The following is a 70,326-nucleotide window of genomic DNA, read 5'->3' as shown; positions in this document are numbered from 1 at the left end:
TATTCTACTTCTGTACATCCAGTTATATTTAGGGCATGTTTGGTGACGCTCCACATTCTCTGATTTTCTATTCTTTTGTTCCCCGAAACAAAAAAAGAACAGAAATTCATTTGATAACGTCAGTCAATTTTTTTGTTCCCCGGAATAAAAAAGTGGCTAAGAAGTAAATTTGGAATAGAATCAAGAAGTAAAAATAATCCGCTTCTTGATTTTGTTCCAAATATATTCTCTAAATTCTAAAATCCAAAATCTTAAATCTCAATACCTAAACACTAAAGCCCTAAACCTAAAACCCGAAACCTGAAACTCTAAAACCCTAAACCCCTAGACCCAAAACCCAAACCCTAAAACCCAAAACCCGAACCCCAAAACCCCAAACCCTAAATCCTAAAATCCTAAACCGCAAAACCCCAAACCCGAAATACTAAACTCTAAACTCTAAACCCTATACTCAAACCCCAAAACCCGAATCCCTAAAACCCTAAACCCCAAAACCCCAAACTCTAAACCCGAAACACTAAACCCCAAACCCTAAAACCTAAATCATAAAATCATAAACCCCAAATCCTAAACCCCAAATTCTAAAACCCCAAAACTCCAAACCCGAAACCCTAAAACCCAAACTCCAAACCCTAATCCTAAACTGCAATTTCCTTGACCACCATCTGGTATTTGCTTTGTCTATAAGGAGTAATCCAATTTTATATCATAATATATTTTGATTTTATTTCTAGTCTAATTTTATCCAAACATAAAGAATTGTTGAGTCTTCACTCACACTTCATAATTAAATGACAAAATTGGGAGTATAAATTTTTAAAGTCGTACCAAATGCACTGTTCATTTTTTATTCCGAGAATAGGTATTTTGTGAGGTTATCAAATGCATTTTTTTGCTCAGAAACTGTTGCTGGGAACAGAATTAGAAAAAACTATTCCCGAACAGAAATTGTTCTCAGGAACAGAAACGTTACCAAACAGACCCTTAATATTCTTATTGAAAATTATTCAAGTCGCACTTTTCGTTCTCTATTAATTTCTTTTTTCATCTTTTGTACATATTGGTGGGTGGCCTTTTTGTTAATAGACAGAGGCTTATTAATATCCTTTCCTGATGTAATTATGCACAATGAGCTACTTGCGTTGCCTATTTTCCAATGGGTTCTAAATAAGAGCATGAAGTGCCATTATTTTCTCAAATAAGGGCTTAAAGTGGACATTATTTCAAATAAGGGCATGGGGTGTCCTCTATTTCTCAAATAAGAGCCTAAAGTGGCTATAACAGTTTCAAATAAGGGCCTAACCTCTCCAGCCGACTAAATATTCCAGCCGGTCAAGGGCATTTTTGTCCAAAGAAAAATTTTAAACTAAGTTTTAGTTAAATTAGATTAAAACTTAAGAAGATAATTTTTTTTAAATATTCCAGCAAGCCCTCTCACCTGTGAACGTTGCCCTATCGCCGGTGGGGCGACGGTGATGGCAAGCAAGGTCGCCAACGACCCTCGTCTACTAGAGGCAGGGGCCTACCGAGAGAGGACCGCAACCCTCTCAGTTATGGCGAGGGTCAACGGCCATCGCTGAGGCGCCGACCCCGCTTGCCATCACCGGTGGAGCGGTGGCTTTGCTTTTGATTGCTTAGATCTGTGCTTTTCGTAGTCTCTTTGTATTAAGAAACAAGAACCCATTTTTAAGCGCGCCAGAGAGAAGGTAGTGAGGCTGTTGACTGTGAGTTTGAGTCCGTGTTGAGTAGAGTTCTGTGCGCTTCTGGGTTCATCAAAACATAACTTGTCGTTCTGATTGATTGCAGTTTTGATTGATTGTTGCTTGTTATAGCTGCTGAAATAGGTACACTTATCGTTCCATCCTGTTCGGGGTTCATCAATGTTTACTTGCTGCTCTTTTTCAACGTTGCCTAGAATTTTCTTTTCGTGTGTCCCCATAAAATTCCAATTGGTGGAGAAGAGGTATGTGTAAGCTTGAAGTGCTGTGGTGACGAATGAGTCAGTTTCTTGAAGTGAATAATGCGAATGAGTTAGTTGTTTGAATGCTATGAATTGATTGTGATGAGTAGTTAGGGGGGTATTCCCGGTCTCTTGCTTTGTACAGAGGCTCGGCGTGCAATCTTTCCCTGCCCTTTTAACAAAGTAACTAGCGGTAGCACAAACTTAGCATGCGATGTTTCATCCAGCCTTTAATTATGTACGTGTTCTGTAGCAATCGAAGATCAAGGAAACAATTGGTGTACTGAGGCCTCACTTGACTAGTTCGATTAGCGCCGTTGATGCAATTCAAGAGTTGGAACCAATGGCAATAATGGGCTTCACTGCAGTGCGGGTCATAGGCTCAAGTTCCGTCATGCCAAGCTGAGGGAGTAGTTTCCCAGCCATAGACTCTTTTATGAGATTCCAGAATAGATGGGAGGATCATTTTAGCTGTACAATTTTTGTTTCTTGACCCTTGATGTAATCAGTTCATGTCAATCAATGAAATTTTAGTTTGCTGCAGAATCAATTTCTATTTCTAGTTAATGATTGATGTTTGCTGTGTAACTTTGAGTCGATTTTAACGATGCATATATGCACCTTGAGATCGATGTGAGATATGAGCGGTGTTGCAGCTTGAGAATGGAAAAAACTTTTAAATGAGCATGGTTAGTGTGTTGACTGTAATTGAGATTGAAAAAACTGCAACATTGGGTCCTGAGATTTCTAATAGTTAGTGGTGTTTTGCTGTGTAAGATTGAGCAATTATAGTTGATTGTCACAATGCATCCTTGCACCTTAAAATGTGTTGATATTTTGAATACATTGTTATATTCGTCGAGTTTGATTTTTTTAACCAGAAAATAAATGTAATTTTCTCACTTTTATAAATCTGTTAATATGTTCATATTCAAATTGTATAAATTGCGGTTATCGTTTTTTTCTAATTTTTAAAAAAATTAAAAAGCTTAAATTGGTCAGCCTAAGGACTTTTCAAATGTGTTTCAATCAAATGGCATTTCTCTTAAAGTTGCTTCCCAAAGCATAATTTACCAAACAGTTTTTGTGTTTCCCCAATGCCCTTTAGGATGAAGTCCTTTGCATTTTCACAAAGCCCCTTGAAAAAATTGAACCAAATGGACCAGACCCATCCTTCTTTGGCATCTCCTCCTTCCTTTGCCTCCACCCCAGCTGCTTCATTGTCTTCATCCGGCTCGTTTTTAGTCGCTTTCTCTTCTCCAACAGCACATTTTGGATGGAGATCAAAACCGCACTCCTCGCAATAATACGACCACACCTCCCCTGCCTCATCGCAGCCATCACAAGTGTACATTCTCCTCTGAGCAGGAACGAGGTCGTGCTCTCCATGCAAAGGATGCTTCAACTTCTCTGGCCAGCCTTTTATACTTTCCTTGAACTTTTCCTCTAACTTCTTGAGATGTTCGGCGGTAAAAGGATAAGCATCAGGCCCGTGTTCCATTATAAGATCCCTTGTTTTGTTAGTCACCGTCCGGCCCGTTGGGCCTATGGCTACGAGCATGGGGATCCCCTCGACCTTGAATTTGCGACTCAGGAATTTCTTCCTCTCGTCACCAAAGGGGAGCGCCAGCCACGGCATCTCAGCAAAATAATCGTCGAAAGCAGTTTGGTCCTCGTCGCTGGAGATGAAGATCAACTCAAAGGCATTGTCTGTGGCCTTGATCTTTTCGTATGCTTCTTTAAGCACCGGCAGGAATGCACGGCAAGGAGGGCACCAGTGTGCCGAGAAGTAAAGGAGGACAGTCTTTCCTACCAAGTCCGATACAGGAATCTGCACTCAAAGTTAAGAAACAACCTTTTAGATGAACCACCAATCGATGGATAAGGCACGTGAAAACTGCATAAATGGAACGGATTTTCCTGGTTATAGACCTGGTTTCAATCCTTTCCTCAGCTCAAGTAACCCGAGGGACAACAATATTTGGGGCCTCAATGGAGACATTAAAAATTCCAAGTCATTAGCTTCTAGGTGAAAGAACAAATTTACCTTGGTTCCATCCTTTCCAATGACGAAATCCAGATCCCCTGAAACCAAGATCGACTCCAAGGTCTGAGATTCTTCCCTTTTCTTCTCTATCTCTGCGAGCTCTGCAAACTTTTCTGGAGTGAATGGGTAAGCTGCAACGCCATGCTCTTCAATGGTTTCTGCGACGTTGGAATGGAGAGTCTTCCCATCCTGACCGATTATGACCAGAGTGGGTAGAGTCGACAGCTCAAAGTACATAGCCAACTTCTCACATTTCTTGTCTTTCAATGGTAATGAAAACCATGGCATGCTTCCAAAGGATTGGTTGAATGATTCTTCATCGTCATCGAGAGGTATCTGAACGATCTCAAAGCTCTCTCCTTTGGCCTTCAATTTCTCATAAACCTCCAGTAACTTTGGCGTGAAATCAGCGCATGATCTGAGCACAGACCACGAGAAGTACAGACCCACAGTTTTCCCTTCAAGCTCAGTAACAGGAACCTAGCTTGGCCACATAACTAGATTAGTAAAAGGGGGATGGAAAACCGAATCATAAGCATGCAACCATCAGTTTCAAATGCATTGAAGATCTTTTTAGGCTTACCTGATTCCCATTGGACAAAACTACGAAGTCACGAGATCCATGAACCAAAAGAGAGGTCAATGATTGATTTCTCCTAGCAGCAGCTTCCTGCTCTTTTAATTCTTTGATGCGTTCTGGAGTGAAAGGGTGACCTTCCACTCCATACTCGCGGACGATCTCAACTCCGCTATCTGTTAAGACTGTACCTGTGCTATCGAGAATCACAAGGTGGGGTATTCCACTGATCTCAAACAATTCATCCAAGCTATCACGCTTCTCCGAGTCAGAAAACGGGATTGCAAGCCATGGCATCTTGGAAAAGTATCCATTGAAGGACTCTTCATCCTCATCTGCAGAGATAAAAGTGATTTCCAGGTCATCTCTTGGGGAGAGTTCATTGTACACCTCCACAAGCATCGGGGTGAACTGCTGGCACGGACCGCACCACGACGCGGAGAAGTACAAGCCGATCTTCTTCCCCTTCAAGCTATCAACCTTAACCTGATATAGGACAAAAGATGTTCCTAATTTGAGTTCTTTCATACAGTAATCAGCAAGCAAGGCACACTAGATGATCAATTGACCACCACACGAAATCCTGAAAATGCTCAAGATACATCCAAATGCCAACTAGACAAGCACTTCCCTTAAGCACTACTCGTTAATTTGCTCGCAAATTAGCAGTCTCGTCCCGTCGACCAAAACAAGTATACCACATTGAAGGTGTGAGCATTTATACTAAAGAGTATTACTTTATAGCAATATCGAATTCATATACACCGAGTACACACGACTCTAAGTACATATCTTTCTTTAACAAGTAATGCATCATTTACCAATCATCCAGTTTCTGAAGGAAACAAATATAAAGCACTCGAAAAATGATGATCCAAGATCAGAACAAATTAGCTTATCTTGAACTGAATTCGCCAGCTTTAGCCATCACAAACCGACGGCTTCGCAATCACAGACTCCCAGCAAAGAACATCCGCATTTAAACTTAAAAGGCGCACGGACCACATCTTCAAATCCAACAGGGAGAAGCACCAACAAAGAATCAGATCAGTAACGCTCTCCCCCATTCCCCCCGGATTCGAAATTTCAAAAAAACCGATCACCAGAACAAGAATTCCTCGCGCGAAACTGGGTCGTCAGCGAAGCAACTCGCACGCAAGCCCCCGAGAACTTCAACAAGGACGCCAACCCACGATTCCTTTTCCCCTTTTCCGAAGAGCAAAAGTAAAAAAGAGAACCGAGCTTCACCTGATCGCCGTTGTTCCGGACGAGGAAGTCCCTGTCCGGAGAAGACAGGAGGGACTGAACATAGCGAGAAGAAGCCCCGCCTCCGACGACGTCCGACATCCTCGCCGCTTCGCTTCTCGCTCCCGTCCTGTGCTCAAGGGTATTGTTTGCTGAGGGTGAGGGTGCCTGAGAATCCTCCAATGGTGGGCTCCTGCTCCTCCGTTTACGCAGTAGACAGAAAAAATGTCGGGCATGCAGATATAAATTTCCGGTGACTTCCTGGGGACTTTTGGACGCAAGCCAAGGTTGATGGCCATCTCGGGAAGTGGGCTCCAACATGGGAAGGAAAGACAAGACGACGAGGATGCCTCCGACACGTCAGCAAATCTTAGTCTTCATTTTTTCTTATTTTATTTTTCTTTCTATTTACCCCCTTTTGCCATCATTCCTTGCTTCCGCCCCAAGAAGCCGCGTCTTTAGTCTCCACACGTTTGAAGCTTTGCAAGGAATTTCAATTTTCACCCTCTCGAGGTTATGGCAAGTTAAATCTTGATTATTTTCATACTTCACCCCTCTCGCCCCGCCCGTTTGAATTTGGAAAAAATGTAAAATTTTCGTGATTGATCTGTTCAATCGAGATAAAAATCATAAATGATGAATTATGTAAAATTCGGAATTCGCAATAATTAGGAGGTCGAGACTAATTTGCAATAATTAGGAGGTCGATCTAATCAAGAGAAAAATCATAGACAAGAAAAAGATGAATACGAATTCCTTGAGTTGATATGGATAGTTAAAGAAAAGAATTATTCCAAATGATAATTGAAAAAAAAAATTAATGGGCCCTCTTAATCTTAATCCAAATAAACAGTAATTGTAATTAAAAATATTGTAATATCATCGCGATTAATCTATATAATTCAAAGGGAAAATAAAAAATAAGATAAAGATAAAGAAGAAGAAGAAGCAGCAGCTCAAGAAAAGAATCACTCCAAATGATAATTTTGAAAATCGAAAATTCTATAAAATCCAAAATCCGCAACAATTCGGAGGATGAGAAGGGGGAAATTGCAAAGTATCATGCGAAACTTAGCGACCAAGGACATGTTATCGTTAGTAAAAGGAGCTAAAGAAGAAAAGAACATGAAAGAGCGGTTGGAAAACGACCTCCGTACAAATAAAATAAATTATGTCAGATGAGCACAATTGAAATAGAAGACATCATGGAATGATCGCGCGCTGGTGTGTCTGTGGCGACGTGTAACGCAATTATTCTTGTTTAGATCGGGCACGTAAAAATGGTAAAAATGTCACGATTAATCTATCTAATCAACAGAAAAATTATAGACAAGAAAAAGATGAATACGAATTCCCTGAGTTGATATGGATAGTTAAAGAAAAGAATTACTCCAAATGATTATTGAAAAAAAAATTAATGGGCCCTCTTAATCTTAATCCAAAGAAACAGTAATTGTAATTTAAAATATTGTAATATCGTCGCGATTAATCTATATAATTCAAAGGGAAAATAAAAAATAAGAAAAAGATAAAGAAGAAGAAGAAGCAGCACAAGAAAAGAATCACTCCAAATGATAATTTTGAAAATTGAAAATTCTATAAAATCCAAAATCCGCAACAATTCGGAGGATGAGAAGGGGGAAATTGAAAGTATCATGCGAAACTTAGCGACCATGGAAGTGTTATTGTTAGTAAAAGGAGCTAAAGAAGAAAAGAACATGAAAAAGCGGTTGGAAAATGACATCCGTACTAATAAAATAAATTATGTCAAATGAGCACAATTGAAATAGAAGACATCATGGAATGATCGAGCGCTGATGTGTATGTGGCGACGTGTAACGCAATTATTCTTGTTTAGACCGGGCACGTAAAAATGGTAAAAATGTCGTAATTAATCTATCTAATCAAGAGACAAATCATAGACAAGAAAAAGACGAATACGAATTCCTTGAGTTGACATGGATAGTTAAAGAAAAGAATTACTCCAAATGATAATTGAAAAAAAAATAATGGGCCCTCTTAATCTTAATCCAAATAAACAGTAATTGTAATTGAAAATATTGTAATATCGTCGCGATTAATCTATATAATTCAAAGGGAAAATAAAAAATAAGATAAAGATAAAGAAGAAGAAGAAGAAGCAGCTCAAGAAAAGAATCACTCCAAATGATAATTTTGAAAATCGAAAATTCTATAAAATCCAAAATCCTCAACAATTAGGGGGATGAGAAGGGGGAAATTGCAAAGTATCATGCGAAACTTAGCGACCAATGATGTGTTATCGTTAGTAAAAGGAGCTAAAGAAGAAAAGAACATGAAAGAGCGGTTGGAAAACGACCTCCGTAATAATAAAATAAATTATGTCAGATGAGCACAATCGAAATGGAAGACATCATGGAATGATCGCGCGCTGATGTGTCTGTGGCGACCCGTAACGCAATTATTCTTGTTTAGACCGGGTACGTACATGAAAGCAAATTGGTCTTTGATCTCATCCTTTTGGTGTTCACACTCATTGAGATCAAACTAAACTTTGAAGAAGGGAGGAGGAGACTGGAAATTCATGGCACCGGTGACTAAAGTTTTTTGATCCACGTTATTCGCAAAAAAGGAACGATTTGAAAATATGAACGAACAAAAATTACTTTCATCGCCCATAAATATATTTGGCGCAAATTATTGCCGATAATGAAAATATTTTTATTAGCTAATTATTTTAAGCGATACAAACGATCGGTTATAGGAACACATTCTTTGAATCATTCATTTTTCGCGAAAACAAACAAAACCTAAATAGACATCCAAAAAATCATAATCATCTCATTATAGCATAACATGTAATGTGACGTAAACGGTTCTATGTAATGTGATGACGTCGATTTTCTTTTCTATTATAACATTGTGATCTTGAAAATAAAAATGAAATTATAATAGTTCAATCTCGATGGACATCCATCCTCCATCAGACTCTCCAAAAGAGAGATCTAAAACTTAAAAAAGAAAAAGATTCCGACACAATCGACGTTTACTACAAGATGAATAACAACGATATTAATACTAAATGATAGATAAATTGATAACTTAAAATGGTTGATATAAATATCATCTTATTTCGTAAAATATCTTATTACTTCTACAATTATTCTACTTCTGTACATCCAATTATATTTAGGATTCTTATTGATAATTATTCAAATCGCACTTTTCATTCTCTATTAATTTTTTTTTCAGCTTTTGTACTTATAAATAGACAAAGGCTCATTAATATCCTTTGGGATGATGACCCAAACAGTCCTTAAACTTTGGTACATGTTCAATATAGTCCCTGAACTATATGAAAATGTTCAATGTTGTTCCCAAATATGAATTAATAGAAGAACTACATTGAACATTTTCATACAGTTCAGGAACTAAATTGAACATGTACCAAAAGTTCAGGACGACATTGAACAAATTAAAAGTTCGGGGACCATATTGCACGTTGGGTTAAAGTTCAGAGACTATATTATACATTGGCCTAAAATTCATGAATTATTTGTGTCATTTTTCCATATCCTTTCCTGATGTAATTCTGCAGAACGAGCTAGTTGTGTTGCCTATTTTCCAATCGAAGTGACCCTTTGATAATTTAATATGCATTAGCTCGACATTTTCGCCAATTAATATACAAATGACGAAAAAGAAATATTTCTTTTCTAGAAAAGACATGTCGATCCTAAATCAACCAAGAATAAGATACTATCCCAAATGTCAATTCACTACGGGGCACTTGTATGGTCTCGAAGGACGAATCTTCCGATCGCACTTGTAGCATCACTATCAAGTATCGACAAGGAATGAACTTTCTTTTGCAGCGCTTTTTCCATCTTGTTTTTTCCGATCGCTCTTCCTTAAAACGACTAGCGACCCGCGTTCCGGGAGCATGACATTATCAAAGCGAGACTTTGGCAAATTAACTTTCCATTGTCACAAAATATATCAACTATGATATAACAGAGGACCTATTACCATCACAGACAGACTCATCCTTCTTTGGCATCTCCTCCTTCCTTTGCCTCCTCCTCAGCTGCTTCATCGTCTTCATCTCCTCCTTCATCCGGCTCATTCTTAGTCGACTTTTCCTCTAACTTCTCGAGATGTTCAGCAGTAAAAGGATGAGCATCAGCCCCGTGCTCCGATATAAGAGCCCTTGCTTCTTTAGTCATCGTCCGCCCCATCGGGCCGATGGCTACAAGCATGGGGATCCCCCTGACCTTGAATTTGCGTTTCAGGGATTTCTTCCTCTCGTCGCCAAAGGGGAGCGCCAGCCACAGCATCTGAGCAAAATAATCATGGAAGGCAGTTTGGTCCTTGTCGCTGGAGATGAAGATCAACTCAAAGGCATTGTCTGTGGCCTTGATCTTTTCGTATGCCTCCGTACGCACAGGCAGGAATGCACGGCAAGGAGGGCACCAGTGTGCCGAGAAGTAAAGGAGGACTGTCTTCCCCACCAAGTCCAATACCGGAATCTGCACTCGAAGTTAACAAACAACCGTTTAGATGAATCACCGATAGATGGATAAGGCTCGTGAAAACTGAGTATATGGAAAGGATTTTCCTAGCTATAGACCTGGTTTCAATACTTTCCTCAGCTCATGTAAACCAAGGGATAATGATATTAAGGGCCTCATCGTAGACATTGAGTCATTAGCTTCTAGGAGGAAAAACAAAATTTACCTTGGTTCCATCCTTTTTAATGACGAAATCTAGATCCCCTGAAACCAAGATCGACTCCAAAGTCTGAGATTCTTCCCTTTTTCTTCTCTATCTCTGCGAGCTCTGCAAAATTCTCTGGAGTGAATGGGTAAGCTGCAACGCCATGCTCTTCGACGGTTTCGGCAATGTTGGAATGGAGAGTCTTCCCATCCCAATCGATTACGACCAGAGTGGGTGGGGCCGATAGGTCAAAGTACCTAGCCAACTTCTCACATTTCTTGTCTTTCAATGGTAATGAAAACCATGGCATGCTTCCAAAGGATTGGTTGAATGATGCTTCGTCTTCATCCAGAGGTATCTGAACGATCTCAAAACTCTCTCCTTTGTCCTTCAGCTTCTCATAAACCTCCAGTAACTTTGGCGTGAAATCAACGCATGATTCGTACGTGGACAACGAGAAGTACAGACCCACAATTTTCCCTTCAAGCACAGTAACAGGAACCTAGTTTCGCCACATAACTAGATAAGTAAAAAGAGGATGGAAAACCGAATCATAAGCACACGCGACCATCAGTTTCAAATGCATCAAAGATCTTTAAAGGTTTACCTTATTCCCATCGGACGAAACTACGAAGTCACGAGATCCATGGACCAAAAGAGAGGTCAGTGATTGATTTCTCCTAGTAGCTTCTTCCTGGTCTTTCAACTCTTCGATGCGTTCTGGAGTGAAAGGGTGACCTTCCACTCCATGCTCAAGGACGATCTGGACTCCGCTATCTGTTACGGCTGTACCTGTGCCATCGAGAATCACAAGGCGGGGTATTCCCCTACCCTTAAACAATTCATTCAAGCTATCGCGCTTCTCCGAGTCGGTAAATGGGATCGCAAGCCACGGCATCTTGGAAAAGTATCCACTGAAGGACTCTTTATCCTTATCTCTGGAGATAAAAATGATTTCCAGGTCACCTCTTGAGGAAAGTTCATTGTAGACCTCCACAAGCATCGGGGTGAATCGCCGGCACGGACCGCACCACGATGCGGAGAAGTACAAGCCGACGTTCTTCCCCTTCAAGCTATCGACCTTAACCTGATATGGGACAGAAGATTTCTCATTTGAGTTCTTTCACGCAGCAATCAACAAGCAAGGCACACAAGATCAATTGACCACCACACAAAATCCTGGAAATGCTCAAGATACATCCCAATGCCAACGCCCTTAAACATAAAAGGCGCACGAACCGCATCTTCCAGTCCGACGAGAGAAGCCCCAACAAAGAACCAGATCAGTAATGCTTTCGACCATTCCCCCCGATTCGAAATTCAAAAAACCGATCACCAGAACAAGATTGTTCGCACGAAACTGGATACAGTTAGCGAAACAATAACCCACACGAAGAAGACCACAAGAACTTCAACAAGGACGCCGACCCGCAATCTTTTTTTCCTTTACAAAAAGCAAAAGCAAAAGAGAATCGAGTTTACCCGATCGCCGTTGTTCCTGATGAGGAAGTCCCTGTCCGGAGAAGACAAGAGGGACTGAACATCGTGAGGAGCTGCGTCTCCGACAACACCCGCCATTCTCGTCGCTCAACTCTCGTGATTTGGTGTTGCTGCTGCTGAGCGTGCATGGAAATCCTCCAATGGTGGGCTCGTGCTCCTCCGTTTTTATATATAAGAAAGAGAGAGATCTCGCACCCGCTGATATTTTTCCTTTCTTGGGTTTTGAATGGTTTTCAGAAGGGAAAATGACATAAATAGTCCCTAAAATTTGGTACAATATATAATATGGTCCATGAATTTTTAGTACATGTTCAATTTAGTCTCTGAACTATATGAAAACGTTCAATATAGTCATTCCGTTAATTCAAGTTCAGAGACTACATTTAACATTCTCGTGCAGTTTAAGAACTATATCGAATATTTTTATACAGTTCAAGGACTACATTGAATATGTGCCAAAAGTTCAGAAACCATATTGGACATCAGGCTAAAATTGAGGGACTACATTGAATAAATTAAAAGTTCAGGAATCACATTGCACATTGAATCAAGATTTAGGGATCGTTTGTCTCATTATCCCTTCTCGGAACTTTCAGGGGTTCCAACGTAGGAAAGACGTGGGATGCCTCGAACTCGTTAGCAAATCAATGTCTTCACACTCTTAAGTCAGGTGCAATTGCACGGAAAATCTTATTTTCTTCGAAAAAGGGTAGCTATATCTAAGTAACGTGACTAATTAGGTTTGGATTTGAGGTGCTCGCGACACGAATCACATCCTAAAAGGTCAATCAGATGGGATTTGAAGCATTTATCCGAACTTCGGGACTTAATTAGAACTTATGGGATTTCGGTCCAGTGCCGAATTGCATGTCGACATATTTTCGACCTTACTGGTAAAAGAATTCGACGAAAAGTCGAAGCGCGGATATGCTAAATCGATTCGAGCAGGTCAAGTAACATTACGATTGCCAATTCCTCATATGAAGCTAAACCAAATGTCGGGATTGTGATGCAATTGCAAGATTAATTAATTTTGTTATTGTTTCACCACGTGACCCTTGTTCCTTTTCCATGATGATCCTATTGGGCTCTGCTCGTGGTCCATTGCGCCACCCTTACAGTGTGTTGTGCTCGACCCGGCCCATTAACGTGCCGGGCCGTGCCATGCCGGCCCGAGGCCCAAGCATCAATAGGCTTCCCCGTTCTCAGATAAAACGTTCTAAACCGTTGAAATACCTTGCTAATTTCGTGAATCAGATAAAACGCAAATCGAAACCCAAGCGGATATCCGATCTTCAATTATTTTTGCTTTAAAAATCCCTTTGGTGTCGACGCTAACCAGTTTGCACAGTAACTTTCTTTTTTCAAACTTTTTTTTGTGCGTAGCTCGATCTCGGTAATCGATATCTATGATGTGTCATTTTTTTTATTGGACGATGCACCTCGTACATTTTTCTCGCGTACCGTCAATAAGGACTCTCGAAAGGGTCGTGTTTTCTTCCATCCTTGATTTGATAAAATATTTTGATCGGTCCGTCAATACGGAGATTATCCACATCCATATTGAACTAGGTTTGCACGCGGGTGACGTGAATAGCTTGTAATAACTATATAGCCTTTGTTAAAACACGAGCTCATGCAATTGTTCTTGCTCCAAGCAAAAGGCTGCGAAATTCCATATCTCCTCGCAAAGGAACACTTCCCAAACGATCTTGCAAGAGAACCATCTTTGCCTCGTCCCTTTCCCCAAAAGAAGAACGTGGCACCTGCCTTTCAGATTGAAGAAAACCATATTCATGTCCACTCCTCGCAAGTAACCTCGTTCATTCCTTGTCACCAAGCGCAATCAATCCACAGGGGGCTCGACGTCAAAACCAATCCCTTAGCCATTTCACAGTCCTCAAACAGCCACGAGATGGTGCTACAGCTCCGCGACCCGCCTCCGCCACCGCCGACCATCACGGTGTTCCCCAACAGCATAACAATGCCGCCGCCGCAGACCGTCACGGTGTTCCCCAACACCTTGCCGATGCCGCCGCCGCCGCCGTCCCAACAGCACTCCCACTCTTCGAACGGGTCCTTCGGGACGGTGTTCATGGTCCTCGCGATCGTCCTCGCCGTGTCCGCCATCGCCTGCTGTCTAGGCCGGTTCTGCAACCGGCGGTCGCGCAGCGGCGACCCGCCGTCGAAGCAGGACCGCCGGCCTCGTCCGAAAGAGAACGACATCGAGTTCGGCTTCGACGGAAAAACTCTAACCGTAGGTAACCCGATGGCCGGCAACGACGGAGGACCCCAAATGATCCATGACAAGGATAAGGCAGGTTTGGGTGGAGGGTTTCGATTCCAGACTAGGCCTAGAGTCGATGAGCCAAAGCCTGGTGCAGCATGACATGCAAGCGCATGCCATTCTAGTTTTTACATTGCACGCAGTCTTTGTAAAATCCTCTATACAAGAAGATGTTTGACGTTCAATTGTCGTTGTCTATGATCTCGGACACTTGTATCTATTTCGATGATCACCAAGCATAAAAGAGCATAAATCTGAGTTCTAACGTGCCTGTTCTATTGCTTTACTTTGATACTCATCGTTTTTCCATCTGAGGCGAATGTGTTCGAAACGGTTGCTTGTCAAGATAATTTCAAAGATTCTAGCACGCTGATCAATGTGTCGATCTGGGTAATCTCGGCTTTAAGCAATGTCCAAATACATTGGGACTTGTTAAGCAACCGATTAAGAAAATGTCGCGATTTCTAAAGTACCGTTTGCTATTGTGTCACGCACGATCGATGCCCCGAAAATCGAATTATTGTAGATAAAATATACGTCGCAAGTGCTTCCGAGTGGCTCGTCAACCCCTGCTTGGGGAAATTCTTTGGTTCAGTCCAACAATACATGGGACTAGTCCAATTTGTAGTATGCACTGTTGTGTAAAAAAATTCAATCGTCAGATTATTGTAGAAAAGATGCTAACTTACGGACGTTTAGGGCGATTATCGACCATGAAATTGGCAATGTTAATATTGATAAAGGAAAATAATGACACGTAAGGACAATTACTCGCTGATGCTGATGGGTCTTTGAGGATCATAAAGGAAAGTTACCAAGAATAGGAAAATTAAAAAAAAGATTGACGATGAATTTAGGTTGTCACGATTACTCAAGAAAAGTTACTAACGCTCGGATATGGAGCCTTACGAGATTTTAAGGTAAATTATTACACGCGAAGCATGGATACTAACTTGTCATTTATAAGGACTTATCGGAAAAATTACTATTATTGAGGATAATTACTGAACACGACTACTGTAACTTACGACAATCGAAGGGTGAGCATGGAGCTCGGTTCAACCGGGGACCCGGACCGAATCGAATTGGCCCGGTTCAAGGGCGGTTCGCGGTGAGAACCGGTCCGGTTTCCGGTTTCCTCTGCTTACTATATAAACGACATTACCGAACGATTGAAAAAACCAACTCCACTTTGCTCTCCCCTGAGCTGCCGATTCTCCAATGTCTGAATCGGAAGAAGCTAGGATGACACCACTACCGCCGCCGCCGCCGCCGCCGCCGCGGCGAACGGAAGCGCCGCCCCAACAGCGCGGCCCCGACGTCGACGTCGCCTATCGCATTTGGCCTCCGACGCGGCAGACGCGCGAAGCGATCATCTCGCGCCTCGTGGGCACGCTGTCCTCTCCCTCGGCGCTCTCCACTCGCTACGGCGCCTTGCCCGTCGACGAGGCGACGTCCGTCGCCCGCACCATCGAGCAGGAAGCGTTCGCCTCCGCCGGTGCCGCCGCCTCCGCCGACGACGACGGCGCGGACGTCCTCCAGGCGTACGCCGCGGCGATCGGCAGGCGCATGCTGGACTCCGTCCAGCCCCGCACGCGCATCGCATCCGCGCCGCCCGCGATCGTGGCTCCTTCCCGCTGAGGACCCACGAAGGGTCGGATGTCTCGGCTTCTTTGGAGCTCGAGGTCCAAAAGTTGTGATCTTTTCGAGGTGGGGTGTTCTCTTTTTTGTCGCGCCTTCCCCTTAGATGACAAACATGGGGGTTTTAAGGTAGTACAGTGAAGTAGTATGTCTGATAGGAGATGTGTGTTGCTGTTTGTTATGGGTTTGTGCATACCTTCGTTTACCCTTTGCTCGAGGAGCGTTGTTGATCTTGAATGTGTCGTGACTGGAGTAATGTGGGTGTCTGAAAGCTTCTCTGTTGTTGATCTGCTATGAGAAAAGTCTCTCTTGTGTGCTAGATTGCACCTAATGTTTGGTTCTGGTCACAACTTCCTAATTACCGGAAATTCTTTGGCCCTCCGTTTTGATAAATTTTCCTACTTTGAATTTGGGCGCTTCTGCGGAACTGTTACTCAGGGATCCTAGTCATTAGATCACCAAAGAATAGATTTTCGAAGTGTTCGCCTAATGTGATACTTCGTGATGCGAATGTGTTTCGTTTCCTACTCGATACATGAACCGTGCCTTAAGGGCCAGGGACATAGAAGGGCCCTCGTGAACTTCAGTCTGATCTGTCTTCTCCATGCGAGCTTTTCTGTAGAAACTAGGATGTTGGGTCCCGTTGATCACTGGCTGTGCATGCCCGTGAAGAATATGAGCATGATCTCGGATATAAACATGTGTGCCCTGATGATGAAAGACACTTGATCGAATTAGGTGGAAGTTTGAGCAATGGTTATCAAGCGGCAAAATCAAATCAAACCCCTTTTCAACAGTTTTCTGGTGCAGCTTGGCTCATGGTTTTAAGCCTCTGACCTCTTCGCTTCATGTTGCCTTTCTTCTTATTTCGGGCTGGAGGTAGCTTGTTTTGGCTGTTTCCTAATAGGTTATGGTGACTTTTAGAACTTGAAAGTAATGTACTCCCGGTCAAAATTTGGTTTGCACTGAAATTGCTTTAGCATTTATCAATTTAGTGAAGCTCCTCCCTCTCTGTTATCCCACCTGCCTGGAAGCATTTTGATGCACTTGGTCGCGATGGTTTAACTCAACTCGTGCACGCAGTCGCGTGCCTCAGGAATAGAGTTTGCTTTTCTTTTTACCCATCGAAGAAACCCTTCTCTCCATGGTATCGCAAGAATGGAAGCTAGCCTCCAGCCACTCACCTCAAGAGTCCAGTCCATCAATGATTCCCTCAATATCACTAAAGAAACAGTTCTGTAAATGACCAATAGGCAGGACGATTCTAGGAATGCCTAAACTACAATCTATCCGCAGCTGTCTTCCTCTTAAACCTGCGCTCCTCTTGATTGGAGGGTGCAGCTGAGCAAACCAAGCTGGAAATTACAGAGTGCAAGGCTGGAAAATTAAGCTGAAAATGACAGGCTGCTGGTGGTGGTGGCGGCTTAAAATGGACCGGCCAGAGCTGAAGAGTTGCAGAGCTGGAAGTAGAGCTTAAAATGGAAGTGGATGGGACCGGTGGCAGCATAAAGCTAAGGGGCTGCCTTGGCTAATTTGAGCAAAGAGAAAAGGACCGGTCTTTTGCTGGAGAATTTGCAGGAAAATACGCAGAGGAGTGCATTGCTGAAAAGAACAGAGCTGCTGCAGCAGCAAAAGGGTAAAGGGTGAAAATGCAAAGGGAAAAAGGAGCTGGAACCGAATTTAGATCTATGTGGACTTTCCAATTTAGATGAATATAGTTTTCAATACTAAAATTAACGATGCTCCACTGATGAAAATTCATGTACACATATATATTTAAACATGTGTGATTTTCAATGTTGGTTATTATATAAATGTGTGACTCCAAAATTTGTATTGATCGTGAGTTTTTGAATTGAGAATCCTTATTATTCCTCTAATTTTTTATAAGCTTGTCATGCAGTCGGAGGTTTATCTCTAATTTTATTATAAGAATTGTTCTTCTTGTAAACAATCTAAACACAATATTATTTTTTCTTCTATTTTATCAACTTTAATATTCCGAATGCATGCTGTGATAGAAACGGAAATTGCAAATATATGGAGGTAATTGTTTGTTCTTCTATATTTATTTAGTATTAATAAGAAAATTGCTTTACTGATTTGTCAAAATTACTTTTTATGAAATATCTGCTATTATAGTACTCGGCTCCTTGAAAATTTATGGTTTTCTTTGATAAAATATATGTGATGATTGTAGAATCAATCAGATAATATCATTAATATATATTAAAATCAACATGAAATTTGTATTACCACCTCTTATTAAATTCCGGTCTGATGAAGGCAAAAAGATATAAATACATTATCTAATTTTACTGCTGATAATTATTCCTTTGTAAAAATTTAAGTTATTTGCTAGTGTTTTGAATCGATATAATTTTTTTTTTGAAAATGTATGCAATCCATACAGTACTCTACTCTTGCAGACATTCATTTAAAACTCATCGAAATACATTAAATCTGACAAGTTTATACCTCATTGTAACCCATAATGTATCCAAAATTCAAGATATAGGTAAAGACATACTGAAGGGACCATGAAAAATCAATTACTGGATAAAACTCGCGCGTGAAATTGCCACGTGCCTTCACCTCGCGCCAGTATTACCTCCTTTTTGTTAACGACAGATTTTCTTATGAGCGTCATACCTACTTAATGGTTTTTTTAATTCTTAACTAGTGGACAATTTTTTTGTCATAAGGAGATTAGAGCATCATTTTCTCTCACAAGGGTCTTCACGCATGCGCGCGCACATATATAGAAGTTCAGGATCGCATTTATTTGTAAAGCACGCAACTCTTTCGAGTATGAGTTCAAGATCGTACCTGCACAACTTAAGGCCTTCAATGTGTCCATCCTTGACCAAATGACCGTCATGCACTACACACCCCAATGGTACTCTTCTACCCCCCATTGACAAGCCTTGTGGTCTCTCTCCTTGACCATTGAGCACATCTCTAGCACACTAAAAGAAAGCCGGTGTTCGGGGCGCTAACCCGATTCTACCCACTAGCCGGCCACTCCATAGAAATGACCTTCACATCGACTGTGACGATGCCCGGCAATCGTAAATTTTTTCAACGATTTGCTAATTTGATCTTAAACCTTTCAATTGTGTAAATATAATCTTAAATTTTTTTTTATCATTCGCCGACTTGACCCTAAACCCTATTAACGAATTGCCGGTACAGGTTCTTTCGCCTAATTTTGATTGGGGCCGGTCCGATCAATTCAAAGAGATTTGACCTACAATGGTAACCCGAGAAAGAGAAAACGAAAGATACAAAGAACAAGAAGATGACTTTGGTCAACGTTGTCGTTTGTCGGATCAAATGATGTACCCCTGGGAAAAATATGTGCTGAAAATCTGCGATCTCCTTCGCCGTCGCTTCCCTCCACTCGCACCGCCAGCGCGTGGCGAGGACGACCGCCAGTCGTCGAACAAACTCGCTTTCGATAGCCGTCAGAAGGAGCGTGTGCCGCACTCGTTTCCGAGAGCGAGTGGCCAAAGACGCCTTTCAACCTCTCGTTTGATTTTCCCTATTTCTTTTTTTTTTTCCCCTAGTCAACCAAGAATTTTTTTAAAAATAATTAAAAAAGAAAAGAAGAAAGCCAAAAGAAATTCGAGCTTCGAAAATACCTTCGAAACTTTTTGAAAAAGAAATTCGAGCTTTCAAAATATCATATACGTGCATGTATCGATATTCATATGTTTTTCAAAGTTCAACATTTAGACGTTTCGTATTTAATATCGGGTTAATGTCAAAAAAAAGATTCCAAACTGTGACATTCGTGCCACAATTATCTTCGAGCTAATTTTTTATGTCATAAAAAAAATCTCAAATCAATACATTCTATTTATGTTACACTAGACCAATTTTCATTTCACAAGAAAATCACAAAGCCGGTATATTATTATCATATTTATCTTAAACGATTTTTTTATGTCATGAAAATCTCAAATCTTTATAATCTTATATTGGGAAATCCACTTAAAGTCTGGCGCTAACTTTTTGCCATAATATGCTAAAGTCCCCAATTTCTCGTGATAGGAGAATTAGTTTGGGTTGCACCCGTGGTTTTGGATATTTTGTGACAAGAACATGAATTTGTGGTAACTGCGGCACGTGTATGCCGATTATGAAAAAAATTTCGTAGTATCAACTCTTTAATATTTAAAAAAAATGCGAAAAAAAGAAAAAAAAATCTCGAAAGCAATTTCGGAAAAAAAAAACTTTCGAAGGAAAGCAAAATAAAAAAATAAAAAAGATTAAAAGAGTTGGTTAGAGTGACAGTGTAATCCCATGTGCTTTTTCAACACGGAATATCTTTCTGTTATAAAGTTCCACCCCCATGCACACTGCACAGACAGAAGAAGGAGAAGAAGAAGAAGCAAGAGCTTGGCAGTACTTCCGCCATGAGAGCTCTTCAGAGATCGGTGGAGTGGCTGAGGCCCGTCGTCGACTCCCTGGCCTGGGACTACGCCGTCGTCTGGAAGCTCGGCGACCACCCCTCCGCGTACATCCCACCCTCCCGACCCCCCCCCCCCCCCCCCCCTGTTTCCCGATTCTATGAACGGATGAGCGATGGCTCCTCCTCCTCTTTCGATCTCTCTCGCCCCTCTTGCTGTTTCCGATTCTGGGTGAAACTCTCCGCAGGTCCGTCGAGTGGGTCGGGTGCTGCTGCTGCGGAGGTTCGTCGAGATTCGACGGCGTCAAGGAGGAAAAGCGAGAGGAGGGTGATGCGCGTCAGCTCGATCGTTCGACCGCCGCTGCGCTCTGCAGGGACCTTCGTAACGCGCACCCCGTGAGGACGAGAGCTTGCGGGGCCCTTGCCCTCTACCCTTCTTTTTTCCTTCTCTATTCTGGGTAAGAGCCGGCTTTGCATTTTCGGGAAACGAAGGACGGGGAGAAATGATGTTTGGTTTGAGTTTTCTTCGAGCGACTGTAACATTTTCGGGGAAAATTTTTCATGGCTGTCTTTCGGTCAGGATTCAGGGAGAGGTGGTGATCTCGAACAAGCCCAGGTGGATTCGCAGGGCAAGCGCCTCGGGCTCGAATTCTGTCCAGGCGAGCGGTTCTTAACCTTTTTACTTTTGATCATTGCGTATTCCCGCGTTGCTCGCTCTTGAATTGCTCGGACAAAATCGCTGGAGACGATCATTGTCTCCCCGAATTCTAGCCCTTTGATCGATACTCTGGTCCGTTGTTGTCGTTTAACACCTATTGTTGGTAGGCGGGAGCGTTTGATTCAGCTTCGGAAGTCCGTTAATTGGACTTGCAAGTCAAGTTACAATGCTGTGTAGGCAACTTTGGAGCTGCTAGTCCTCCGAATTGTGTGCGCTCTCTGCATAACTACTAGACAATGGTTCATACCCAGAACAATGCAGTGGCTTGGCTTGGAACAAGTTACAATATCCATGTGCATCTTTTGTCATGCTATGTATCTAGTCGATTATATGATTGTGCGTTTGAACTGTCATGCCGGATGATTGCTCGCATCGCACGGTTTACAATCTGTTTGTATGATTGCATCTGAGACGTAAGAGGGGAAGAAACTTTTGACAGGAATTCACTGGAACAAGCGTGCTGGTCCCCGTCGTTGGCGGCATTGTCGAGCTCTTCAGCGCAAAGCATGTAAGATGCACTTCCAGAGTAGCATTGGCTTCTGCATGAAATTCTACTCGTTTGCTTACAAGTTCCGAATGTTACCGTCTGGTTTCAAATTCGCCAGATACCAAAAGAACCCCGCAAAATAGAAATGATCAGGACTTGGAGTCACTTCTTGAGAGAAGCTGTGAATGCCGGGATCTGCGATTTAAGCATCAATGAACTCCTGATCCAAGAGTACTTCAAATTCTATCCATCTCCACTCCACCTTTCGAGTTTGGACTCTGGACTGCAACAACTTCCAACGGGAACTCAAAGTAGCACCAATCCTGAAGGATCGTCTTGTAGCTCGGATCTGACTTATGAGTACCCATCATTTGACCCGTATAATATCTTGGGATATCTTTCCCAAGCTGGACTGATGAAGCAGTCTGTTATTGAATCCACGGGGTCTGAAGATTCCAAAAGTTTGTCGAAACAGACAAATTTCTCTGGTTGTTATGTCGTGGCTGCGAAGCGTCAAGGTGCTCACAAACAGGAAGGAGGTAAATACCAAGCAAAGAACCTGGTCACAGAGAGGAAGAGGAGGACCAGGATTAAAGAAAGGCTCTATACTCTCCGTTCACTCGTACCAAAGATATCCAAGGTCTCCTATACTTTTATTGCTTTACTCTGAAGAGTAATCCATTTCGTTTGGCATGACTTGATTCAACCAAAGCTGTTTTCTTCGACGTAGTCCTTCGCTTTGTGTTGCAGTATTGAGGAATTTAAGTTGTCAATCTGATCTTTCAGCTTCTCTTCTTAAGCCTCTTTTCTAGACTTAAGGACCTATTAGAAAGATACAATGTTTTTTTCCACTGGAGTTGACAAATTGGTCATGTTGCATCCATGGTGGAATTTCTCTGGTCAATAGCAATTTCTATTTGACATAAGTATAAATTCATATTCAGGAATCTACGCATTTGAAGATTGTCATCTTTAAAAAAATAAATGCAGTAACAAATTCTTTCGCAGTCATGTTGCTTGTTATTCTTTCTTGAAGAATATGTATATCCATCTGATCCTTTCCTGTGTTGACTAGATGGATATGACTTCAATCCTTGGGGATGCAGCAGAATACATAGAGGATTTACAGATGGAGGTGACAAAGCTCGAGGAGCAACTCGAGGAATCGGAAAAAGACATATGCAGACCAAATTATACTGACTCAAAGTCTCTGGCTCGAAGCGTGGGACATGACCGCAGCAAGAGCTTGGCCGGACAACAGGATAACAAAGAGTTTTCCCGTCTCGACCTCAAGACAGACACAAAGGTGAAGTGATTCAAGCTGGCAGCTCAACTGTCATCTCACTGTTCGTCATGAAATCTGGACCGAGCGTGTCATTCTGGTGTCGTGCCTTGACTTTGTGGAACTAATGATTTCAGGCACAAGTGGAGGTGAACCAAATTGGGAAAGGAGATTTTCTGGTGAAGATATTAATGCTGCAGAAGCAGGGATGGTTTTCTAGGATGATGGAGGGGATCAACTCACTGGGATATACTGTAGTGGATGCCAACATCACCTCGTTAAATGGAAAAGTCCTAGCCAATCTCATGCTTGAGGTACGTTATGCAGACATTCCGTGAGGATATAGTGGCGAATGAGAGCAATTACAAAATTTCTTTCTTAAATAAGCTTCTACGGGTATTGGTCCTTTCTACTTTAATTTAAGCTTCATGCTCCAATTCAATTATGTGCAGAACAGAAGGCATTCTGATATGTTCTCTGTGCATTTCTTGTCCTCCATGACTTGATAGTTTCATGATTCCTGTTTCTGTTCGGTACTAAGACTGTTCTTGTTCTTCCAGCTGAGCGATGGTGCCCTTCCAAAGAATCTGAGGGAATCACTAATACAGCTAGCGAGCTTAATTAGTTAGTAAGAACATCTGAGGTTATCAATGAGAGGGTGCAAAGTTCATGCAGAAGTGTCTCTGTACTCTTAAGAGAAAGCATGCCAGGGAGAAAGTGAGACTTCCCTTTTGATCCATTGATATGAACATACAATTATCAAACATTTCAGATGCATGCTCCTGTTTCATCAGTTTAAAACCAGTAGGAAACTGATTTTTATCTTCTCTTTGATTTTAGAATGAATTCTCATGTTAAATGTGATCGCCACCTGCGATTTTATGATGCTGAGCATGTGAAGGTAGTGATCAACTTTACGTTTAAGCTAATTCATGGAGTACCGCACTTTTCCGTTTTGTGATTTCGTTAACTCGTTGCCTTTCGGTGATTTCGTTCACTCTTTGGAGGTAAACAACCAAGATTGTTCTTGCAACTGAGTCCTGCAGTTTTGACAGCTAGGGAAATTACAAAGAGGAACAGCATGATACAGAAAGAGATTCAACAAATGTAGCATTTACACGCTGCTGCTTTTAAAGCACGGTCTGTCAAACGGCAAAGCACGTTATGAAAGAATACGAGCATGTCGTCGAGCAAACAAGTCGAGTCACAATTGACAAACTAGTACGAGAATTGTAGGAAACTCAAAACTATTGCAGTAGTACCGACCAGGATGAAGTAGAAGCAAAAGCAAGTCAAAAATTGTATTAAGGTAACTGCACTTGCACCAGCAGAGACATTACACTGTGCAAACTATGGCTCCGTTTGTTTCGCAAAAAATAGATGATTTGGAAAATATTTTTCTAAAAATAATTGCTTATATCGCTTATGAAAATGAATAAACGTAAATTATCTTCATAGTCTATGAAAATCTTTAAACATAAATTATTGCCGATAATGAGAACATTTCCCATCGTCTAATTATTTCAAGCGATACAAACGATCATTTTTAGGAAAATATTTTTCAAATCATTCATTCTCCATGAAATAGACGGATCCTAAGAACTCATTCGTCCTTGATTAGTACATCGAAAAACTTAAAGTGACAAAACTTTTTGGGTGGCTTTAACAATATGAGAAGAAAATGGCGCAAACGCTTCTATCTTCAGGTCCATTGTGTAATTAAAAAACATGTGCAAGTACATATAAGTTTGACTCTCTGTATCATAAAAATGCGAGATTTATTTCTCCACGGTTTTTTTTAGTTATAAAAATCCTGCATTTTCTTTAAGTTATATTATTTCATTTTTCTCCTCTGATTTGTCTACCATGTCAAAATTGATCGAAAGTAGAATTGTATAAAGCCTTACACTTGACATCACGGTTGGTTTTTTCCCGACAAATTTAGAGCTGCCTTTTTCTTCTCTTATTCTTTTTTAATTGCATTTTGGTGAATTAGATGTCATTAACAAGTGAATTTTCATATGGAGCGTCCTAACAAAAAAATAACGAACAATATAATACCGATGAAATTATACCAACACATCACAAGGCCATAATCAATATATAATTGAGTAAACTAGTGCAACAAAACAAAATGAAAATTCGGTAAGAAATCCTTTTCCTTTAATCAAATTTATTTATTGTCACTGAATCCTGATCTTATCATGCGTTTGCTAAATGCGAGTCTAATACGAAATTGGCATCAAATGTGGTGCACAGAGTGACGGAATCAAATGGATGAAGTCGAACTTCTTAAACAATTAGGCCCCCTTTAAATTAAATTTGTCATGAGGTCATTATTATTTTAAGTTGTTAAGCTTTTCCAAAGCCCAACTTCCTCCAATCCTAGCACCCCCTTCCATGAAACTTCCTCTAGATAGTAACTTAATGATCAAGATAACCAACTATAAAATAATTCGCGGGCGCTAAATTGATGCGGCAGCAATAATCTAATGTCGAATAACGAGACGGAAAAATCATTGTTACCAAACTGGTCGAAGTCCCGTGCGTCACGTGAGCCCCAAATTTGTGTTTTGAAATACTCGCGCGGAGATATATGCTTGTAATTTCGCGATATGATTATTCATTTCCTAAATGTATAAGAAATTCCTCACTCATTCATTGACCATTCATGAATTCATGGAGGGAAACAAAAAGGACAGAGAAAGGAAAGCAGCCGCCATTTTTTTTTTTCCAAAGTCGACCTTGAGGCGCTCACCTTATCCTTCAGCCCCGTGAACTGATTTTGACTTTGACTTCTGAGCCCTAGTCAACTCTCCAACCCCACGCGAGGGTGACGAAAGTCGTACCCTTTCATTTTCTTCGCAAAAACGTTCCGAATTACATTTTTCTCGTTCTTTAATTAATTCCTTAATCAATTTTAGCAATGTCAGACATATTCTTCTATTAATTTGCTCCTTATTGTAAATGAAGCAGTATAATCCCTCTCGTACCTCATTTTAGAACCAGAGCAGCCACAAAAATTAAGTGTTGTTTTTTTCCCTTCTATACCACAAATTGTAATAAGTTAAAGACGACAAGAAACTTCTGACCCAAAAAAAAAAAAAAAAAAAGACAAGAAACTCTACCAAATCTCAGTTTAGAGAGACGGAGAGAGGAAAATGAGAAAAAGAAAAAAAATATATATAATATGAAATTTGAAAAAATAAAATTATATGTTGAAAATTATTAAAATATAACGGGTTATGGTGGGCAACTCACCTTGTTTCCTTTTGTTTGGATTACCACGCGTTTTTAGAATGAACTCTACTTATTTCGGTGTAGCCTCCAATCCTTACCGTTAACTTTCTCCCTCTCCTCAAGCCTCTCCCAACCCGTCATGGGTTTTCATATGAACTCCCAAATCCGATTAATTGAAGTGGTTGGGTACCCATCCGACATTCACGACCCCCCATAATACTTTATCTTAATGAATATATAGCTCACATTACATATATTATAAACTGTTTTGAATTTACAAACATAATATGTTATACAAAACTCACACATTGCAGATCTCCAATAAAAAAAACCCTGCATGACTAAAAACAATAAGACTGAACTTTTTTTTAAATTAACTGTTACAGTAATCTAATAAATAAGCCACGCTTGAAATGGTGGTTTTTTTATTGTAAATGTTGAGTTATATAATTCGTTTTGTTTTGGTTTTTTCATAGCGGACATTTGTTAAACAAGGGCTATATATCATGAGAGACCGTACAATTGTTTTAATACAGTTACAGTTATACTAAATAGACTTTTAATATGAAAATGAGTTCCTTAAGAATTGTCTTGCAATAAAATGATGACTCATTTTATCACTAAACTGATTCATCCGTGTTATATTTATCTCAAAAGATCTCAAATAAATATGAGGCAAACGTGGCACGGCACGAATAAATTGATCCGGACTTTAATGCGTGTACCAACCTAAACTCTTTTACGATACAAAAATTGGTTTGGAGTAACCATGACAAATACGTACCAGTTCCACGTGTTTAGCGATATTAACTCCAATTTTTATTTTTATTTTTATTTTTCTTGGAAGTGGCGCCGCGGTTGACATGTGCCCCAAAAGTCATCTGACAACGAACGACAGCGACCAATAACCCGAAGTTCGCGCACACGTGGCGACGAGGGAGGGCCGCCGAGACACGTGGACCGTGTTAACCAAGAACAGCGCTCGCTCCCTCCTCTTCGTTCGTTCATGGGCGTCGTCAAACGTCGAAAACACGACCACACTTTCGCGTTACGCGCTTCATCATCGTTTCCTCCTCCAACCAAAACAAAAGCACTAAATAAAACTAAAAAAAATAATTTTCTTCGGGTCAAAAACAAGTAATAAAAATTCGCGCGTTCATATTTCGTGTGAAAGGAAAAAGAAGTCCGCGCTTTCTCGCCACAAACTCCCAAGCCGTCCTTATTAATTCCCGGGACACTCCACCACGCTTCTCCGTTCAGAACGAGGGCAGGATCACGATAACGGAAGATGGAGCGTTTCCTAGCGAGCGAGGTTTCGTGTTCGAGCTCGAGTTCGAGTCCGGCGACGATGCAAGCGACCCGCGATCCGCCGCGCTCCGACGGCGAGCGCGCGGAGATCCAGGGCAAGACGGGCGGAGATTCGACAGAGAAGGTCGGGACCGGCGTGTCCCGCCGCGGGGGCGAAGACCCAGAAGAGCCCGGAGCGGGAAGTCGGGAAAAGACGCCGCTTTCGGAGCGAGGAGCTGAGGAAGAGGGAGAGCGAGCGCGAGAGGGCGGCGGCGGCGATGGAGAGGAGGAGGAGGAGGAGGAGGAGTTCGAGTTCACGTTCGCCTGCGCGAACCCGGAAGGCTCGCCGGTCGCGGCGGACGCCGTCTTCGAGAACGGTAAGATCCGGCCCGTCTACCCTTTCTTCGACCGGAAGCTCCTGTTCGCCGATGGCGGTGGAGGCGACGGGGGCTCGTCGACGCCGCCGCCGCAGCTGCGGTCGCCCCTGAGGAAGCTCTTCGTGGAGGGGCGCGGCTCGGCGTCGACGTCGTCGTCGTCGAGCAGCGAGGAGGGCGACGAGCTGGAGGGGGTGCCGGAGGGGACGTACTGCGTATGGCGGGGGAAGTCCAGCGAGGAGGGGGCGGAGGCGTCGCCGGAGGGGTGCCGGAAGAGCAACTCGACGGGGTTCTCGAAGCTGTGGCGGCTCAAGGAGCTGGGGCGCCGGAGCAGCAGCGACGGGAAGGACGCGTTCGTGTTTCTGAACCCCAGGAGGAGAGGGAAGGGGGAGGTCGAGAAGGAGGGACGGAAGGCGGCTTCGGCGACCACCTCGAAGGGAGGGAAGAAGGGCCGGGCGGCGGCGACGGCGGAGGAGGCGCACGAGAAGCACTACGTGATGGCGAGGGCGGCGAAGGAAGGGGAGAAGAGGAAGTCGTATCTGCCGTACAAGCAGGTCGGTTTCTTCACTAACGTCAATGGGATGAGCCGGAATGTTCATCCTTTCTAGTTTTTTTTTTTTTTCCATTGTTCTTCTTTTTGGGGGTTTTTCTTGGCAGATTTTTATTTATTTATTTATTTATTTTCCACCTTTTGTCAAGGCAATTTTCCCAGATAAGCGATTAGATATGTTGATTTATGCGAATTTGTAAATATTACCAGCTCAAGAGTTTGGGATTTAGATATAATGAGGTTTCTTGCTGCTTTTCGATAGAAGTGCGTTGAAATTACCGGTTAATTGTCGAAGAATTAAGAGTCCGAGGACGAAAATTGCACATGAGCAATAACACAAGAACCACATTGTATATGATATTTATTTCTATGCCGGGCGACGCGTGTAATTCTGACTCCCTGTCAGCATTTTCCGCCGACATTTGGACGGAAATATGGAACTCGTCTCGAAATCATGCATTGATATAAGTTTAGAGACCATATCCTTCACAAGATAACGTAGGAAGATCAACATTTAATAGTGATAATGGTGAGTCAACCATTTCCGTATCCCCAAAAATGATCAATACAAAGAATGGTAAAATCAATTTGCAAAATCGATATATTTAATGATATGACAAGGTAAATTAGATAAGCTTTTAAGGAAGCATATAGTGTTGAACACTTACTTTATTAGTTCTATAAACAAATCTCAAGATGTTCAATACCCAAAAAAATTTGAACAAACCCAATTAAGTAAGATAAGACAAAGTTCAATTTCCTTTTCTGGTTATGGGAGAGCAACAAGCGGAAAAAGTCAAGCTGTCCCCATTATTGAGATTATCTAAGGTATTTGGATATTGTTCTTCTCCAGAGACTTTTTGTTCATCACATTGGATTATCACTAATTCCATATTAATATTATATGGTAAATTGGGTTTGTTCGTATTAAGGTTTGCGCGTATACTAACGGACGAATACCCCCAATCTCGTACGGTGCTCTCTTCCCCGTCGCAATATATGACGACGGTGGGCAATAACCTCATTGATAAATAGATGGTTGTTGTTTATCGAGGCACTAAGAGAAACACTACGAGAAGTAAAGTATTCATCTCTTTTACTAATGCTAATATCCCGACAAGTTTGGGGTAATGTCGATTGTGGAGTGGCTATGGGAAATATCTCGGATAGTGTCTTTGAGTGCTCTATGGCTCTATTTGTTTCGCGGAAAGTGGATGATTTTAAAGATATTTTCTTAAAAATGATTGCTTATATCGCTTGAAATAATTAGCCAATAAAAAATGATTTCATTATTAACAACAATTTATAACTAAACATTTTCGTAGACAATGAAAACATTTTTCGTTCATTCATTTTTGTAAGCGATAAAAGTGGTCATATTTAGAAAAATATATCAACGAAACAAAGGAGCCTAAGTTGTTATTTTGGATGCAAATTTCATTTTCCTAAAACTCCATTTGTTTTGCAAAAAATGAATGACTTGGAAAACATTTTTTTAAAATTATCGCTTGTATCGCTTGAAATAATCGGTCAATGAAAAATGTTTTAATTATTAACAACAATTTATGTCGAAATATGTTCATGGATGATGATAATTTTTATCATTTATTCATTTTTATAAGAATTATAAGCGATAATTTTTAGAAAATTGATTTTCAAATTTTTTTTTTCCGCGAAACATATGAAGCCTATAATTGAGCGGATTTCTTTGGAGACAAAGAAGACTCAGGGCATATATGGTACGATTTCCGGGAAATTTAGTGCTGAATTTTGGGTAATGAATATTGCAAGTGCTAAAATTTACAAGTCAAAACTGTTTTATACATTCTGAAAAGAACATTGAAAACGTTGAATTTCTTTCATTTTTTTATTACACGGGGTGTTCAATATTTGCGGTACGATTAATCCAAGGGACGCAGTCAAATCACTCCATCCACATACACTGGGTAAGGTTTTATCACAATCAAAGTGGCAGGCATGGCCCCAAAGTTACTGTGAATGGGCGACGACACGACATCTATTGAATTCGATTCAAGAACTTAGGTTTCGTTTGTTTCATGGAAAATAAATACTTAAAAAATTATTTTCCTTTAATGATCTCTTTTTATCTTTCACCATGAACGAACAAAAAATATTTTCATCATTTACGATAATATTAAGATATAAATTATTGTCGATTATAAAAACTTTTTTTACTGAGTAATTATTTTAAACAATACAAGCGATCGTCTTTTGGAAAATATTTTCTAAATAATTCATTTTTCGCGAAATAAACGGAGCTTGCATAATCAACCCCTCACATCAAAGAGCCAAATTTCTATAAAATCATCATTAAGTCGCTATCACTTTATTTCAAGGAAAATTTCACATTACCCCTAAACTCACAACTACTTAGGCATTAACCCAGAAACTTCAAATCCTTTCGGTTTAAACCCCCTAAACTCCTTACCCTCTTACAATTTTCCTCTAAGAACTCTCATCCTTTTGCTCGTGAAGCCCCATCCTTTAATAAATCCCTACACTATAACCCTCTCGAATTTGCAAATTATCTCATTCTCTCCGTCCATCAATTTTCCCTCTATTTTTACGTGATAAAATTGAAAGAAAAACCCAGCTATTACAAGGGAAAAAATCACCAAAAACCCCAAACTTTGCCATCTGTGACACATTTACCCCGAACTTTTTTTTTGTGACACCAAAACCTCGAACTTTGCTTTTTGTGACACATTTACCCCAATGTATTTAGTCCATGGGCATTTTCGTCTTTTTGCTTTTTCTTTTTTTTTTTCCTTTCCGGCGAGGGCTCCCCTCGCCGGATCCGGCGAGGGCCGCCCATCGCCGGATCCGGCGAGGGGGCCCTCCCCGCTGCCGAGCGAGGGTGGCCCTCGCGATCCGGCGAGCGGCCCTCGCCGGCGTTGGGCGGAAAAATTTGAGATTTTTGATTTTTTCCCTATTTGCGGTACGATTAATCCAAGGGACGTTAGCAAATCGCTCCATCCACATACACTCGGGTAAGGTTTTATCACAATCAAAGTGGCAGGCATGGCCCCAAAGTTACTGTGAATGGGCGACGCTTTGATTTGAACACGACATCTATTGAATTCGATTCAAGAACTTAGGTTTCGTTTGTTTCATGGAAAATAAATACTTAGAAATTATTTTCCTTTAATGCATCTCTTTTTATCTTTCACCATGAACAAACAAAAAATATTTTCATCATTTACGATAATATTAAGATATAAATTATTGTCGATTATAAAAACTTTTTCTTGAGTAATTATTTTAAACAATACAAACGATCGTCTTTTGGAAAATATTTTCTAAATAATTCATTTTTCGCGAAATAAACTGAAACTTGCATAATCAACCCCTCACATCAAAGAGCCAAATTTCTATAAAATCATCATTAAGTTGCTATCACTTTATTTCAAGGAAAATTTCACATTACCCCTAAACTCACAACTACTTAGGCATTAACCCAGAAACTTCAAATCCTTTCGGTTTAAACTCCCTAAACTCCTTACCCTCTTACAATTTTCCTCTAAGAACTCTCATCCTTTAATTTGCTCGTTAAGCCCCATCCTTTAATAAATCCCTACACTATAACGCCCTCTCGAATTTGCAAATTATCTCATTCTCTCCATCCATCAATTTTCCCTCTATTTTTACGTGATAAAACTGAAAAAAAACCCAGCTATTACAAATAATCGAACTCTAACTTTACATTTTGAGCACCCTATAGTTCAAGTAGTTGGTTCGAGCGCTCGGGATTTCTAGTTCAGAAAGTAATGGTTCTCTGCTCCACACATAAATTACCTGCATACTCCTCTGAGTCGGGATTACCTGTAAACAATTTGTAAGAATTGCAGGGTATTTCACAATGGGCATCTAGATAGCCGACCTTTATACCTGTGCCCTTGGATTATAGTATAAACTTTTACACTAGGGAGTTCGCCAAAAAAAACACACACACACATTTGGAAGGGGATTTCGCAATTTCGAAAAACTTATCTGGGAAATAAATACCACATACTTCTCAGAGGAAATTCAATCACAAATTACAACAAGATCTAGGTGGAATTCTGATAAAGGAAAGGAAAGTATATGTGCAAGTTGGCACCTACATAAAAGGGACGTGACAACTTTTATTGAGAATAGATCCAAAAAAAAAAAGAAGAAAACTTTTATTGAGAATGAAACTCATAATTGCAATTTCGCTCCTCGACCTTTTGAACTTTCCAGTACCAATAATTGATATTTGAAGTTCAGCAAAAAAATAAAAGATTTAAAAAAATTTCAATTTTTAAGGGGCACCACGCAGTGTACATAATTTTGTGGGACAAAATGAGGTTCACTTCAATAATTGAAATGTCCTTCTTAGAGTCAGAACTGCCGAAGAAGCCCGGCAATAACTCGATTTGACTTCAAACGCATTTGAAACGACTTCCATTTAAAATTTATTGTTTTGGCATCATTCATCCATTAAATTTTTATTTAACGTGAAACACTTGAAATATATCAAAATATTAAAATATTAACATGTAATGTCATATATATATTTTTTATAATTTTTTTTGGAATTTGAATAGTTCTTTTCATTCTTAAATTTGAAAAAGGAAAGTCGTGAATTGAATTAATAAGTAGTGGCTGATGGGTTGTCCCGAATAGAGACTTCGTGTATTCGTGCAAAAGACGTCCATGGAAAAGCCGGATTCGAAACAAAACTGGTCTGGATTAACATTGAGCTGACAACATGAAATATTAGAGTGTCTAAAAAGCAATTACACATGTAAAGATCGAAATTTGGCTTAATATATTTACGCTTTTTGGCAAACCAGCTCGGCTCTTTGATTGTCGTCGCATCCGGCGGAGGCGACCCAAAAAAGATGTCAACGGAAACGTAGAGCTATTGCCCCGGGGCGGCCTGAACTTCAGATGATAGGGGTTGTGACCGAGATCGCTCCTTAGTTCTACACTCGGGCACAAAGTGCGTGGATGGAGTTATGAATCTATGCGAATGTGAGTGCGAGGAAAGATCAATTGCATGAAAGTAAATTGGGCAGACAACAATTTGTTGCAATGAATAGATAGACATTTATTGATTAAGACGAGTGTTTTTCTACATGTAGTGAAAATGTACACGTATTCCCTTAAAAGTAATGAACTATGTCTTCATTTTGACGGTTTAAACTTTTAGATCAGTTGATTGTGAACTCATAAAAGCTTACACGACTTGGGACATATCTGCTATACATTCATTCTCCACTCGGTAGCCTGTGTGAAAGTGTTATGCCATGTTATCTGAACAAGCCGCGGGATGCTGTCTCTGTTGTTCAAGCTGTTTCAAGTGCTCATAGTCGTAGCATGCTTATGGAACCTTTGCTGACTAAATGCGAAGAACTGCCGTCGGAGTTGTAGGAATACAGGAATCGAGCTCATATTCAGAGAAGCGAATGGTACTGCAGATGCATCGGCACAACTTGGAAAGGAGGAAGACATTCAGTCTACTATCAATCCGCCAAGAGCGTTTCTATTTCAGACAATGTAATATCGAACTTCTTGTTTAAGAATCTCTGCTGATTACCCGGAAAAGAAAGACCTTGTTTATCAAATATTTGACTGGAAGAGAAACAGTATGTCAATATGTTATGTGGGTACAATGATAGAGATCCTCGTAGATTCAGCTAGGCAAAATCTACCGCCTGAAGAAATGAAAACCAAAACTGTTCTTGCTAGGACTGTCCTAGAAGCCCCACCCCTCCATGTACTGCAATTAAGAGCGCAACCAGGACCGCTCCTAGTCTTTCGACTACACATTTTCGCTTCCTTCGTTCAAATTAGCAAAGTACAGGTTGTTCTCGAGGCCGTTCGTCTGTTATGGTCCCGCAGCATGTATGTCCATCTTTGTCGAAATTTCAAGAGGTCGAGATTGGTCGGACTTTGCTTCGCATTAATTCCGGTCGTCATTATTGAGGTTGTATGCACCATGTGAGTGTTGAAAACAATAATATGAACCGAAGGAGTGGTACAGCAGATGGGCCTGCTGATTTTTACCGCAAAAACAGCTCGTGTTTTCGAATTTCGTCTGCTCGTTTCACATTTCTGTGCAAAGTGAGGCTAGTATGGATCGGGCACGAAAGCTGGACTAAAATATCACCCGATTGCTAGTTGCTATACGAAAACAAGCTAGCATGAATCAGAATGACAAAATGACAAGCCAGAAGAGAACTCTTCTTGAACAAAGTTGTTCGATTACTTAGTATATCTGATCATATGGTTCCAACCTACTAACAAATCAACATTGTTCAACACAAAGAAACAATGCCATCACAACCCACAAACAAACGACTGAACGAAGCCAACAAAAAAAAGACCACAACCTAAACAAAACAGTTTCAGCTTCAAACAGACTCGGAGCGATCGCTTGAATCAAGAGATAGAGAACCTCCTCCTCCTAGGCTTGGTGATATCGACAGCATTTTCTAAGTTGGACGTGTCCTTCGACCCGTGCCTGAAGGGGTTCAACTTCCCCAGAGTCTTCGACATCGAAGAGAAGAAGGTGGGGCGCTTTGGGCCACCTTTTGCTGACGTTGACCCATGATTGGTCTTCTGCAAGTCCGAAATGTACATCTTCATCTTCAACAGCTCGGACCGTAGCTGCTCGTTCTCCTTTAACAGGGACGAATCAGCTTGCAGCTGATTCCTTGTTGTCACGGCGTCCGGCCCTTTATGGTCATCCGTGCCGCTCCTCAGCTTCAGCTGATCGTAGTAGAGTGTGTGCAGGACAATCTGCACAGGCAGCCGCTTGTTCTGTGAAGCATGGAGCCGGGCTTCGTGAGATAGCTTCAGTGGGTCCATCATGCTGCACGCCTTCTCTCGTTCAATCTCGTCGAGGGTCGGATGAGACTGCAAAGTTCTCTCGACTGTCATCTCTAACACTATACGCAGAACATGTTCTATGACTAGGAAAGGATCTATGAATGTGATGAAAAATGATGATCATTGTGAAGAAAAGATGCAGGCATTACAATGAATATCGTAGCTATACAAAGTTTATGATTCTCACCTTCAAGTAGATATCAATTGCACGATAAAGATCATCGTTGACCTTTCGGGCTCCTTTAGGCACGATATTAGCAATCCCGTTGAACTTTGGGATGCTGAGCTCGCCGTAGGTGGCGATCTCGCCGAGATAAGCATCCACTGTCTTAGTGACCCTCTGCATAGCAGTGGAACAGGTCTCCCTGAAGTCCCCACCGTTGAAGACCGCCATGCTCTTCTCCTTTTCCACAAACCCCGACACTATCCTCCTCACGCTGTCCAGATCAAAGAGCCTCTCGCCATCATAGGTAAATGAAAGCACCAGAAGGTCATCGACTGTCACGTGCTCAAGGATGACCGATATACGCTTTTCGAGCTCATTCTTGCAGCTGGTGGAGGCTTTGAGATAAATGGCCGAACGGAGGAGGCAACACAGGAAGTTGATTGGAAAAGCGGCTTTCTCTGAGGGCAAGAGGGAAACTATTGATTCGAGAAGCTCTCTTTGTTGGGTCCTAAAGTCGGGGTCATCAAAATCTGAGGACTTTGTTCCATTGCCCGTGTGGTCTCGTACAAGATCTCGCAGCGCTCTTTCTGTGTATGTTATGATGGCACTAGCTAAAGTCAGAGATTTCGCGCCTCGTTGCTTCATCGCTGAGATGATCTTTCCAAAGAAAGTAACACTTAGTATTGATAACTCCTCGGTCCACCAGTTGGTCGGAGAGCGACTCGGGAAATTGGCCTCATTACATGCCTGCACAAGCGTATCCTTCCTCAGTCAATTCCGTCCAACGAATGCATCTCAAAATGGGGGACAAATCAAGAGAAGGGAGTTAGGTTTACATTAAAACTGACTAAATCGACACATCTCTGGACAATTTTAAGGTCTTCGGCCATTGGAAGAAGATCTTCGCATGACTTGAGCACGACGATGGCACCAGACAGGCTCGACAAGGCCACTTGTGCGAGGAAATCATCAGTGCGCCCCGTGAGGTTGTTGTCGCAGTATAGATCCGTCATCTGGAGGTACTCCGCTGCGCAGCGTAGAGCTGCCACGTTGTGGACGGTGATCTCGAAGTTGACGCCATAGCAAAACTTTGCTGCTTTCTCGAAGATCTCGGGGCCTCCAGGGATGTTGGACAAATCTATCCTCGTGAGGTCTGGTTCTTTAGTTTCCATTATCAGTTTCCTTATGTAGTTGCTCTTTGCCAAAAGCATGAACTGCCATGAAAATTGAATGTTCAGCTTACGCAGCATAATCAATTAGCTTGATCAGGCATGACAAAAATTACGAAACATGGTTCTTATTACCTTGTGAAGGGAGAAATTCGCTTCTCCTACTCGTACAACCACATCGGTCGGAACCTCCTGAGAGAAGACCCTGCATCCAAGTTTCATCACAATCACTACTTAGAGACTGGTCATACATAAAACCAGAACAAGTATGATAAGATTGATGTATCCGATTAAACGGTAAAGTACCACTGGCCGGTTCTCTCCAATGCAATAGATAGCCTCTCATTGGCCCGGACAGGCGTTGCCATGGCTACGTCAATTCAGGATGAAAGGAACACGAAATGAGATTCTTGCGGCTTCAACTGGAGATCATACAACCACGAGTCTGCGTGGTGCTTTTGGAGATTTTAGCTGGTTTCTGAGGTGAAGCATGCGAGAATGAAATTTAGAAAAGAAGAATCGCACTTCGATAGGAACGTCTACAAAGCAATCTACACCATAGAAAGCAGAAGCGAAGCCCTTAAATAAAAATCAGTGGCAACTTTTCACTGCATCACAAGTACTGTCATAGTTTCCAACATCTTATAAGACATATTAAGGAAATGTCATGAGCAGTACGGATTGATGAGATCTACGATTGTACCAGTAGCAGGACATCATAATAGACTGTAGGACTACAAAACCAACCCACAAGCATAAGAAACTAGCGAATTGCTCCGACTACTTTCAACGCATCCCTAATATAATCTAAATGAAACCAGAACTTTGTTCGAAAGATAAGTAAGCATCAGCCCAACCAGATCCTATAAAAGACATGATTAAATTGCTGGTCAGTGGTGCCACAGAAGCTTCTGTACATAATCAGTAGACTCAAAGCTGAATTGAGCGCGATTTCTCTACACCAAGTACTTCGATGAAGTCAAGCATTGCGTGCAACAGATCACAACGGGGGTTCTTATAGTTATAGCAACTGAATATTGCATTTTCATAACAGCAAGATCTCAAAGATTTATAGACAAATCTGGGTTATGAAATGATCATTCCGTGCGATACTAGGGAAAATAAGCACTCTCTCATGTCTCCAACATAGACAAGGACCATCCAACTAGTTATCATTGCGTTCCACTTCCCGCACAACTGTCTCTCTCCACCTAGTAGAAGAGCTACGAATTCTTTTCCTGCGTTTCTTTCTTGGTTTCTTATTGCAAGCAACTACAAAAGATTGATCACATCCCTATTTTTTTTTTCGCGATCAAGAACCTCGGTCCAAGAACTCAGTCAGCAAGCAATGGCGGCTGAAAAGTCTTCTCATCACTGAACAATCTATGTCAAGAACACGTTAGCATGATAACCAAGGAGAAGCTTACCAGTGTGAAGCCAGTGAAACAAAGCTGAGCGAGCAGGGTTGGATGGACAGATACACCTTCCTCCCGGATGACTTCGTGTCTGCAAATTTTCCGATCAGATAACTGGATCAGAAAAAGTGCCGCAAGATCCTGCCTTATAGAATCTGATCTCGAAAGAGATACAACCAAGAACAATTATTCTTGTCAACGTCGAAAGAAAGAGAAAGAAGAGACGAAAACAAGTGGACAGGACTTGTCCAGCTACCGAGGCCTGAAAGCTTGGACGACGTAGCGCCATGTCACCTTCATGGCAGTCCCACTCTGACACTTGGGGCCCCCGCACGGCCTTGACCGGCCAATGGGTGGATCCCACGTGGAGCCGTGTCTGCCCGCCTTGAGGTAATGGATACCCACCGCCATGAATTATGAAATCGGACGTATTTGCTTAATTGGTAAGAGCAAATATGTGATTTGTGGACGGAAGCGAAGCGACCCAGAATTGGAAAAAGCAAATTTGGGGAGCACTGCAGTTCCCAAAATTCCACTTTACCCTCGTCTCAATCATTGATGTGATTTTTGGGTGACTTTGTACTGTGAAATAATCATGAATTATCGTGCTGTAAATTAATATTAATTACGTCACATCATACGAAGCAAAGACTTGAATTCTTTTCGCAAGCAAAAATTTCATTTTTTTGGTGATTATCCAAAATTCATCGTATCGTTTCAAATTAATTTTCACACTTTCCGACTTGAAAAGTATCAAAGGCTAGAAGTGAATAATCGCTCCAGGGTGTGTATGAATTATGAAGCAATAAATAACTACAAACCATGTCATTTGAAATTGATTAGGTCAACCAGCATAGAACAAAACCGAGATTTAATCGGTGCATGAGATTTGTTGGGTGCTTTATGAGTTTCCAAATAGTCGGGGGCATCTTCGCTTATGTTTCTAGATTATAAAAACAAATGTTACGATAATTCTTAAACTCCATTTGTTTCGAGGAAATAAATGATTTAGTAAATATTTTTTTCTCAAAAGACAATCGCCTATATTGTTTACAAAAATAAATAAATGAAAATTATTTTGATCATTTAGGAAAATATTTAGATATAAATTATTGTCGATAATGTAAACATTTTCCATTAACTAATAATTTCAAGCAATCAATTTTTTTAAATTTTTTTTTAAATTATTTATTTTTCGAGAAACAAACATTTTAGGCGATGGTGCATTGACCATCAGTAGGTGAACATTGTGGTCTAGATTGTCAAAAAAAGGCTTTCCAAACTTGCATGGGTTGCACGGGCAATGTAGGCGATTCACGAGTCTCTCCTGCTGTTATCAGTCAAAAGCTAAAATCCTAAATGAGACACGGTTCATCTCCCTCTCCCTTCCCTTCTTCTAGGATCAAGGGGGGAAGGGACTCACCACAAACACCACGTGGACCCGGTCTATAGTCGAAGGTTGATACGAACCTTAAAGAGCATGTGAAATTCACGTGAATCCTGAGACCGTCGAGCAATTTGCGCTGTGATTAGTTGGTAAGCCTTTGCACTTTTACTGATAGTTTTAGCGCTGAGGAGGCGAGACGAGCAAAACAACCTTATCCGGGCTCAAATCCGTGACGCCCAATTAGATCAAGTCGAAATTCCGATGGTGAGAGGTCGCTTTCAGATCAGAGTTCACATGGAAGGAAAGCTCGTGAGCACCGATGACTTGTCTTCCCCGACGTGGGTCAGACTCTAATGTTGGAGTACTTCAAGCGTGGGGGCCGAGGTACGCAAGTTTGGTCCCGAACGCTGGGCTCCTCCACAGCAAATATGTGGAAGCAAATCGTTCGGATTTCAATGGAGTTCCTTTCAATAATCAATAAGCAGGTGTGGTGATCGTGGAGTTTGTCCTTGGTATACACAGTGCCATTAACTTCAAGATTATCCTATGTACATCGAGTCCGATCTGTATAGCTCTGGCTGAACTGTCGCTATATCGTCCCGCATAGCAGTTGCACGAACCTGGGTACGTTAGGCGGTTTCCTAAAAAGCTGTGTAAGCGGCCGTAGCTTTGGAGGTGTTGTAGCTGTCGAGGAAACTGCCGTGGGGAAGGTTGTCTCAGACAGCCTCGTCGTCTACTTTTGTTTACGCTGAGTTTCGAAGAATTAGCTACTGATTCTCGTGACGGTGGTCCATTTCGACCGACTTAATGTCACGAGTATAGTGCCATATTTTGTAGCAATATGCAATTAAGTTTTGCTAGCTTTAGAAGTTTGCGAGATCCTCAGCCTCGAAGGCAAGAATCTTAAAACGGTACGACGCTATTCATGTTTCTCCATCGGAATCGCCTTTTCGCGAGAGCCGTGGTACTGCGAAGCGCGCATCGCCCACAGATAGGGTTCTATTATTGAAGGGCCAAAGTTCTCAGTAGGGTTCACCACACTAGAAAGAGAGAGAGAGAGAGAGAGAGAGAGAGAGTCTAGGTAGCCAATGTGAACCTAAGTTTATCAAAAGACTGAATTATTTCTCTCAACTCGTTCAGGTTTCTAAAGAAACTGACTGGGACAAGCTGTCCTGAAACTAAAATGAGAGAGGTACAAAGAGATATCTCAGACTGGCAAGAACAAGTTGCTGAAGCATGAGGACCTTTTAGTTCAGTGGGTAGATGAGAAGTTACACAATATCTAGATATTCTTTCTCAAGCTTTTAAGGATCGAGAGGTTTCCTCTTCCTACAACTTGCACAACGGTAAATCTCGGCGGCGGCACGAAGTTGATTGATCGTCAATTTGATGGGACTACAAGTCCCGAGTATATCATTTAATCGGGTGCCCTTCTCGGGACCTATGCCCGTGATTTTTCGCGGCCGAGGAACTCAATCAGATCCATTTGCATCCGTTTACCCGTGCAGAGGCAGTAGCAAAATCCTGAGTACTTAGATAACCGGCATGCGAATATGAGGCTCTGGTAGTGCTCCTATCTATCCAGAGGATTTGATGTCTCTAGCAACTATTGAGTCTTGACTTCTGCTTTATCTATATGGTGTAACCTCATCACGAGTGCTCTAAAAGGAGGAAGGAAACAAAAAGAGTAGATTGATAAGTTCTTTCCCCTATCCTTCTTGATCTTCTGGACGGCGCGTTGAGTTAAGTCCCATCCCCATCAGGTTGGATGGGTTGGCGCATATACTGTTGAGAAAAACTCATCCCCCGATCGGCATATTCGAAACATATTCAAACAACGCAGAAAATGTGCTCAATAACCATTAATTTGTATCATCGATCGTACATGTATATCACATAATAAATATACCCGATATTATCACGGATTAAATGCCACTTTGCACTTGAGAGTGATCTTCGATCGTCTTTCGTACCCACTTACGTTCAGAAGGAAAACCAGAGAAGACGTTATATCGAAGATGTGTGTTATTTCGCGTATGTGAAAAAAGAGAGTCTACTATTTATAGTAAGAGGCAAATAACCACTTTGTGGGCCTTTGTGGTTAATGGGCCTGGTTTGGCCCATCTTGAGCGGCCCACCCATTATGCCTCTCGTATACAAAAGGACTTCACCCTCTTGATGTTCTATTTGTAGAGTGCATTGTTTGTCGCGAATGACAGTAGTCATTCAGCGGGATGATTGTGATACAAAATTATCCATTAGCTATGTGTGTTCCTTCTCATGGAATGGGGTGTATCACTACCTTCCCACTTGCTCTGTTCGTCTCGACGTAGGAGAAGGCCTCGGCAACCTGAGAAAATGGGAAGGGTCCCTTGGGGTCGACTATTGGCTTCACCTTCCCGCTTTCGATGTATGGGTTCAGCTTCTTCAGGACCTCTCCGTTGGAAGTGACTACGAATCTGAAACCCGGCGGTACCACGGCGCCGGTTAGGGCCACCACGATCCCTCCCTCTTTTATAACTTTGACTGCCCTGTCGCATTGACCTGTCGAAAAAAAAAAGGGTATTTGTTAGCCCAATGTTCGCACAGGGATGGCCAAGGAATGCATCACTTAAATCGACTTAACTGTCGTAAGCAGGAGCTACTAAATGTCGAATACTCTCGACCTCGTCAAAGATGTAATCTATGAAAGCTTCTATTGTAATTTGGTTTGCATCACTATACTTATTTCATCTATTGATGTTTTCCCCCACGTATTTTCTTTTGAAAGGACAATTAGGACACTCAAATGTCCTTAATTAAGCATTTATAAACATCAACTGCTAACTAGGATAATGGCAACATGAAAGAAGCCCAATGTCGAGCAACATCTAGTTGGGATCAATTGAACCATCTTGAGATAATCACCTCAATATGCAGTAACGAAAGAATTTCGCTGAAGTAACATCCTGAATTTTTCGCTTCTAAGAACTAAGAGGGTATCAGATCATGTATATTACCAACAGCATCATAGACTACATCAAAATTTTCTGGGAGGTCTTCGAAGTTTTCTTTTGTGTAATCAATCGCCAAATCAGCACCCAAGCTTTTCAAGAATTCCAACTTTCCAGTGCTTGAAGTGGCTGCTACTCTTGAAGCACCGAATACATGCTTTGCTAGCTGCTCAAATCAAAGTAAAGTTAGAGTTGCACATTTTTTCTGCAAGCAGAAACTCTTGTGCATTTCCTCATGGTGGGGTTTCAGGGGTGGAGAGAGAGATAGAGACCATGAGTTGGTTCAATTGCTGCAGGCCAGCTTGCAGAAAAAGTAGACTTGCATTCAAGTATCATATACCCCAACAACCACATCGTCTAAATGAACAATTCAATAAGCATAATATAAACTTAAGTTGATATGCAATGGAAAGAACGGCCTTGCTCGGTTCTTGAATTATTTATGTCCTACACAACTGCAAGGCATAAATAGAAGAAATCAGAACCATATCTGATGCTAGACAAGGATGAGGTGCAAAGTTAAGAACTATCTCAACTCTAAGGTCTGCATGAAAACGGTTTTTCAACTTGGGAATGGAATTTCAAATTAGAACTATTTAATCCTCGTAGCTAGACGTAGGCCGAGTTACTAAATGCAAACACAAAGGTTTTACCTGAACAAACTGCATAATATCTGCCATACCGCACCAGTTTTTACACAAATTTACCCAATCGTGGGCACTCAAACCAGTTCACAGATACTAGTGCTTTCACCTTTTAGAGATAGATCTCTCTGTGCTTTCTTCTACTTGAAAACAAGTATGGTTTTTATTAAAAGAAACAAGTATCACGTGACTTAGAGGCGGCAATGATCATCTCCAAGAAACTACCTGGATGACGAGACTTCCAACTCCACCTGCACTGCCTAAAACAAGAATCGATTTACCAGCAGAGAACCCAGTCCTCTCCAGACCCTCATAGGCTGTCTCGATGGCGAGAGGAAGCCCAGCAGCCTGAGCAAAATCGATGTTCTTCGGTTTGAGAGCCAGTAACTTCTCTTCCACCGCGGTATACTCCGCAAATGAACCGAACTGCTTAGGGCCTTCCAAGGCCTTCTCGTTTATGTTCCCGTATACCTCATTGCCTTCCTTTAGTTCCTTTACCTGGCTCCCGACTTTTACCACCACGCCAGCGACATCGTAGCCTGGAACAGTCTACCAAAGGGAAAGAGAAAAGCATGGCGGAGTAGAAATTGTCAAAATCATTTTGTATCATGAAACTAAATCAGTTGATTGAATGGGATAAAAATTCTCTCGTTCGTATAAAGTGAGAGAATACTAATAGACGTCCCCGGGTGAAAGGTACAATAGAAGATCTACCAAAACAATCTCCCACAGTAAGCTGGAGCTTTGTGTGGCAATTTATCCTAAATTTTTTATGGATAGATGAGCATAAGCACCACATTATCTGTCAAATTTACAAATTTTCCTGTACTATTTAATATTTCCTATAGGTTGGACATCAAATTTCTTTTAGCTAGTAGATGCTTGACAAGCTTTGTCCCCGTTAATAAGGACACTCTTCAAACAAAATTACTTTCCATGCAATCGAATTTTACCGGTTCAAATAGAACGCTGATGGGAAATAAAAATACATGCATAGAATTGTAATGTTCGCAGTCGGGTGGTCGAGAGAATCTTGATTTCCTTAGTAATGAGGATGGAAAACATCAACAAAAGTCAGTTGCTATGACTAGCCGACTGAAATGCAGCTGAGGATGCATTGGGGATGTACGTAGTAAATGGCCTTCAAACCAAAATTTACATTGGTTCTCATAGGAAATGACAGTCATATTTTAATGTGCTATTGTTACATCTTTCTACCATGTCTATTCTACCCTACAAAACCTTTCCCTCGCAAGAAATATACAGCGGCTCAGGTATTACCTGGACTCTAATCCGCATAGACCTAAGTGCAAGAACAGTTCTCTTTATTACAATGAGTACAAGAGAAACTATGTTTCTTCTCCCCTCTAAGAAGAGAATACTTATGAGACAATGCTTAACCAACTAAAGTAACATCTACCAACAGCCGCCAATGGATAACCAATTAGCTTGAGCTACTGCAATATCCAGAATCATTCCCCAACATTGTACACAGATAGGAACACCAGAAGAGTTCACATTTCGAAGGCGGTGTCTCAACTAAAGCATAGCAACTCGAATTCTCTCTCTCAGTTCCATTGGGTGACACTTTAAGCTCCCATACGCACATACCAACATTCCCCTATGCACGGCCTTTGCGGCAATAAGTGCTGTGACAGAGCCACATAAACGGTCCAGTTATGCAGTGCGCTGGTCCTCCCAGCTCCGGGTGTCAAGCCTAAATTGTTCTGGCACCAGTTAAGCACTCGTTTCATCCACAAATTCGAACCAGTTCGTACAGTCTGTGCATTCTGTTAGTAGTATCCACGTAAGTGTCACTGTGTTGACTGGCTATTCAATTCTCTTCTCAATCCTCATAACTGTAAATAATTCACCTCCCACAGCTTCTCTACAACCCACCAAATTTGCTCTCCCCTCACCGTGTTTTCCCTCCAACCAACAAAAACCCGAACCGTCGAAACAAGATTAGAAAAACCCGAGGAAGAAAGATTCATTACCGGGAGAGGAGAATCGGTGGCCTTGAACTTGCCCTGCCTCCTCTTGGCGTCGACCGGGTTGAGCGCGGCGGCGACCACCTTGATCAGCACCTGATCCTCCTTCAACTCCGGCACCGACACCTTCGGGTCGAACTTGAGCACATCAACCCCGCCGTACTCGCCGTACACCCACGCCTTCATCTCGCCCGGCGCTCCGGCGGCCTTGGCGGCCTCAGCGGAGGCAGGGGCGGCCTGGGAGCTGGCGCGGACTCGGAGCGGGGCTGCCGGGTTCCGCCGTCCAGCGGCGACCGCCTTCTTTCGGGTGTGCCGGAGAGCCGGAGCGATGGAGGAAGAGAATTTGAGAGGGAGTGAGGAGGAAGAAGACGAGGAGTGGAAGGTAGTCAGCTGGCGAGCTGCGGATGTGAGGATGGCCTCCATTTTTTCACCAAGTCTTTCTCTCTAGCTTATCTTCAATGCCCTTTTATAGTTACCGTTGCTCCCCCTCTTTTTTTTTTCTCTCTCTCTTTTTGGTTTGAAATGCTTCTGACAAAATTTTCTTATTTTTTATTTGGGAAATGAGAAGTAAGATTTTGATAGTAGAATTAAGTTACCTTGGGAGCTAATCCAATATAAATTGCAAAAATATTTCAGCTTTGCTCAATTTTTATTCTTTCAATCAGAGCTCAGGAGTAAAATCCATAATTTGAGCTTTCCTTGTACGAATCTTTTAATAAAAATTACATTTTCCGTCCCCGTACTTTTTCAGAATGTCCAAATTCTATCTACGCACTTCATTTCTATAACCACGGACGCTTTGCGTAACATTTATTAATAAGATTTTAAAATGAGAATTTTTTCGTATCCTAGCTGTTAACAAATAAATCGAAACATATTCTTATACGTCCTCATGATTAATATCGATGGCCTATCTAGTATAAAGGCATGAACTCGTGTGTCGCCGATTGTCGTATAAAAATATAATTATGGATTTATATATTCAGCATTTTCCCTCTCTCAAAACGCATCGTTTTTCTCCCGTCCTTCCGAACTAAGGGTGAGCAAGATGGATCGCCCAAATCGGAATCAGATTGGACGGGACCGAACCGATCGATTTTGTCCGATTCTCGAGAGTATCGGTCCAGTTCTCGATTCTAGAGTGGGAACCGGACCGGACCGGACCGATAAATATATATATTTCTAATTTTTTCATATATATATATATATATATTTTTTTTTTAAAAATTTTGAAAAAAATAGAAAACCTAATCTAATTTCCCTAATTCCCTCTTACCTTTACCAATAAGTTATTGGTCTCATTGGAACCTGTCCACGGTCTCAAGATTAGCTGGTCCGGTCCTAGAAACTAGGAACCGGTCCTTCCGGTCCGATTCCCGGTTTTTTGATCGGATCGGATCGGACCGGATCGGAAACCGCTCGCTCCTAATCCGAACAGGGGAGGGAGGGCCCGCAGGCGCAGGGGATGAGGCCGAGACACGTGCCAAGCACGTGATCCAACACGGTACGCGGATATAAAAGCCCTCCCTTCTCGCTCTCCTTTCTTTCTTCTGGTCGATCTCTCTTCGTGCGCCCGAAGCTCCGTCTCTGCCGCTCGCGCTCGGCCCCCTCTCTCTCTCTCGCCCAATCGATCAAATCGATCGATTCTAGGAACAAGGAACTCAAATCGTTTGATCGATCCAGGTAGGTTGTTCCATTCCATTGTCGATCGCTTCACGAGATCGGTCGTGTTCTCTCTTTTCGATCGATTGAAGTTTGAGCTTCGGATTTGGCAGCAGCAGCTGCGGCGGCGGCGGCGGCGGCGTCGCCATCCGGATCGGACGACCTCCTCCCGTCTCGCTCGAGCTCCCGTCGATTCGGCGACACCAGGTAGGGGTAGTTCCTCTCGATCGCGTTTGTGTCCTTTCGTTGTGTGTGTGTTTTGAGGATCGCTGAATGGGCGGCGCATGTTCCCGTCCGAGCTCGAGAGATGGATTCCCGAAGGGGAGTCGAAAGATGATGGCCGCGTGCATGTTTATTCGCTGGAGAATGTAACCTCTCCTGCGCGCATTTTGTTGAATGGAGCGGACGGTTTTGGGTCCTGGTGACGTGGGGGAGACCCGATGAAGTTCGAATCTTGTGTTTTCCGTAACGATGAACTCTTTTTTCCCGATTTTAAAAAAAAAAAGAAAAAAAGAATGGCTTTATTTTTTGAACCGGGGAGATTCCGCGAATCGGGATCCCAATGCATGGAGATGCAAAAATGGTCCGATGGGAGAGCGAGAATTTCCTGAGACAATGGGAGCATGTCGGTTTCTGTGGATAGCCAAATCAAAAGTCTGAATTTACTTGACTGGAAGCATTTCGAAAAGATAGTACAAGCATGGGAGATGGAGATGAAGCTGCACTGTTTGTTTCCTTTTTTTTCTTTCCAGTTGATCTGCTGAGGATGGCTGAAGTATCCAAACCGGAAATGAAGAAGGCTGTGTTCAAGAAGGTTTGCAAGCTCCGCCCACTCGAAACTGGGATAAGTCTCACGGTGAAGGTTGTTAACACGAAGGTGGTCGCACCGAGGGGTCGACAGATGCGAGCTGCTGAAACCTTGGTGGGCGATGATACGGCCATGATAGTTTTCGTCGCGAGAAATGAACAAGGTACGTTAATTGTAACGAGAACTTTTGGTTCACTGATGATACTGTGTTGTACTGTGTTCTTCTCCTGCTGCTAACCTCTGAATAGATCATCTGTTTAAAAACTTTGGGCGTTAAGAAGGCAAGTCTGGGACCAAAATAGAAAAAATATGGGCAACCTCTTTGAGACACAATTGACGAGGCCCAGATGGCTTAATTTTTGTATCTTTTGAAAACAGTTAATAGAAATACTGGTTCTTCAAGCACTCAATATGTCTGTATCATAAACTAGATGAAGTGTCCACATACCGGTGTCTATTATACGGAATACTAATTAGACAATCCCCGTGTCTAAGATTTTTCGGAAAGCCTAATCAGATGCGCGGATCTGCACTCACACCCGATCCTTGCACCCAAGTCCAGTTAGCTTGGATATGGATTAACATATTCAAGTAATCATACAAAATGTTGCAAATGATTACACCTTTGTTAGATTGTCAATCTGTTGCCGTCATCCAACAATTCAATCTTTTTTCTCGCCATGACTGGCATTAAAAATAATCTGTCTGAATAATTTAAAGAAAAACTACGAGGTTAGACCTGACTATAATATGTCAGATCCTACATAATATGATAGGTTTAGATAGGCTAAATGCTGAATTGAATAGTTTGATACTTTTAACTCGAATTGATTGATTCTCTTCTTGTTCTATCTTCCATAGATTTTGTCAAGTTAGGCCATATAATTTGATGTAATTTATCCATCGAGTTGTGAATATTTAGATTCTGGTTACAGTGGCTGCCTTTGTTGGACCTATATATTCTTTTTTTTTTTGAGTTGTATTCAATGTGATTGTATCTGTATCAAGGATGACCTATAGATCTCAAATTCCAACAAACATTGTCGGACAGTAAATAATTCTAGCTGATTATTATCATTCTTTGCCATATTTACGTGGTCAATCTTACCTGCTGTGGGGTATCAGTATCGTTCTCTGCTGTCAATATCCTGCCTGCTGTTTGATGAAGTCTTGAAGGGCTCAAGTGCTAATCTGGCAAAGTTTCAAGACCACGAATTTGACATTGAGTATTTACCCTGTGTTACGTGGACTCGGGTTTGGGGATTGGGTATAGGTGCGCATGTGTAAGACTTGGCCTTTTAGGAAATCTTAATTACAAGGATTCATCTGAAAAAGGATCCATAAAATAGACATGGGTACTTGAACACTTGATGTAGCATGTGACACATACATATAAAGTTCTTGAAGAGCCTGTATTTTCTGGTGATATCTTTCAAAAGATACAAAAATTAAGTCCTTTGGGTCTTGTCTGGCAAAATATAAAATCGGGCGTGCTGTTTCGAATATGGTTTTACGTAGTCTATTGAAATTATTAGGCTTGTCAAGTGTTTTTTAAGGGTAGACCGTATCTTTTCTATTTCGGTCACTGATTTGAATTGTTTAGGCCCAAAGTCTTTAAAGTATGCGATCCAATTATAAGTCTTAGATTAAAGCCCAGCCTAATCACTTAGACTTTTAAAACAAAGCCTCATTTCTTAAGTGTGCAGGTGATTACTTTTTCCCCCGCGTGATCTTCTTCCTCAGTTCTAGGGGTTTCGAACTCTATGCTAGATAAGCATGTAAATAAGGAAGACAAAACGTAAAGTGTGAGAAAAGTAAATCCCTATACGGTGTCGGGCAAAAAGAATAAGCATTGCCTTGTTATTACGCCTTGGGATAAGACCCTTATAAGTGGTACCCAGAACTAAGCGTGTCTATATTTCAAAATCAGATAACATGCACGACCATGAACCAGACAAAATGATCAACCGGCTAAATAATAGCAATGAAATTTTAATCAACGAATTATCCCTATCTCTATTTGCAATTCTAAACTAAACGCCACGCTAACTACTCTTTTCCATCATTTCTCTTTACCAACTTTTCTCTTTTTTAATTACTCAAGATGACATGATCTAACATCTACACCATACATTAGATTAGAACTATACGAAATTAAACATAAACTCAAACAGCCTTTTGCCTTTTCCATGTGGGCTATGTGATTGTAGGAAATTTCTCTAACCAACCTTTTTTATTGGTGGTTACCTATTGAACATATTGAACTTCACCCTCTATAGTAGACTAATCTCTCTCTCTCTCTCTCTCTCACACACACACACACACACACACACACACACACACACACACACACATCTTAGCCCACCGAGCACCGTCGTACCCCACAGAGACCATTGACTCCTCCGAGCACAATTCCTTTGTAAAGAAGTCACAAGTTACTGGTGGAAGGCCCATGAATGACTGACACATATACCTTGATTAGAGCGCCCACATAGCCATTCCATAGTTTTTGCATAGGCTCTATGTAATATCACCAATTTGGTATTATGAGGGGCGATTTCTGTGTAAAGTTATTCGCTACTGTGAGGGTATTATTTCTCTTACGACCCTGGAATGGTAATGTAAATGGAATGTGATATAAACTCATTGTAGTACTAGCACTTAGTACCAAGTAAGGAGCATGTTATCGCGAGGTTCTTGAACACAGGAATTTTAGTGTGGAAGAGTGTAAGGACTTAAAATTTCAATTGCTTAGCAGTCCAAAGTGAGGCATACCTCCTAAGCTTGCATTAGTATCCGTAGGTTCTCAGACAGCTTTGGAAAAGAGAATTGGAATATTTTCTCTCAAACTGTTGCCTCTGAAATGCATGTATGCCCTGTTTTGAATTGTTTAAGTTAACATAAGCGTAAATGGAGTCTTTTCTACTCAATCAGCCGCTTCTTGAATCCATATCTGCACTGTTACTTTGTGAAGCATGGTATTTAATTGCATTATCCACTTTTCTGAAGGAAGCTTAGCTTGGGGGTGACATCGTTTTTTTTTTTTTTTGTTATACCATTATCTATCATCGAGGAGGCTTGGACAATGAGGGACTTGGAAATTTAGTGCTCACTAGTGCTTAACTCATTGGCTACTAATTTAATTGTCAATGAGGGAGCAAGATATAGTTCTGTCCAGACATTGGTTTTGAATACTGAGGGAGTCTAAAACCTAGGGGTATGCAATTTTCAGGTTAGCATATGTAAATTTAGCTTAAAAGTCAAATGAAATTCAAAAGTGCTTTACGTTTTCCTTTTTCTGTTTACATCAATTCAAATGCCATTGCAAGACTTTGACTATTTAGGACTGGCGCAAAATAAGAAGTTTGTGATAAACTGGATGTTCTCCAATACTTACTTTCTTATCGGGCTTTAATAATTCATTATAACTTCTTATCAAACTTGTGGGAATAAGACAAATGGGTGCTGTGGAAACACAGAAAAATGGGCCAACCTTCATAACTATAACACGCTTGATTGCAAAATCTTAAGCAGACATGAAACAAAATAAATTACTTGTGCCGCTTGTACAGGTCAAATAAAAGTTTTTTGAGACACTAAACATGATTGAGTAAACTGTAGAAGTTACTTGCGTGCTGTTTGGGTCAATGTTGGGTCAACTTGCGTGTTTTAATATGAAAAGTGTCCTAATATTTTACAGTTCTGTCAATTCTGTGTTTTACTTTTGAATCGTCTTTTACTACAAATTCTCTGTCTCAGGAAACAGTATGGTTTCTTCAGGGTAAATATACATATATTGTTGTAAATATTTTTATGAAAATGATGCATTGAGTTTGGGACAGTATTGTTTCTTTTTTTTCTTATTGTCCTTTCTGACATACAAGAATTCCTTTCGCTGTTTCACCACTTTTCACACTAGAGGTTGAAACACAGATTCTAGGTTAATACTTTTTCTCTTGAACTGAGACATGAATTAATGTGCACTTGCAATCATATGTTTTGATTTGGACTTCATATGACTGGCCGACAACTAAGCATTATGCTGTCGTTCTCTGGCTATGAAACATTAGTCTGTCTTACTTTCTATTCATCTTTTTTTTTTCTCTGTTGTCGATGTCCAGTTGACTTGATGGAAGAAGGCAGTACCTTAACCTTGCGAAATGCAAAGATCGAAATGTACAAAGGGTCGATGAGGCTTGCTGTAGACAGATGGGGCCGAATTGAAGTCGATGAACCTGCCAGTTTTACCGTGAAGACCGACAACAATATGTCGCTGGTTGAATTTGAAATGGTGAATGTTGTCGAATAGGGAGTTTTTGTTTTTTATGTTTCTGGATAGCTCCTTCTCCCTTCAGCATATCCAATACATTCAGCACTGATGGAACTTTCGTCCAAGTGGATCCAGGGGCTATTTGCATCAGAATATGATCTAATGTGCCTGTTTTGGGCTGAGCTTTTGCCAACTTCTTAGTCTAGATGTGAGGCTGTTTGAATTAATTATACAATAATATCTCATGAAGTTACAAGTTCCTTGAGAATCTTATCGTGTTCCAAATAGCCCATATTGTTGCTGTGGATGTTTGTTTATGATTTCAAACAGGTTGAGTTTGTTCATTGGAAAATGTACTCACTTTGATTTGAGTAGTCTTTTAGGGCCGAAACTGAATGCTTAAGCTATGTACTCACCATTGTGTGATTAGGCTGCTTTGTTGATAGATACCGTGCTCGAAGCTTGAGCCCAGATCGGTTATCCACGGTCTTGCTCGACACGGTAAGAGCTAGTTAGCTTCTAGTAGGCACCCACAAGCCCCTTAAGCTTAAATGGCATATATCCAAAGTTTTAGCCTTTTTTATCTGACAGTTTAGCTCCATTTGTGTTTTCTAGAGTTCTTGGTAAATCCTGGTTGAAGTGGAATGTGCAAATGTAGCATAGTTGAATAAATCAGCTGACACTGGAAGAACTAAATTATTTATCGTTGGCTGTTTCGTGAGGGTAAGTCTTCGTGGCCGGCGGCCATGGCTGGAGCTTGATGAAGCTCGAGGAGCCATCGTGGAGCTTGGGGCACGTTTGACAAGTTACCAAATAGTAAAATTTTCTGTTGTTTTGTTTTCGGAATTAGTTTTGGAATAGAAATTCGTTTGGTAAATTTTTTGTTCCTGAGCACAAATTTGCCAAAATTTGTTCCCATAATCAGTTTTGGAAGAATGCTTCTTATTTTCAGAATTAGTTTTGGAATAAAATCATTCTTGTGGCCGGTTGCCGGCATGGCCAACGAAGGGGAAGGAGAAGAAAAAAAAAGGAAAGAATATTAAAAAAAATTAAATATTATTAATAAAAAGAAATTTTGTGCAGTTGCCAAACGCATTTCTGTTTTTTTTCTATTTCAAGAATAGAAATTTTGGGCAGTTACCAAACGCCTTCAAATGCTTAGAAATTATTTCCAGGTACAGAATAAAAAAGAATCATTTCTGAGCGGAATCGGCTTTTGGGAATAGAATGGTTGCCAAACGCGCCTTTGGCCGCCAGCAATCTCTCAGCACCTCTTTTCAGTTTTTCTTTCTCTCGGGAGCGAGCATCTCTCTTCGACCGCACCAACTTTCAGCCACGTCAGAGACCTCCTTTCAATTTTCCTTTCAATTTCTTTTAATTTTCTTTTTCTAAAATGGCTGATGTAATTGCCACGCTAACACCTCTCTCTTCGAGAAATAATATAAAAAGCCACACTAGCCTTTTTTTTTAGCCAAACTAACGGATGGACTTGATTGAAACAATTTGATAAATTTTAAGATTCAATCACACTTGCACGATAAGTTTTAAAGTTTCTGGTACACTTATCCGAGAGATTTTCATATCTCTATCAGCACCTCCATTCACGAACAATATCAAACAAACGCAATCCTTAGTTCACGCAGATTGGGTTCCCGCACACTCAATTGGGACAGGTTTCGAACTCGTATTAGGAATCATCTTGGGTTTGGATCCGAACGAGATTGATTCCTAGCACGGACCCATGTGACTGCCATTCCTAGAAAGAGATTGGTTGTCAAGGTGGCGGTTAGGAGCATTAATTCATTGCTCTATAAGTGATTCGATGCCTTTGATAAGGTCCTTAATTTTTCCGCTAAATGTAATGAACTGATAAAAAAGTACGTTGAAAAGTCCCAACCCTCGACAACAAAAGCGCTTTTTACCACGCGAAGAGTTAGGGTTGCACATAAGTAATATCAGAAGCTGGATGAAGTAAAGAAGCCATCAGAGAAGGTGCGGGGTTAGCCACTTCAATGGGATCTTTTATCCCGGTCGGCGGAGATATTACCAAACGTCTAGCGTTCCCTCGCGCTTGGCGCCAATGAGGGTCACCGGGCCTTGCCTGTGATCGGCAAGGGTGGGCCATCCCTCGCCAGACTTGATAGAAAAGAAAAAGGAAAAGAAAGAAAGAAAAAGAAAATAAAAATTCAATTATTAAAAAATATAAAATATTATCCACGTTAGCTCCGGCTGTCATATGTGGCACTACTGGCATCCACGTCAGCGATTTCCGGTTAAAATTGGCCGGATGGACTTAATTGGCAAAATGTGAAAATGTTTAGAATTCAATTGGCACAATTGAAAGGTTTATGACTAAATTGGCACAGGTGTAATAGGTTTATGACTTTTTTTTGATAATTTCCCCTAATTCGGCTTTTAAAGTGCCGAAGCATCGATATCTCAAAATCTAGAAGTACCCAAATCAATGAATTAGTAAGGTATTTATATGAAAATGACTAGAATAGTCAACAAACAAGGCCATGCCATGTGACAATCCTGATGTAGGAGATTAGCAATGGATAGATCGTAACACATCAGAGGGACATGCGCTAATGATGGTTTGCCACATGTCATAAGGACACGAACCAATAATGGGTTGACGCATGTCGGAAGGATGCATGCCAAGATCAAGCCCAATGAAAAGGATTAGGGTTAGACCGATCCCAATGATAATTAGCACTAATCCTCGTTTATTATTTTTACTTATTAAATTTCGATTTTATTATTATAAAATAACGATTTTATCCTATTGAAACAGTGTGACTGTTCGCAATAGATTTGCGGTTATTTTTTTATTAATTAATTTCGAAATTTATTATTTAACCTAACAGTTATTAGGCGTTCTTACAACCTTTGGAAGCATTGTGTCTCTTCGGACATAACTACTTTACCTTTGGAAGGTTATGTCTTTTCGGACATAACTCCTTCAACGTTGAAAGGTTGTATTTGTTCAAAGATTATTTTTTAAAATTATAAAATTCGGATTAATAAAAATGATTAAAAAATATTATTCTTTTATTTTATTATCATTTTATTCCGAATTTTCATATATCCTTTTTCAAAGTGACTTTTGATTTCGAACCAATTCATTATACATATTTTTGATGAAGGGACGCCTTTGTTCGAAAGGGTGTGATTAGTGAGTCAGTTTTACATGGTTGAATATAAAGTCTCTTTATTCAGATTTTTAGATACTTTTTCATTCCGAAAAACTGCAGCCATTCTTTCTAATTGTTTTCCTAGAGAGACCCTAGAGATATACCGAAATTGCTATTCGGTATTCTCAATAGGGGTGAGCACGGTTCCAGGGTAGAACCGGGAACCGAAAAACCAAACCGGCGGGTAAGGTTCGGTTCCCGGTTCTAGGGTGAGCGGTTCCGGTTCTCGGTTCCAATTTTTTAGGAACCGACGCTCTTCCTAGTAAAAAATAAAAACCCCAACTTTTCTTTACAAATTTCTCTCTCTCGGTTGCTCCTCCGTTGCGCCCTCTCTCCCACTCCCCACACCCACGACTCGACGAGACCCTCTCGCCTCTCCTCGCTCCGTTCGGCGTCCGCCTCGGCTCTTCCTCTGTCTTCATCAACCGCGGTCCGGCTCATCCACGGCGGATTTCCGATTCTAGGTTTTTTGGTGACCAATCGAGCGGCCTCGTGGCCGGAGGCGCAAGAAGGGAGCGAGCAAGGACAAGAGTAAGCGCGCTGACGCCCGCGCTCCTCGCCCACTCGTCCCCTCGCCAAGGCATGGGCTCGAACCCCTCGACTTCGGTCATCGATGCGACCTCGAAATTTGACGTCTTTTCTTTGGGTGGTGTGGTTTCAGTTTCAGATCGGGCTATGCCAACTTTCGGTGACGGCGGATAAAGAGAGGAACATTGCCCATGCTCGCGACGCGATTCGGGAGGCCGTGGACAAGGGCGCCGCTTGTTCTCTTGCCCGTGAGTCTCTCCGCATTAGGTAGACTTAGCGGATGTTTAGGCAAATGTAGCCCGTGTTGAATGAAAAAGGTCATTGAGCATTTCGTGTAGCTGCGGAAAGTTTGGATGTGCCTCCTGATTGCAAAATGGGAAATTTATGGCTTACAAGAACTTTGTATACCTTATCAAATGCCCTTTTGTGAAGGCGTGCACTAGAAGAAAGAATGGATAAAAGCATCTTGAGCGGGCACGTGTCTGTTTCATCAGTTTTGGGTGACTTTTTGTGGCTAAGTTCTTATTGATGCTTATGTAATTGCTATGTTTTTATCTGCAAGCTTTGGCTTCCAAGAAAATCAGCCATATTTGCAGCTGCGCCGTTCTATAAAAGGAGGGAAAAATCACGCAACTTGCCTCATGGTTTTGTTGACTCGTGCTAGGAAATATGGAACAGTCCCTATTCAAATGATAGCTTCCTGTTTATGCCGAGGACATTGATGGAGGTTCATCTCCTTCAACTGCTATGTTATCCAAGTCGCTAAGGCCTTGAAGGTTACCATAGTGGGCGCTTCAATCCCGAAAAGATGTGGTGATCGATTGTACAACGCTTGCTTTGTGTTTTTGGTTCCATTGGAGTGCTGAAAGCCAAGCACCGCAAGGTAACTTTTCTTTCCTTAAGTAACTATGTATGGAACATTTAGTTGCCTGAGTCTTCTGGTCTATCTGTCGTTTGAGTTGTTTTCTTTTCTTTTCTTTTCTTTTTCTTTTTGGCTCTATGCAGATGTTGGACGTATTGGTATAGGCATCTGTTATGATATTCGTTTTCAGGAATTGGCAATGATTTATGCTGTAAGAGGTAGGTTTCGTTTCCTCTTCGTCTATTTTGCATTTCCTACAATGTTGACTGCATACTGGTGCTGGGGCTGCCATTGGCCCAGTCTATGCATTTCGAAAGTAAGAAGATTTATGACAGTAACATGTATGTCTTAAGTGGTGGACCTTTGGATTGTTTTCCTTTGATTTATTTTCGTTTTATCCCTTCCAATGATTTTTAAGTTGAACATCAGCAAAGTAAGCCTTGCACAAAGGGGGCTTAGTTGTATAAATGCTTTTACGACATTGCGATATGTCCTCTATTGCTTTTTGTATAGAAGATATCTCTTTGCAATATTGAGTCCTAATTAGCTAGTTTTTGCCTCCTCCACTATTATATTGTTTTAAATTTCTTTCCTAGATTAATGAGGTTTGCTATTGGTGTTGCTAATTGGCCTTTTATTGACAATATCATTCTACTAAATATATTTGCACTGATCCATTGATAATAAAGTTATATGATGCTGAACTCTTGGTGTTTTCTATTCTGCATAAATGGATCTAGGTTGTTAGATAATATCCCCTTTTTACTAAGCGAAATATTGTTTTTTAATAACTAGTCATTGTTGCGTTTATTTTCGTTTTGTTTAATTAAAAACGAAATTTAAAAAAGAGAACCGTTGGAATCGGAACCACCCTGGAACCCGTGTGACAGGGGTAGGTTCCAGGTTCCACATTCTGACGGGTAGGTTCCAGGTTCCAAAAAATGAGGAACCTGTACCCGAGGGTAGGTTCCAGGTTCCAAGCGGAACGAACCGGAACCTGGAACCGCTCACCTCTAATTCTCAATCGAGACTTTGTTGTATCCTGGAGGAAATTTGCCGGTGACTATTAGCAACTTCGTGGGGCAAATAGTTCCTTAAAGAAAGTGATATTACGCCTCAAAGTCTAACTTCGTTGTTCATCCCATTTGAAGTTGAAGTTTCTTTTCTTCTATAATTCGAAGGAGCATGTTTTCTCAAATAATTTTAAGGAATTATTCGTTCAACAATGGAGTCGGAGACAATCAAGGTCATGAACCAAGACATGGTGAAACTGGACCGGTTCGATGGGAACAACTTTGCTCGTTGGAGGGACAAGATGATGTTCCTACTCACTGCATTGAAGATATCCTATATTCTGGATCCTAACCTAAAGCCTATAGAGGATCCGAAGCCTACTATTGAAGGAGGCTAGCCACGGAAAGGGTTAACAAGGAAAAGAAGAAACGCGAGGAGGACGAATTGTTGTGTCGTGGACATATTCTAAACACACTGTCCGATCGACTTTACGACTTGTTCACTGAAATGAAGTCGGCCAGAGAAATTTGGAACGCGCTTGAATTCAAGTACAAAGCAGAGGAGCAAGGATACTTTGATTTTAAATTTATTGATACTAAACCTTTGTTGGAGCAAGTCCATGAACAACAAGTGCTAGTCAACAAAATTCGTGCCCTGAAAATCGAAATTCCAGAAGCCTTTCAAGTTGGAGCAATTATTGCAAAATTGCCTCCAAGTTGGAAAGACTATGGAAAAAGGCTTATGCATAAGTCAGAGGACATATCCTTGGAGCAAATTCAGAAACATCTTCGAATTGAGGAAGAGTCACGTGTACGTGACAATTCTGTTTTGTTTGATACCAAGGTGAATGCTGTGGAGGGTACTGGATTTCAATCCAAAAACCGCCGGAATTTCAAGGTAAAGAAAGGGCCGAAATTTAAGAAAACACATGAGAAGAAGAAATGTTCTTGTTTTGTCTGTGGTGAACAGGGACACTATGCTAAGGAGTGCAAGCACCGCAAGATGATCATGTTCAAGGACAAGAACATTTCGACAGTGAAGGCAGATGCGAATTTGGTTGAAGAGAACTTTGTGGCCATGATTTCAACCAAGTTTTCAAATTTGAGAATTTCTGAAATCAATGATAAGGTGGCTGTGGTTTCTGAAATCAATTCTGCTTCTGTCCAATCCAGTTTGTGGTTAGATTCTGGGGCTACGATCCTTGTGTGCAAGGACAAATATATGTTTAAGCAATTTGAAGAGACTGTCGACAAAAATGTTCGAGAGGTCCTGATGGCGAACAACGCTCTTGCAAAGGTTGCTGGCAAAGGTACGGTGGAACTTGATCTTTACTTCTGGAAAGTAGATTACTCTTCTTAATGTGTTATATGTACCCGAAATTAGGAATAACCTAGTTTCAATTGATTTACTTTGTAAGAGGGGGTTTCGGATCTTGTTTGAATCCGACAAGGTTATCCTGTCAAAGAACGGGATGTTTGTGGGGAAGAGTTATGCCAATGACGGCATGTATCAACTAAGTATCAATAATATTATCGTATCTTCTACTTATACCGTTGAGTCTGCTTCTTTATGGCATAGTAGATTAGCACATATAAATTTTCGCTATTTAAAGAATATGAAAAAGTTAGACTTGATTAATTTCAATGGAATTAGACAAATGTGAAATATGTGCTAAGTCTAAACTCATAAAGAAACCATTTCTTGGTGTTAATAGAAATTCGAATTTGTTGGATTTGGTTCATAGTGATATATGTGAATTCAATGGCATGTTAACTCGTGGCGGTAAAAGGTATTTCATTACCTTTGTGGATGAATGCAGTAGATACCTATATGTTTATCTCATGAGGTCAAAGGATGAAGCTTTTACCATGTTTAAGAAATACAAGACTGAAGTAGAAAATCAATTGGAAAGGAAAATTAAAGTTCTACGTTCAGACAGAGATAGAGAATATTTCTTAAATGAATTTTCTTCATTTTGTGAAGAACATGGTATTATTCATCAAGTTTCCGCACCATACACTCCACAACAAAATGATATGGCCGAAAGGAAAAATCGATCTCTTGGAGAAATGGTTAATTGTATGTTTTCGAATTCAAAGCTACCAATTAATATTTGGGGAGAAGCATTGCTTACTGCATGTTATATTCGTAATAGAATACCATCTAAGAGAAATAACATGAGCCTTTATGAATTATGGAAAGGTAGACAACCGAATATGTCGTACCTTAAAGTGTGGGGGTGCTTGGCATATTACTGAGTACCAGACCTCAAGAGGACGAAACTTGGTCCTAGAGCTATCAAAAGTGTTTTCATTGGATATGCTGAAAACAGTAACGCTTATAGGCTTCTTGATTTAGAGTCCAATGTCATTGTGGAATCAAGAGATGTTGAATTCTTTGAGAATAAAATTGAAAATAATTCAAAACCTATAGAAACTCAAGTAGATTCTCATGAGAAAGAAACAAATGATTCTAGAGACATGACTGAATTGAGGAGAAGCACTAGAGCAAGAAAATCGAAGGATTTAGGTGCGGATTATATTGCTCACGTTTTTCTTGTTGAAGGAGACAGAGATAATAACGTGGTAAATAAATACCCTTTAGTATTAAATTTAGAAGACGATCCTAAATGTTTTAGTGATGCTATGTATTCTAGAGATGCTTCTTTTTGGAAAGAAGCTATAAATGATGAAATGGACTCAATTATGTCTAATAATACTTGGGTATTAGTAGACTTACCAAAAGGATATAAACCTATTGGGAACAAATGGGTTTTCAGGAGAAAATATCATTCCAATGGTTCTATCCAAGCTTTCAAGGCTAGATTAGTAGCCAAGGGGTATAGACAAAAGGAAGGAATAGATTATTTTGATACATACACTCCTGTAGCACGTATAACTTCTATTCGAATTCTTTTTGCTCTAACTTCCATTTATGATCTTTGTGTTCATCAAATGGATGTCAAGACTGCTTTCTTGAATGGAGATTTAAACGAGGAAATTTACATGGAACAGCCAGAGGGTTTTGTTCTTCCTGGAAATGAAAGGAAAATATGTAAATTAATTAAATCTCTTTACGGGCTTAAGCAAGCACCTAAGCAGTGGCATGAGAAATTTGATTCAGTCATATTGTCTAGTGGTTTCAAACACAATAGTGCTGATAAGTGTATATACTCGAAATTCACTAAAGACTATGGTGTTTTAGTGTGCTTATATGTTGATGATATGCTTATTTTTGGAACAAATATGACTGGAATCATTGAGACTAAGAAACTTCCATGTTTAAAATGAAAGATTTGGGTGAAGTAGATACTATCTTAGGTATTAAAGTTAAAAGGCATAGTGGGGGTTATTCTTTGAGCCAATGTGATTACGTTAACAAAATATTAAATAAATTTAGTTATCTTGATTTCAAAGAAATGAGTACTCCCTTTGATAGCAGTATTAAATTGAATTATAATACTGGTAGAGCGGTAGCACAACTTGAATATGCGAGTGCTATAGGGTCTTTCATGTATGCGATGCATTGTACTAGACCTAATATTGCTTATTCGGTGTGTAAGTTGAGTAGATATACTAGTAATCCAAATATAGAACATTGGAAGGCTATTGCCAGAATTTTTGGTTATATCAAGAGAACTAAAAATTTGGGATGGTTCTATAATAATTATCCAGCTGTACTAGAAGGATACACCGATGCTAGTTGGATTACAAGTGTAGGTGATCAACATTCCACTTCTGGATGGATTTTCACTTTAGGTGGGTGTGCTGTATCTTGGGCGAGCAAGAAACAGACATGCATAACTCATTTGACGATGGAATCCGAATATGTTGCTTTAGCAGCAACTAGGAAAGAGGCTGAATGGATTAGGAATTTGTTGTTGGATATCAAATTATGGCCTAGTCCTATGCCTCCTATTTCTATCCATTGTGATAATCAGACTACTTTGGCAAGAGCTTATAGTAGCACTGATAATGGTAAGTCTAGACATATTAGTCTAAGACACGAGTACGTGAGACAATTGATTCAGGATGGTACCATAACAATTGTCTATGTGAGGTCAAGTAATAATTTAGCTGATCCTTTTACAAAGGCTTTACCAAGAGAGATGGTAACTACAACCTCGAAAGAAATGGGGCTGAAACCTTTTAATCAAATCACCAGTAATGGTAACTCGACCTTATACTAGAACATCACTAGTTATAAGGTTTAATGGGTAAAAACAAGTTACTGAAGTGATTTTTGACACTGACATGAGACCGGACATGAGAAGTCAGTATCATCTGTTTCGTTTGTAGGTTGAATTAAATTCTTAATGAAGTATGGTTCAAATGTGTTATTAGTAACAGAAACACATGAAAGATACTTCACCTATATGAGCTTAGAAGTGGTGCCACTTCTTACGAAAATTGGGTTTGCTTTCTAGAGAGCTCATGAAACAGGTACAAGCACAGGGCCATAATAGTGCTGAGTAATATAGAACTTCTCGCTGAAACAAGAGGTTAGTATATGTGTGGTATGTCCAATTCTATTACATAGAGTACAAGTTTAAAGCATAGCTACTTGTCACTTTTATAGAGTTTTGATATGCTTGTACTAAATGAAGATTTAACGCGAAAGAGACCTTTATGTATGTATATTAATCTCATGGAAATTATGGATGTATTCTTTTTATAATCTTAGTTGGTATTTTGTTTTACAAACAAAGTGGGGGATTGTTGGTTGTTTGTTTGTAAAACAAATAAAATAGTGTTTTTTCCTTTGTCCCACATAGGAAAATTTTGAGAAGGTGGGCCATTTTATATGTGTAAGTGTCTTCTTCAATGTTAAAATGAAGACAATGGGGTGTAGACTAGACTTCTCAATACATGCGTGCGAGTGTGCGATTTTGGCGCGATTATTAGGCGCACTTAGCACTTGGCGCGCTCGCAGATGATAATTAGCATTGATCCTCGTTTATTATTTTTATTTATTAAATTTCGAATTTATTATTATAAAATAAAGATTTTATCCTATTGAAACAGTGTGACTATTCGCAATAGAGTTGCGGTTATTTTTTTATTAATTAATTTCGAAATTTATTATTTAGCCTAACGGTTATTAGGCGTTCTTACAACCTTTAGAATAATTGTGTTCCTTCGGACATAACTACTTCACATTTGGAAGGTTATGTCTTTTCGGACATAACTCCTTCAACGTTGAAAGGTTGTATTTGTTTAAAAATTATTTTTTAGAATTATAAAATTCAGATTAATAAAAATGATTAAAAAATATTATTCTTTTATTTTATTATTATTTTATTCCGAATTTTCATATATCCTTTTTCAACGTGACTTTTGATTTTGTACCAATTCATTATACATCTTTTTTATGAAGGGACGCCTTTGTTCGAAAGTGTGTGATTAGTGAGTCAGTTTTACATGCTTGAATATAAAGTCTCTTCATTCAGATTTTTAGATACTTTTTCATTCCGAAAAACTGCAGCCATTTTTTCTAATTGTTTTCCTAGAGAGACCCTGGAGATATACCGAAATTGCTATTCAGTATTCTCAATTGAGACTTTGTTGTATCCTGGAGGAAATTTACCGGTAACCATTAGCAACTTCGTGGGGCAAATAATTCCTTAAAGAAAGTGATATCATGCCTCAAAGTCTGACTTCATTGTTCATCCCGTTTGAAGTTGAAGTTTTTTTCTTCTACAATTCGAAGGATCATATTTTCTCAAACAGAATGCACCCTTAATGGTTTGGTTCGGTTCGGTTTTGTTGAAAAACCGAACCAAACCGAACCATTTACTCCCCTACCATGACCATCTTGGTATATCAGTAGAACATGGCACGTTCAGAAGCTGGGCCAACATATCGCACTCATTAACATTGTCAGAGTTTGGTCAATCATTGCCAAGAAAACAGTTTGGCCATTGCAACAATGTAGACAAACAGTCTTTCATGGACGTCCAAACTTTTGGTGTGCATCACATAGGAATAGATAAGTTAAACGCCGTTGTCGACGGAAACTTAGGTCGGAAGTTGAAATGCTATACATGTGAGATTGTGGATTTCTTAAGTAGGACTCCATTTGACTTTGTTCATATAAGAAAATGTTTATAGTCCTAAGGAGAGGTGGCGGGCTCTATAGATACGTTTCTTATTTTAACATGCCGGTGCTCGCACTCCTTACATCCCCAAGTTGGAGGATTGTCTTCCCACCTTTCCTTCAGAATACCCACGAACTTTTACGTCCCAGAGTTCAGATGAAACAGTTTTAGGTCTTACTAATGACCAACTTTATTCATATAAGAAAATGTTTATAGTGACTTGTACTTTTGATTTTTCACTTTTTATTTAAATTTTGCAACGCATGCATTTTGACTATTTTTAATCTTAAACTCCTAAAAAATTTCACAATATTTAAAGGTTGAGATGAATATATATAATTTTTACCTAAATTTTGAGTAATATTATAAATTTTCAGGGGAAAGTAAAAAAAAAAACTTTTGACTAATTATAGGTTGCGACAAGTAAATCCTAAAACAAGGCAAGTCAAAATTAATGTTAAGTAAACACTATGGACCCATTTCATATCAACTCTTGATCGATATGGTCGTTTGACTCATTAGAACACATGTGAAGAGCCCGAATCGTAACGCACTCTCTCATTGATGTTTAGTTAATTCTGCTATGTATTGTACTAATTGTCTTATTGACGTTGTTATGTTTATATTCTGTGTTTGGAAAGCGACTTATTTCAACAAAGCAACTAACAGAAAAACAGACAAAAAACTCTAAACATAAATGCAAAAATACAAACATTGTCTCATTCGTTTTCGTATGTTTGCTTTACATTTTTGGGAAAGTGATGGATGCACATGCATGCATTATGTCCAAACATAATCTCATGCATTTTTGTATGTTTGCTTTGCATTTGCGGAAAGTGATGCGAGCTTTATAAATTTGACTGTGTATCTGAAAGATATGCAAGCTTTACATGTGTCTCTCTCTACACTTTGCTTTCTTTTATTCCCTTTTTCGCTTTATTTCAAAAGAAAGTGAGAGGCCTTACTGAGATACTCTGCAATCTTCAGACGCACATCCTTTTCCTTTGTTTTGTTCATTTTGAAGTTTTTTGGGGAGAAGCACGAGCACGTAATTATCAGGAAAATTGTCGGCAAAACCCAGTAAGGTTTGGTAGGTTTCTGGATGTTAACTATTAACTAAACCTAAAACGGCTTGTCCTTTCCCCAATAGATGGCTGTTCTTATCGCATAGCATGTGATCAAGAAGGTGACCATTTGCTTTAAAAATCTTATATTCACAGCATCACATCTAACCTAAGAACTCTCCCCCAAACACAAAAGTTATCTAGAGGCTATTATATCTGCGTACACACACAGTTTCTTCAGGAAAGTTGTTCTCGGGTTAAAATAAGCAAATGAATATATAATACTGAGCAAATGTAGAACCAAATGCTGAACTTTGGGGGTGAAATGTGTCAAGAATGTGTTATAAGTCAACATACGTGTTAGAACAGGTTGACGAGCGTCTACTTGTGCCGTCCAACCAAATAATTTGATCCGAAACATTTTAAAGAACGGGTTGAGATAATCATTTTGTGATCGGTTCCAAGACATAGGTTAGAAGTCTACTGTACATATGTCAATTCATTTTTAAACTTTTTAATTTTATCAATTTAACCTTAAATATTTTCACGATTTTTCAATGTGGTTGTTCCGGCAAATTTTGACTGGAAACCGTCAACGTGGATGCTGGCCGCCCTGTGTGGCACGACCGGCCCCGAAATTTTCGCTCGCATTTCAGGAAATGAGATAATTTCACGAAAACAATGCAACCGACACCCTTTCCTTGGAAAAAAATCGTGGGGAGGACCGGTATGAGACCACTGACATAAGCTCGAAAAACAACTCAAAAAGTCAAACAATTACGTTGCATCATCCGTTCTTACACAAAAAGTCAAACATTAACGTTGGATTTTGCCGTTGGTCAGTCCGGCATTTCCCAAAGTTCTTCTTCGCACACACAAACATGGCATACGAATCTCCCCCAAAAAATTCAACGACATGGCGAACAAAATGGACCACCCATCTTGGAAAGCACGCCACCTTCCATCGTCCCTTCTGTTGGAGAAAGGATTTGATTCTATCCGATTTGATCTTTGATATGATTCTAATCACAGATTCAGTCAATCCTCAAGATTGGAATGTTCGGACAATAGAATAGGAAAAACATCCTCATGTATATTCTTTCCTTTTTTTTTTCTTTACCTTCTTGTATTATAAATACATCTTTGTACATGTACAATTACTCACTGAGAAATACAATTACAAATTTCCCCCACATATCCTCTTATTTTTCTGTCATGGTATTAGAGCTTCGTTCCTGACCTAGCTTCCGCAAAATTTTTTTTGAATTGCCTCCGGTTGTTTTCTGATTTGTTGTTGCAAAACATTCCTGCAAAACAGAACCAGCACTCCGAGTAGGAATTCACACACATCCATATACCAGTGATACCATGTCTGAAAATCAAAACCCAGATCCAATCATACCTACAATGGAAGAAACTTCTTCCAACCAAAATCAAGTTTCGGATCAAGCTAATGTGGCACAAGACAGACAGCCTTCTGATCAGCATACTGGAATTCCAGTACCTACTCCAAGCCAGAACCAATGGTCTCCAATCCAGTGGTTCCCAGTTCAGAGTCAATGGACTGCCGGGGCAAATCAGCAGTGGGCTCAACACAGGCCATCTGAAGGAGACACGAATCCAGGCCTCGGGACTCATCCACATGGCTCGGGTCAGACCACTGAAACGGGTCAGACGGGTCCAGGGATGAATCCCTACCCGATTTTCCAACCCGGTTACACGCCGTATCCTTTTCCACTTGCCGGCGGCCGTCCAGAACCTGGTGACCCGATCTACACTTCGCCGGCCGACGGACCGGAATTGCGACTTATCGGTTTACAGCTCACCGGACCAGATAATTATACTACATGGGCTCGGGATTTCCGGCGAGCCCTAGTGACCAAGGATAAGGACGGTTTCCTTGACGGAACCGTGCCTTTTCCGGCCGACGACCGAATGCAAAGACATTGGCGCAAGTGCAACCAACTTGTTCGCACATGGATCGGGAATTGTGTAGCTCCCGAGGTTGCGGCCGGACTCCCACCGACCGAAGATTCAAAAATCATGTGGGACAACATTCGTGAAATGTACGGAAAACTCGACCGTGCAAAAAAAATTTCGCTCACCCAATCCCTGTCAGAATTGAAGCAAGGGAACCTCTCGGTTACCGCTTGCTTCAATCGACTGTCGGCTCTATGGAATGAGCTTGAAGCAACTGAGGAACAGCTCGAAGGACCCGAAACCACGCTCAAACAATACAGAGAAATTAAAGAAAGGGAGAAGGTAACTCGGTTTCTTTTGATCCTAAACGAAAGTTACTCACCTTTTCGCTCACATATTCTAGCCATGGATCCCGTCCCGTCGCTCGGCCGAATCTATCAGTTGGCTGTTCAAGAAGAGAACCAACGGCTAGCCACAATGGAGTATGTCAAAGTTGGAGAGAGTGTGACGCTTGCTGCTCCGGCGGGCTCATCTCAGAGAATCCATGGCGTTCTTGGACCGTCGTCGCAAGCTCAGAACGCTCTCGGGCAGCACCGTAATTTCCAGCACCGTGCGGCGAGTGTCCCTCGCTGGGAAGAAGAAAATAAAGCAAACCCTAAAGGTTTGCTAATGGACGGTCTAGATCAGAAACATGGATCGGACGGCTCTCAATCGTCCCATCACTTGGTCGAATCAAACAGCTCCTATCAAGCCACATCAGCACCGTTTTTTAAGCCATCCAATGGCTCTCGTGGCGCCACGTCATCACAAAGAGGGGCTGGACAAAATTTTAAACCTAAAGGTAAATACTGTGAATATTGCAAGCGTCCACATCACACTATTGAAACATGTTGGAAATTACATGGGAAGCCGACTGATAAAGAAAAAAAAGAGAAAGAATTTTCTGCTTATCAGGTTTCAGCACAAGGGATTAATAAGGCCAACCAGACAATCACTCAGGACCAATATCAGCATATTATGAAGGCTCTGAATCAATTAAGGACTACCGACAAAACTGCTAGTTTTTCAGGTACTTTTTGCAAGACCAATAATATTTCAGTTGATGCATGGATAGTTGATTCAGGTGCCAGTGACCACATAATTTGCAATGAAAATTTCTTTTCCGAAAAACACATAAAGCCTCATTCTTCCGTGTCAGTACGTCTTCCCAATGGGAATGTTACTCATGTCACAAAAATTGGCACAGTACATCTTAGCCCAAACATTATCCTCAAGAATGTTCTCTATATTCCTGAATTTGAGTTCAATCTCATATCTGTTTCAAAAATTTGTGAGGATAATTCTTGTCGCGTCATATTCAACTCCGAAAGTTGTTTCTTTCAGGACCATTCGACTGGGAAACTGATGGGCTTAGGTAGTGTTGCACAAGGATTATATTTTTGGATCAGCTTTCCAAAAAATTTATTCCCTTTAAATAAAAGTGTTCCATGTAATGCTGCCAGTAGCAATAAAATCCTTCTTTCTCATCAACGTTTGGGTCATAGTGCTCGTTATCCTTATCCAAATTGTCCAATATGCCCTTTGGCAAAACAATCACGAGCATCATTTCCAATCAGCATTGACGATGTCCCATATATCATATATGGGGACCTTATCATACCCCGAATCGTGATGGATCTCGTTATTTCCTTACCACTGTGGATGATTACACCCGTGCTACATGGGTATTTCTGATGCAATCCAAAAGTCAAACTTTTTCCTATCTGTCGAATTTCTTCTCATTAATTAAAAATCAATTCAATAAGTCCATCCAAAAAATTCGCACAGATAATGGACGAGAATTTTTCACCACTGAGTGCAAATCTTTTCTATCTTCTCATGGAATACTTCATGAAAGTTCTTGCACCTACACTCCCCAACAAAATGGGGTTGTAGAACGCAAACATCGTCATCTCCTAGAAGTAGCTCGAGCACTCAAATATCAAGCTTCCATTCCTGAAATTTTTTGGGGAGATTGTGTGGTCACAGCAGCATACTTAATCAATCGCATGCCAACTCGAATTCTTGAAGGACGGACTCCTTTTGAAGTGCTTTACGGAAAACAGCCGGATATTGCACATTTAAGAGTTTTTGGCTGCTTATGTTATGTGACTACTATGGGCCCTCGAGATAAAATGGGTCCGCGTGCTCTACAATGTATCTTCATGGGATATCCCCCTCTGCAGAAAGGTTACCGAGTTATGGAAATATCCACAGGGCATTTCTTTGTAAGCCGAGACGTTGTTTTCCAAGAAAATATTTTTCCATTCCAGAAGACAACATCTTCATCTGAATCACCTATATCGATATGCAATCATCGACAATTCTTATCGGAAGAAGAGTTAGCTGTGAATCCACAATATGGCTTTATTGCATCAGGTCACATTTCATCTATACCAGCAAATCCTGGATCCCCAAATCAAGTCATTGAATCTCCAGTATCTCCTGATATGGAAAACAATTCACCTGCTCCTATTGAAGAATCTTATTTGCCAGTTTCCGAGCAGATGCCCACTGTTGAGGAATCTTATTTGCCAGCTTCTGAACAGATAACTACTGAGCAACCTCGACGCTCTGGACGTCATGTTCGCCCTCCTACATGGACCAAAGACTACATATGTCCCACATTGGACTCTCCAGGTACACATTATCCTGTTTCTTCGTATGTCTCATTTAGTCGACTATCGCCAGAACACATGTGCTGTATTAGTCGGATATCTGAGGGACAAGAACCTTGCTCCTATGAGGAGGCATCACGTGATTTACACCGGCAGGCTATGGAAGCTGAACTACGTGCCCTCATAGATAATCATACACGGATCTTGTTTCTCCGCCTTCTAATAGAAAACCAATTGGCTGCAAATGGGTCTACAAAATCAAATACAAGGCAGATGATTCCATCGAACGATATAAAGCTCGGCTTGTTGCTAAGGGATTCACGCAACGAGAAGGTTTTGACTATCATGAAACTTTTTCTCCTGTTGCCAAGGAAGTAACAGTTCGTTCATTCCTCTCCGTTGCTGCCATTCGTAATTGGGAATTACATCAAATGGATGTCCACAATGCTTTTCTTCATGGCGATCTAGATGAAGAAATTTACATGGAAGTCCCACAGGGTTTACGAAGACAGGGGGAGTCTCGAGTATGTCGTCTCCGTAAATCTCTGTATAGACTTAAGCAGGCGTCTCGGCAGTGGTATGCCAAATTTACCACTGCACTCATAAATGCAGGTTTTCAACACTCAAAGCATGACTATGCTTTATTCACGTGGACCAAAGGTACTTCATCAATTTATTTACTCATATATGTTGATGATATACTCATTATGGGAAATGATGACTTAGCCATTAGAAGATTTAAAGAATATTTGCATTCTACTTTTCATATCAAAGATTTGGGACCTCCCAAATATTTCCTTGGCATTGAAATAGCTCGATCGGACAAAGGAATATGTCTTAGCCAACGGAAATTCGTTCTAGAAATAATATCAGAAGCAGGATTATCAGGATGCAAACCAGTTGTCATACCTATAGAACAGAATGCCAAATTGACGACACATGAATATGATGCGAGTTCATCATCACCTAATGAAGACCCGTTGCTTAAGGATCCATCAGGATATCAACGACTTGTTGGGAAGTTGATCTATCTCACCATGACTCGGCCTGATATATGTTATGCGGTGCAAATTCTCAGCCAATTTATGCATAGTCCAAAACAATCACATATGAATGCAGCATTGAAGGTTGTAAAATATCTAAAAGGATATCCTGGACTTGGAATTCTTTTATCTCGAGATTGCAACATGAGAATGACGGCATATTGTGATACGGATTATGCTACTTGCCCAATGACCAGAAGATCAATCACTGGTTTTTGCATTAAGTTGGGAAGATCCTTAATTTCATGGAAAACAA

At 40.8% G+C, this 70,326-nt stretch overlaps 7 protein-coding genes, 1 long non-coding RNA gene and 2 pseudogenes across 10 annotated transcripts; 7 read left to right on the top strand and 3 right to left on the bottom strand.

Annotated features, from left to right (window-relative positions):
• Window positions 1–1,618: 1,618 nt before the first annotated feature.
• LOC130138602 (uncharacterized) lies at window positions 1,619–2,506 on the top strand. Its single transcript, XR_008816956.1, has 2 exons — window positions 1,619–1,963; window positions 2,214–2,506. It is a non-coding gene; the product is annotated as an uncharacterized LOC130138602 (long non-coding RNA).
• Window positions 2,507–2,981: 475 nt separating this feature from the next.
• Window positions 2,982–12,179, bottom strand: LOC115686265 (uncharacterized; annotated as a pseudogene).
• A 1,621-nt stretch (window positions 12,180–13,800) lies between these two features.
• On the top strand, window positions 13,801–14,576 carry LOC115686268 (uncharacterized). The gene has a single exon (XM_030611493.2). The coding sequence runs from the start codon at window positions 13,940–13,942 to the stop codon at window positions 14,411–14,413; it is 474 nt and encodes a 157-aa protein (XP_030467353.2). The 5' UTR covers window positions 13,801–13,939; the 3' UTR covers window positions 14,414–14,576.
• Window positions 14,577–15,532: 956 nt separating this feature from the next.
• On the top strand, window positions 15,533–15,952 carry LOC130137394 (WPP domain-containing protein 1). The gene has a single exon (XM_056308415.1). The coding sequence runs from the start codon at window positions 15,533–15,535 to the stop codon at window positions 15,950–15,952; it is 420 nt and encodes a 139-aa protein (XP_056164390.1).
• Window positions 15,953–21,410: 5,458 nt separating this feature from the next.
• LOC130139903 (transcription factor ABORTED MICROSPORES-like) lies at window positions 21,411–23,680 on the top strand. Its single transcript, XM_056317899.1, has 5 exons — window positions 21,411–21,592; window positions 21,690–22,211; window positions 22,647–22,877; window positions 22,991–23,167; window positions 23,414–23,680. The coding sequence occupies exons 2-5, from the start codon at window positions 21,717–21,719 to the stop codon at window positions 23,480–23,482; spliced, it is 972 nt and encodes a 323-aa protein (XP_056173874.1). The 5' UTR covers window positions 21,411–21,592; window positions 21,690–21,716; the 3' UTR covers window positions 23,483–23,680.
• Window positions 23,681–27,268: 3,588 nt separating this feature from the next.
• LOC115686267 (uncharacterized) lies at window positions 27,269–28,560 on the top strand. Its single transcript, XM_030611491.2, has one exon. The coding sequence runs from the start codon at window positions 27,382–27,384 to the stop codon at window positions 28,360–28,362; it is 981 nt and encodes a 326-aa protein (XP_030467351.2). The 5' UTR covers window positions 27,269–27,381; the 3' UTR covers window positions 28,363–28,560.
• A 5,931-nt stretch (window positions 28,561–34,491) lies between these two features.
• On the bottom strand, window positions 34,492–38,133 carry LOC115686323 (root phototropism protein 2). Of its 3 annotated transcripts, none has more exons than XM_030611575.2 (6): window positions 37,946–38,133; window positions 36,825–36,996; window positions 36,654–36,723; window positions 36,186–36,563; window positions 35,371–36,096; window positions 34,492–35,210 (listed from the first exon to the last, which is right to left on the bottom strand). In XM_030611575.2, exons 2-6 carry the CDS (start codon window positions 36,884–36,886, stop codon window positions 34,734–34,736), a joined length of 1,713 nt encoding a protein of 570 aa, XP_030467435.1. In that variant the 5' UTR covers window positions 36,887–36,996; window positions 37,946–38,133; the 3' UTR covers window positions 34,492–34,733. The 3 variants fall into 3 exon arrangements, with proteins under 3 accessions (XP_030467435.1, XP_056170530.1, XP_056170532.1); XM_056314555.1 differs by having other exon boundaries at window positions 36,825–36,963; XM_056314557.1 differs by lacking the exon at window positions 37,946–38,133 and having other exon boundaries at window positions 36,825–37,016.
• Window positions 38,134–41,470: 3,337 nt separating this feature from the next.
• On the bottom strand, window positions 41,471–45,397 carry LOC115686298 (2-methylene-furan-3-one reductase-like). The gene is made up of 4 exons (XM_030611533.2): window positions 44,955–45,397; window positions 43,183–43,506; window positions 42,320–42,479; window positions 41,471–41,864 (listed from the first exon to the last, which is right to left on the bottom strand). Exons 1-4 carry the CDS (start codon window positions 45,369–45,371, stop codon window positions 41,599–41,601), a joined length of 1,167 nt encoding a protein of 388 aa, XP_030467393.2. The 5' UTR covers window positions 45,372–45,397; the 3' UTR covers window positions 41,471–41,598.
• Window positions 45,398–46,723: 1,326 nt separating this feature from the next.
• On the top strand, window positions 46,724–51,956 carry LOC115686300 (uncharacterized protein At4g28440-like). The gene is made up of 3 exons (XM_030611534.2): window positions 46,724–46,817; window positions 47,363–47,581; window positions 51,540–51,956. Exons 2-3 carry the CDS (start codon window positions 47,377–47,379, stop codon window positions 51,725–51,727), a joined length of 393 nt encoding a protein of 130 aa, XP_030467394.2. The 5' UTR covers window positions 46,724–46,817; window positions 47,363–47,376; the 3' UTR covers window positions 51,728–51,956.
• Window positions 51,957–55,498: 3,542 nt separating this feature from the next.
• On the top strand, window positions 55,499–57,686 carry LOC130137392 (omega-amidase, chloroplastic-like; annotated as a pseudogene).
• The last annotated feature ends 12,640 nt before the right edge of the window (window positions 57,687–70,326 follow it).

This window comes from Syzygium oleosum, unplaced genomic scaffold (genome assembly GCF_021117445.2).
Source record: "Syzygium oleosum isolate NSW1041296 unplaced genomic scaffold, Sole_v2.1 Sole_v2.01, whole genome shotgun sequence".
NCBI lineage: Eukaryota > Viridiplantae > Streptophyta > Magnoliopsida > Myrtales > Myrtaceae > Syzygium > Syzygium oleosum.
This window is presented reverse-complemented; position numbering and strand designations above follow the sequence as displayed.

Coding starts and splice junctions, on each gene's coding strand:
- LOC115686268 (XM_030611493.2), top strand. CDS start 13,940: ATGGTGCTACAGCTCCGCGACCCGCCTCCGCCACCGCCGACCATCACG.
- LOC130137394 (XM_056308415.1), top strand. CDS start 15,533: ATGTCTGAATCGGAAGAAGCTAGGATGACACCACTACCGCCGCCGCCG.
- LOC130139903 (XM_056317899.1), top strand. CDS start 21,717: ATGATCAGGACTTGGAGTCACTTCTTGAGAGAAGCTGTGAATGCCGGG. Junction 22,212..22,646: donor TCGTACCAAAGATATCCAAG/GTCTCCTATACT, acceptor TGTGTTGACTAG/ATGGATATGACTTCAATCCT. Junction 22,878..22,990: donor ACCTCAAGACAGACACAAAG/GTGAAGTGATTC, acceptor TAATGATTTCAG/GCACAAGTGGAGGTGAACCA.
- LOC115686267 (XM_030611491.2), top strand. CDS start 27,382: ATGGAGCGTTTCCTAGCGAGCGAGGTTTCGTGTTCGAGCTCGAGTTCG.
- LOC115686323 (XM_030611575.2), bottom strand. CDS start 36,886: ATGGCAACGCCTGTCCGGGCCAATGAGAGGCTATCTATTGCATTGGAG. Junction 36,724..36,824: donor TTGGAGAGAACCGGCCAGTG/GTACTTTACCGT, acceptor ACTTGGATGCAG/GGTCTTCTCTCAGGAGGTTC. Junction 36,564..36,653: donor CGAATTTCTCCCTTCACAAG/GTAATAAGAACC, acceptor TTTTCATGGCAG/TTCATGCTTTTGGCAAAGAG.
- LOC115686298 (XM_030611533.2), bottom strand. CDS start 45,371: ATGGAGGCCATCCTCACATCCGCAGCTCGCCAGCTGACTACCTTCCAC. Junction 42,480..43,182: donor TTGGAAGTCTCGTCATCCAG/GTAGTTTCTTGG, acceptor TGATTTGAGCAG/CTAGCAAAGCATGTATTCGG. Junction 41,865..42,319: donor TGTAGTCTATGATGCTGTTG/GTAATATACATG, acceptor TTTTTTCGACAG/GTCAATGCGACAGGGCAGTC.
- LOC115686300 (XM_030611534.2), top strand. CDS start 47,377: ATGGCTGAAGTATCCAAACCGGAAATGAAGAAGGCTGTGTTCAAGAAG. Junction 47,582..51,539: donor CGTCGCGAGAAATGAACAAG/GTACGTTAATTG, acceptor GTCGATGTCCAG/TTGACTTGATGGAAGAAGGC.